The following is a 72089-nucleotide window of genomic DNA, read 5'->3' on the forward strand; positions in this document are numbered from 1 at the left end:
AAAAGATATTTAGGCCTAACAAAATGAAAATTTTAGAGTTCATATATGCAAAAAAAATTTGAAAATTATTTCATGCACTACAAATGAACTCCAAGGTTTTGTTTTCCATGTTTGGGATATTCCACTAGAACAACCCCTAATAGTAAGCTTGGTGGAATTTTATAGGAAAGGGACTTGTAACTGATCCAAACATGCTTTAAATGTGGTGGATATGCATGCCAGAAACATGTTGAGGATGCATGTGTACCTAATGATCCAAAAACATCAAGGAATGGAAAAAATCAATCTCTGAAGTGGTTGGATATTTACTTGAGCCAAATAACACAATTTTTCCCATCCTTAAAAATCACACATACTTTTATTAACTATCTCTCTCAGCATTTGTGAATTTCCATCTTGGATGCTCAAATTTGTTTTCAGATCCAAACTTGAGTTTTCACTCTCCTATTTTTTCTCCTAAACAAGAAAATATATTCAGGCATAACAAAATGAAAATTTTATAGTTCATGTATGCAAAAAAAAATTTGAATTTACTTCACGCACTAAAAATGAACTCCAAGGTTTTGTTATCCATGTTTGGGAAATTCCACTTGTACAACCCCTAATAATAAGCTTGGTGGAATTTTATAGGAATGGGACTTGTAACAAATCCTAACATGCTTTAAATGTGGTGGATACGCATGCTAGAAATATGTTGAGGATGCAAGTGGACCTAATGATCCAAAAATTTCAAGGAGTAGAAAAAAATCAAATTCTCAAGTGGTTGGATATTTACCGGAGCCAAACAACCCACTTTTTGCCTATCCTTAAAAATCACAGATACTTTTTGGAACTATCTCTCTCAGCACTTGTGCATTTCCTTCTTGGATGCTCAAATTTGTTTTCTGATCCAAACTTGAGCTTTCACTCTCCCATTTTTTCACGTAAACAAAAAAGATATTATGCATAACAAAATGAAAATTTTAGAGTTCATGTATGCAAAAAAAAATTTGAAAATGATTTCACGCACTAAAAATGAACTCCAAGGTTTTGTTATCCATGTTTGGGAGATTCCACTAGTACAACCCCTAATAATAAGCTTGGTGGAATTTTATAGGAAAGGGACTTGTAACTGATCCTAACATGCTTTAAATGTGGTGGATATGCATGCCAGAAATATGTTGAGGATGCAAGTGGTCCTAATGATCCAAATATTTCAAGGAGTGGAAAAAATCAAATTCTCAAGTGATTGGATATTTACTAGAGCCAAACAACCCACTTTTTGCCTTTCCTTAAAAATCACAAATACTTTTTGGAATTATCTCTCTCAGCATTTGTGCATTACCATCTTGGATGCTCAAATTTGGCTTCAGATCCAAACTTGAGTTTTCACTCTCCCATTTTTTCTCGTAAAAAAAAAAGATATTACGGCATTACAAAATGAAAATTTTAGAGTTCATGTATGGAAAAAAAAATTGAATATTATTTCACGCACTAAAAATGAACTCCAAGTCTTTGTTATCCATGTTTGGGAGATTCCACTAGTACAACCCCTATTATTAAGCTAGGTAGAATTTTATAGGAAACGGACTTGTAACTGATCCTAACATGCTTTAAATGTGGTGGATATGCATGCCAGAAACATGCTGAGGATGCATGCGGACATAATGATCCAAAAATTTCAAGGAGTGGAAAAAATCAATCTCTCAAATGGTTGGATATTTACTAGAGCCAAACAACCCACTTTTTGCCTATCCTTAAAAATCACAAATACTTTTTGGAACTATCTCACTCAGCATTTGTGCGTTTCCATCTTGGATGCTCAAATTTGTTTTCAGATCCAAACTTGAGTTTTCACTCTCCCATTTTTTCTCGTAAACAAAAAAGATATTAAGGCATAACAAAATGAAAATTTAATAGTTCATGTAAGCAAAAAAAAAATTTGAAAATTATTTCACGCACTAAGAATGAAATCCAAGGTTTTGTTATCCATGTTTGGGACATTCCACTAGTACAACCCCTAATAATTTGTTTGGTGGAATTTTATAGGAAAGGGACTTGTAACTGATCCTAACATGCTTTAAATGTGGTGGATATGCATGCCAGAAACATGTTGAGCATGCAAGTGGACCTAATGTTCCAAAAAATTCAAGGAGTGGAAAAAATCAAATTCTCAAGTGGTTCGATATTTACCAGAGCCAAACAACCCACTTTTTGCCTATCCTCAAAAATCACAGATACTTTTTGGAACTATCTCATTCAGCATTTGTGCATTTCCAACTTAGATGGTCAAATTTGTTTTCAGAACCAAACTTGAGTTTTCACTCTCCCATTTTTTCTCGTAAACAAAAAAGATATTAAGGCATAACAAAATGAAAATTTTAGAGTTCATGTGAGCAAAAAAAATTTGAAAATTATTTCACGCACTAAAAATGAACTCCAAGGTTTTGTTATCCATGTTTGGGTGATTCCACTAGTACAACCCCTAATAATTTGTTTGGAGGAATTTTATAGGAAAGGTACTTGTAACTGATCCTAACATTCTTTAAATGTGGTGGATATGCATGCTAGAAACATGTTGAGGATGCAAGTGGACCTAATGATCCAAAAATTTCAAGGAGTGGAAAAAATAAAATTCTGAAGTGGTTGGATATTTACCATAGCCGAACAACCCACTTTTTGGCTCTCCTTGAAAATCATAGATACTTTTTGGAATTATCTCTCTCAGCATTTGTGTATTTCCATCTTGGATGCTCAAATTTGTTTTTAGATCCAAACTTGAGTTTTCACTCTCCCATTTTGTCTCGTAAACAAAAAAGATATTAAGGCATAACAAAATGAAAATTTTAGAGTTCATGTATGCAAAAAAAAATTGAAAATTATTTCACGCTCTAAAAATGAACTCCAAGGTTTTGTTATCCATGTTTGGGAGATTCCACTAGTACAACCCGTAATATTAAGCTTGGTGGAATTTTATAGGAAAGGGACTTGCAATTGATCCTAACATGTTTTAAATGTGGTGGATATGCATGCCAGAAACATGTTGAGGATGCATGAGGACCTAATGATCCCAAAATTTCAAGGAGTGGAAAAAATCAATCTCTCAAGTGGTTGGATATTTACTAGAGCCAAACAACACATTTTTGCCTATCCTTAAAAATCACAGATACTTTAATGAACTATCTGTCTCAGCATTTGTGAATTTCCATCTTGGATGCTCAAATTTGTTTTCAGAACCAAACTTGAGTTTTCACTCTCCTATTTTTTCTCGTAAACAAAAAAAGATATAAAGGCATAACAAAATGAAAATTTTATAGTTCATGTATGCAAAAAAAATTGGAATTTACTTAACGCACTAAAAATGAACTCCAAGGTTTTGTTATCCACGTTTAGGAAATTCCACAAGTTCAACCCCTAATAATAAGCTTGGTGGAATTTTATAGGAATGGGACTTGTAATTTATCCTAACATGCTTTAAATGTGGTGGATATGCATGCTAGAAACATGTTGAGGATGCAAGTGGACCTAATGATCCAAAAATTTCAAGGAGTAGAAAAAAATCAAATTCTCAAGTGGTTGGATATTTACCGGACCCAAACAACCCACGTTTTGCATATCCTTAAAAATCAGAGATACTTTTTGGAACTATCCCTCTCAGCATTTCTGCATTTGCATCTTGGATGCTTAAATTTGTTTTCTGATCCAAACTTGAGCTTTCACTCTCCCCTTTTTTCACGTAAACAAAAAAGATATTAAGGCATAACAAAATGATTATTTTAGAGTTCATGTATGCAAAAAAAAATTTGAAAATAATTTCACGCACTAAAAATGAACTCCATGGTTTTGTTATCCATGTTTGGGAGATTCCACTAGTACAACCTCTAATAATAATCTTGGTGGAATTTTATAGGAAAGGGACTTGAAACTGATCCTAACATACTTTAAATGTAGTGGATATGCATGCCAGAAACATGTTGAGGATGCAAGTGGACCTAATGATCCAAAAATTTCAAGGAGTGGAAAAAATCAAATTCACAAGTGGTGGGATATTTACCAGAGCCAAACAACCCACTTTTTGCCTATCCTTAAAAATCACAGATACTTTTTGGAACTATCTCTCTCAGCATTTGTGCATTTCCATCTTGGATGCTCAAATTTGTTTTTCAGATCCAAACTTGAGTTTTCACTCTCCCATTTTTTCTCGAAAACAAAAAACATATTAAGGCATAACAAAATGAAAATTTTAGAGTTCATGTAAGCAAAAAAAAAATTGAAAATTATTTCACGCACTAAAAATGAACTCCAAGGTTTTGTTATCCATGTTTGGGACATTCCACTACTACAACCCCAAATAATAAGCTTGGTTGAATTTTATAGGAATGGGACTTGTAACGGATCCTAAGATGCTTTAAATGTGGTGGATATGCATGCCAGAAACATGTTGAGGATGCAAGTGGACCTAATGATCCAAAAATTTCAAAGAGTGGAAAACATCAAATTCTCAAGTGGTTAGATATTTACTAGAGCCAAACAACCCACTTTTTGCCTATCCTTAAAAATCACAGATACTTTTTGGAACTATCTCATTCAGCATTTGTGCATTTCCAACTTGGATGGTCAAATTTGTTTTCAGATCCAAACTTGAGTTTTCACTCTCCCATTTTTTCACGTAAATAAAAAAGATATTAAGGCATAACAAAATGAAAATTTTAGAGTTCATGTATGCAAAAAAAATTTAAAAATTATTTCACCTAGCCAAAATGAACTCCAAGGTTTTGTTATCCATGTTTGGGAGATTCCACTAGTACAACCCCTAATAATAAGCTTGGTGGAATTTTATAGGAAGGGGACTTGTAATTGATCCTAACATGCTTTAAATATGGTGGATATGCATGCCAGAAACATGTTCAGGATGCAAGTGCACCTAATGATCCAAAAATTTGAAGGTGTGGAAAATATCAAATTCTCTAGTGGTTGGATATTTACTAGAGCCAAACAACCCACTTTTGGCCTATCCTTAAAAATCACAGATACTTTTTGGAACTATCTCCCTCAGAACTTGTGCATTTCCATCTTGGATGCTCAAATTTGTTTACAGATCCCAACTTGAGTTTTCACTCTCCCTTCTTTTGACGTAAACAAAAAATATATTAAGGCATAAGAAAATGACAATTTTAGAGTTCATGTAAGCAAAAAATAATTTGAAAATTATTTCACGCACTAAAAATGAACTCCAAGGTTTTGTTATCCATGTTTAGAAGATTCCACTAGTACAACCCCTAATAATAAGCTTGGTGGAATTTTGTAGGAAAGGGACTTGTAACTGATTCTAACATGCTTTAAATGTGGTGGATATGTATGCCAGAAACATGTTGAGAATGCAAGTGGACCTAATGATCCAAAAATTTCAAGGAGTGGGAAAAATCAAATTCTCAAGTGGTTGGATATTTACCAGAGTGAAACAACCCACTTTTTGCCTATCCTTAAAAATCACAGATACTTTTTGGAACTATCACTCTCAGCATTTGTGCATTTCCATATTGGTGGATGCTCAAATTTTTTTTCAGATCCAAACTTGAGTTTTCACTCTCCAATTGTTTCTCGTAAACAAAAAAGATATTAAGGCATAACAAAATGAAAATTTTAGAGTTCATGTATGCAAAAAAAAAAATTGAAAATTATTTCACGCACTAAATATGAACTGCAAGATTTTGTTATCCATGTTTTGGAGATTCCACTAGTACAACCCCTAATATTAAGCTTGGTGAAATTTTATAGGAAAGGGACTTGTAACTGATCCTAACATGCTTTAAATGTTGTGTATATGCATGCCAGAAACATGATGAGGATGCATGAGGACCTAATGATCCAAAAATTTCAAGGAGTGGAAAAAATCAATCTCTCAAGTGGTTGGGTATTTACTAGAGCCAAACAACACACTTTTTGCCTATCGTTAAAAATCACAGATACTTTTATGAACTATCTCTCTCAGCATTTGTGAATTTCCCATCTTGGATGCTCAAATTTGTTTTCAGATCCAAACTTGTGTTTTTACTCTTCTATTTTTTCTCGTAAACAAAAAAAGATATTAAGGCATAACAAAATGAAAATTTTATAGTTCATGTATGCAAAAATATTTTTTTTAATTATTTCACACACTAAAAATGAACTCAAAGGTTTTTTTATCCATGTTTGGGAAATTCCACTAGTATAACCCCTAATAATAAGCTTGGTGGAATTTTATAGGAAAGGGACTTGTAACAGATCCTTACATGCTTTAAATGTGGTGGATATGCATGCCAGAAACATGTTGAGTATGCAAGTGAAAAAAATCAAATTCTCAAGTGGTTGGATATTTACTAATGCCTAACAACCCACTTTTTGCCTATCCTTAAAAATCACAAGTACTTTTTGGAACCATATCTCTCATAATTTGTGCATTTCCATCTTCGATGCTAAAATTTTATTTTCGGATCCATACTTGAGTTTTCACTCTCCCATTTTTTCACGTAAACAAAAAAGATATTAAGGCATAACCAATTGAAAATTTTAGAGTTCATGTATGCAAAAAAAAATTTGAAAATTATTTCACGCACTAAAAAAGAACTTCAAGGTTTTGTTATCCATGTTTGGGAGATTCCACTTGTACAACCCCTAATAATAAGCTTGGTGGAATTTTATAGGAAAGGGACTTGTGACTGATCCTAACATGCTTTAAATGTGGTGGATATGCATGCTTGAAACATGTTGAGGATGCAAGTGGACCTAATGATCCAAAAATTTCAAGGAGTAGAAAAAATCAAATTCTCAAGTGGTTGGATATTTACCGGAGCCAAACAACCCACTTTTTGCCAATCCTTAAAAATCACAGATAATTTTTGGAACTGTCTCTCTCAGCATTTGTGCATTTCCATCTTGGATGCTCAAATTTGTTTTCAGATCCAAATTTGAGCTTTCACTCTCCCATTTTTTCACGTAAAAAAAAAAAGATATTAAGGGAAAACAAAATGAAAATTTTAGAGTTCTTGTATGCAAAAAAAATTTTGAAAAATATTTCACGCACTAAAAATGAACTCCATGGTATTGTTATCCATATTTGGGAGAATCCATTAGTACAACCACTAATAATAAGCCCTATGGAATTTTATAGGAAAGGAACTTGTAACTGATCCGAACATACTTTAAATGTGGTGGATATGCATGCCAGAAACATGTTGAGGATGCAAGTGGACCTAATGATCCAAAAAATTTCTAGGTGTGGAAAACATCAAATTCTCAAGTGGTTGAATATTTACTAGAGCCAAACAACCCACTTTTGGATTATCCTTTAAAAATAACATATACTTTTTGGAACTATCTCTCTTAGCACTTGTGCATTTCCATCTTGGATGCTCAAATTTGTTTACAAATCCCAATTTGTTTTTCACTCTCCCATTTTTTCACGTAAACAAAAAAGATATTAAGGCATAACAAAGTGAAAATTTTAGAGTTCATGTATGCAAAAAAAATTTGAAAATTATATCACGCACTATAAATGAACTCCAAGGTTTTGTTATCCATGTTTGGGAGATTCCACTAGTACAACCCCTAATAATAAGTTTGGTGGAATTTTTTAGGAAAGGGACTTGTAACTGATTCTAACATGCTTTAAATGTGGTGGATATGTATGCCAGAAACATGTTGAGGATGCAAGTGGACCTAATGATCCAAAAATTTCAAGGAGTGGAAAAAATCAAATTCTCAAGTGGTTGGATATTTACCTGAACCAAACAACCCACTTTTTGCCTATGCTTAAAAATCACAGATACTTTTTGGAACTATCTCTCTCAGCATTTGTGCATTTCCATATTGCTGGATGTTCAAATTTTTTTTCAGATCCAAACTTGAGTTTTCACTGTCCCAATTTTTTCTTGTAAACAAAAATGATATTATGGCATAACAAAAAAAAAAAATTTATAGTTCATGTATGCAAAAAAAAATTGAAAATTATTTCACGCACTAAAAATGAACTCCAAGGTTTTTTTATCCATGTTTGGGAGATTCCACTAGTATAACCCCTTATATTAAGCTTGGTGGAATTTTATAGGAAAGGGACTTGTAACTGTTCCTAACATGCTTTATATGTGGTGGATATGCATCCCAAAAATATGTTGAGGATGCAAGTGGACCTAATGATCCAAAAATTTCAAGGAGTGGAAAAAATCAACTTCTCAAGTGGTTGGATTTTTACCAGAGCCAAACAACCCACTTTTTGCCTATCCTTAAAAATCACAGATACTTTTTGGAACTATCTCTCTAAGCATTTGTGCATTTCCATCTTGGATGCTCAAATTTATTTTCAGATCTAAACTTCAGTTTTCACTCTCCCATTTTCTCTCATAAACAAAAAAGATATTAAAGCATAACAAAATAAAAATTTTAGAATTTATGTATGCAAAAAAAAAATTTGAAAATTATTTCACGCACTAAAAATGAACTCGAAGGTTTTGTTATCCATGTTTGGGAGATTCCACTAGTACAACCCCTAATAATAAGCTTGATGGAATTTTATAGGAAAGGGACTTGTAACTGATCCAAACATGCTTTAAATGTGGTGGATATGCATGCGGGAAACATTTTGAGGATGCAAGTGGACCTAATGATCCAAAAATGTCAAGGAGTAGAAAAAATCAAATTCTCAATTGGTTGGATATTTACCGGAGCCATACAACCCACTTTTTGCCTATAAAAATCACAGATACTTTTTGGAACTATCTCTCTCAGCATTTGTGCATTTCCAACTTGGATGGTCAAATTTGTTTCCAGATCGAAACTTGAGCTTTCACTCTCTCATTTTTTCACGTAAACAAAAAAGATATTAACGCGTAACAAAATGAAAATTTTGAAGTTCATGTATGCAAAAAAAAATTTGAAAATTATTTCAGGCACTATAAAGAACTCCAAGGTTTTGTTATCCATGTTTGGGAGATTCCACTAGTACAACCCCTAATAATAAGGTTGGCGGAATTTTATAGGAAAGGAACATGTAATTGATCCTAACATGCTTTAAATGTGGTGGATATGCATGCCAAAAATATGTTGAGGATGCAAGTGGACCTAATGATCCAAAAATATCAAGGAGTGGATGGATATTTACGTGAGCCAAACAACCCACTTTTTGCCTATCTTTAAAAATCACAGATACTTTTTGGATCAATCTCTCTCAGCATTTGTGCATTTCCATCTTGGATGCTGAAATTTGTTTTCAGATCCAAACTTCTGTTTTCACTGTCCCATTTTCTCTCGTAAAAAAAACGATATTAAGGCATAACAAAATAAAAATTTTAGAGTTCATGTATGCAAAAAAAAATTTGAGAATTATTTCACGCACTAAAAATGAACTCCAAGGTTTTGTTATCCATGTTTGGGACATTCCACTAATACAACCCCTAATAATAAGCTTGGTGGAATTTTATAGGGAAGGGACTTGTAACTGATCCTAACATGCTTTAAATGTGGTGGATATGCATGCCAGAAACATGTTGAGGATGCAAGTGGACCTAATGATCCAAAAATGTCAAGGAGTGGAAAAAATCAAATTCTCAAGTGGTTGGATATTTACCAGAGCCAAACAACCCACTTTTTGCATATCCTTAAAAATCACAGATACTTTTTGGAACTATCTCTCTCAGCATTTGTGCATTTCCAACTTCGATGGTCAAATTTGGTTCAAATCCAAACCTGAGCTTCCACTCTGCCTTTTTTTCACGTAAACCAAAAAGATTTTAAGGCATAACAAAATGAAAATTTTAGAGTTCATGGACGCAAAAAAAAAATTTGAAAATTATTTCACGCTCTAAAAATGAACTCCAAGGTTTTGTTATCCATGTTGGGGAGATTTCACTAGTACAACCCCTGATAATAAATTTGGTGGAATTTTAAAGGAGAGGGACTTGTAACTGATCCTAACATGCTTTAAATGTGGTGGATATGCATGCCAGAAACATGTTGAGGATGCAAGTGGACCTAATGATCTAAAAATTTCAAGTAGTGGAAAAAATTAAAATTCTCAAGTGGTTGGACATTTACCAGAGCCAAACAACCCACTTTTTGCCTATCCTTAAAAATCTCAGATACTCTTTGGAACTATCTCTCTCAGCATTTGTATATTTCCATCTTGGATGCTCAATTTTTTTTTCAGATCCAAACTTGTGTTTTCACTCTCCCATTTTTTCTCGTAAACAAAAAAGATATTAAGGCATAACAAAATAAAACTTTTAGAGTTCATGTATGCAAAAAAAAATTTTAAATTATTTCACGCACTAAAAATGAACTCCAAGGTTTTGTTATCCATGTTTGGGAGATTCCACTAGTACAACCCCTAATAATAAGCTTGGTGGAATATTATAGAAAGGGAACTTGTAACTGATCCTATCATGCTTTAAATGTGGTGGATATGAATTGCAGAAACATGTTGAGGATGCAAGTGGACCTAATGATCCAAAAATGTCAAGTAGTGGAAAAAATGAAATTCTCAAGTGGTTGGAAATTTACCAGAGCCAAACAACCCACTTTTTGCCTATCCTCAAAAATCATAGACACTTTTTCGAACTACCTTTCTCAGCATTTATGTATTTCCATGTTGGATGCTCAAATTTGTTTTCTGATCCAAACTCGACTTTTCACTCTCCCATTTTTTCTCGAAAACAAAAATGATATTATGGGATAAAAAAAAAAAATTTAGAGTTCATTTATGCAAAAAAAAATTAAAAAATATTTGATGCACTAAAAATGAACTCCAAGGTTTTGTTATCAGTTTTTGTGAGATTCCACTAGTACAACCCCTAATAATAAGCTTAGTGGAATTTTATAGGAAGGGGACCTGTAACAAATCCTAACATGCTTTAAATGTGGTGGATATGCATGCCAGAAACATGTTGAGGATGCAAGTGGACCTAATGATCCAAAATTTTCAAGGTGTGGAAAAAATCATATTCTCAAGTGGTTGGATATTTACTAGAGCCAAACAACCCACTTTTGGCCTATCCTTAAAAATCACAGATACTTTTTGGAACTATCTCTCTCAGCACTTGTGCATTTCCATCTTGGATGCTCAAATTTGTTTACAGATCCCAACTTGAGTTTTCATTCTCACATTTTTTCACATAAACAAAAAAGTTATTAAGGCATAAGAAAATGAAAATTTTAGAGTTCAAGTATGCAAAAAAAAATTGAAAATTATTTCACGCACTAAAAATGAACTCCAAGGTTTTGTTATCCATGTATGGGAGATTCCACTAGTACAACCCCTAATAATAAGCTTTGTGGAATTTTATAGGAAAAGGACTTGTAACTGATCCTAACATGCTTTAAATGTGGTGGATATGCATGCCAGAAACATATTGAGGATGCAAGTGGACCTAATGATCCAAAAATTTCGAGTGGAAAAAATCAAATTCTCAAGTGGATGGATATTTACCAGAGCCTAACAACCCACTTTTTGCCTATCGTTAAAAATCACAGATACTTTTTGGAACTATGTCTCTCAGCATTTGTGCATTTCCATATTGGATGCTCAAATTTTTTTTCATATCCAAACTTGAGGTTTCACTCTCCCATTTTTTTCTCGTAAACAAAAAAGATATTAAGGCATAACAAAATAAAAATTTAATAGTTCATGTGTGCAAAAAAAATTTTTAAAATTATTTCACGTACTAAAAATGAACTCCAAGGTTTTGTTATCCATGTTTGGGAGATTCCACTAGTACAACCCCTAATAATAAGCTTGGCGGAATTTTATAGGAAAGGGGCTTGTAACTGATCCTAACCTCCTTTAAATGTGGTGGATATGCATGCCAAAAACATATTGAGGATGCAAGTGGACCTAATGATCCAAAAATTTCAAGGAGTGGAAAAAATCAAATTCTCAAGTAGTTGGATATTAACCAGAGCCAAACAACTCACTTTTTGCTTATCCTTAAAAATCACAGATACTTTTTGGAACTATCTCTCACAGCATTTGTGCATTTCCATCTTGGATGCTCAAATTTGTTTTCAGATCCAAACTTGAGCTTTCACTCTCCCATTTTTTCACGTAAACAAAAAAGATATTAAGGCATAACAAAATGAAAATTTTAGAGTTCTTGTTTGCTAAAAAAAATTCTAAAATTATTTCACGCACTACAAATGAACTCCAAGGTTTTGTTATCCATGTTTGGGAGATTCCACTAGTACAACCCCTAATAAAAAGCTTGGTGGAATTTTATAGGAGAGGGACGTGTGATTGAGCCTAACATACTTTAAATGTGGTGGATATGTATGCCAGAAACATGTTGAGGATGCAAGTGGACCTAATGATCCAAAAATTTCAAGGAGTGGAAAAAATCATATTCTAAAGGGATTGGATATTTACTAGAGCCAAACAACCCACTTTTTGCCTATCCTTTAAAATCACAGATACTTTTTGGAACTATCTCTCTCAGCATTTGTGCATTTCCATCTTGGATTATTAAATTTGTTTTCAGATCCAAACCTGAGTTTTCACTCTCCCATTTTTTCTCGGAAAAAAATAAGATATTAAGGCATAACAAAATGCAAATTTAAGAGTTCATGTATGCAAAAAAAAATTTTAATATTATTTCACGCAATAAAAATGAACTCCAAGGTTTTGTTTTCCATGATTGGGAGATTCCACTAGTACAACCCCTAATAATAAGCTTGGTGGGATTTTAAAGAAAAGGGACTTGTGACTGATCCTAACATGGTTTAAATGTGGTGGATATGCATGCTAGAAACATGTTGAGGATGCAAGTGGACCTAATGATCCAAAAATTTCAAGGAGTAGAAAAAAATCAAATTCTCAAGTGGTTGGATATTTACCGGAGCCAAACAACCCACTTTTTGCCTATCCTTAAAAATCACAGATACATTTTGGAACTATCTCTCTCAGCATTTGTCCATTTCCATCCTTGATGCGCAAATTTTTTTTCAGATCCAAACTTGAGTTTTCACTCTCCCATTTTTTCTCGTAAACAAAAAAGATATTAAGGTATAACAAAATGAAAATCTTAGAGTTCATGTATGCAAAAAAAAAAATTTAAATTATTTCACGTACTAAAAATAAACTCCAAGGTTTTGTTATCCATGTCTGGGAGATTCCACTAGTACAACCCCTAATAATAAGCTTGGTGGAATTTTATAGGAAAGGGACTTGTAACTGATCCTAAAATGCTTTAAATGTGGTGGATATGTATGCCAGAAACATGTTTAGGAAGCAATTGGACCTAATGATCCTAAAATTCCAAGGAGTGGGAAAAATCAAATTCTCAAGTAGTTGGATATTTACTAGAGCCAAACAACCCACTTTTTGCCTATCTTTAAAAATCACAGATACTTTTTGGATCAATCTCTCTCAGCATTTGTGCATTTCCATCTCGGATGCTCAAATTTGTTTTCAGATCCAAACTTCTGTTTTCACTGTCCCATTTTCTCTCGTAAAAAAAACGATATTAAGGCATAACAAAATAAAAATTTTAGAGTTCATGTATGCAAAAAAAAATTTGAAAATTATTTCACGCACTAAAAATGAACTCCAAGGTTTTGTTATCCATGTTTGGGACATTCCACTAATACAACCCCTAATAATAAGCTTGGTGGAATTTTATAGGGAAGGGACTTGAAACTGATCCTAACATGCTTTAAATCTGGTGGATATGCATGCCAGAAACATGTTGAGGATGCAAGTGGACCTAATGATCCAAAAATTTCAAGGAGTGGAAAAAATCATATTCTAAAGGGATTGGATATTTACTAGAGCCAAACAACCCACTTTTTGCCTATCCTTTAAAATCACAGATACTTTTTGGAACTATCTCTCTCAGCATTTGTGCATTTCCATCTTGGATTATTAAATTTGTTTTCAGATCCAAACCTGAGTTTTCACTCTCCCATTTTTTCTCGGAAAAAAAAAGATATTAAGGCATAACAAAATGCAAATTTTAGAGTTCATGTATGCAAAAAAAAATTTTAATATTATTTCACGCAATAAAAATGAACTCCAAGGTTTTGTTTTCCATGATTGGGAGATTCCACTAGTACAACCCCTAATAATAAGCTTGGTGGGATTTTATAGAAAAGGGACTTGTGACTGATCCTAACATGGTTTAAATGTGGTGGATATGCATGCTAGAAACATGTTGAGGATGCAAGTGGACCTAATGATCCAAAAATTTCAAGGAGTAGAAAAAAATCAAATTCTCAAGTGGTTGGATATTTACCGGAGCCAAACAACCCACTTTTTGCCTATCCTTAAAAGTCACAGATACATTTTGGAACTATCTCTCTCAGCATTTGTGCATTTCCATCCTTGATGCGCAAATTTTTTTTCATATCCAAACTTGAGTTTTCACTCTCCCATTTTTTCTCGTAAACAAAAAAGATATTAAGGTATAACAAAATGAAAATCTTAGAGTTCATGTATGCAAAAAAAAAATTTTAAATAATTTCACGTACTAAAAATAAACTCTAAGGTTTTGTTATCCATGTCTGGGAGATTCCACTAGTACAACCCCTAATAATAAGCTTGGTGGAATTTTATAGGAAAGGGACTTGTAACTGATCCTAAAATGCTTTAAATGTGGTGGATATGTATGCCAGAAAAATGTTTAGGAAGCAATTGGACCTAATGATCCTAAAATTCCAAGGAGTGGGAAAAATCAAATTCTCAAGTAGTTGGATATTTACTAGAGCCAAACAACCCACTTTTTGCCTATCCTTAAAAATCACAGATACTTTTTTAAACTATCTCTCGCAGCATTTGTGCATTTCCATCTTGGATTATCAAATTTGTTTTCAGATCCAAACTTGAGTTTTCACTCTCCCATTTTTTCTCTTAAAAAAAAGATATTAAGGCATAACAATATGAAAATTTTAGAGATCATGTATGCGAAAAAACATTTTAAAATTATTTCACGCAATAAAAATGAACTCCAAGGTTTTGTTATCCATGTTTGGGAGATTCCACTTGTACAACCCCTAATAATAAGCTTGGTGTAATTTTATAGGAAAGGGACTTGTGACTGATCCTAACATGCTTTAAATGTGGTGGATATGTATGCCAGAAACATGTTGAGGATGCAAGTGGACCTAGTGATCCAAAAATTTCAAGGAGTGGAAAAAATCAAATTCTCAAGTGGATGGATATTTACCAGAGCCAAACAACCCACTTTTTGCCTGTCCTTATAAATCACAGATACTTTTTGGAACTATCTCTCTCAGCATTTGTGTATTTTCATCTTGGATGCTCAAATTTTTTTCAGATCCAAACTTGAGTTTTGACTCTCCCATTTTTTCTCGTAAACAAAAAAGATATTCTGGCATAAAAAAAATTAAAATTTTAGAGTTCTTGTATGCAAAAAAAAATTTTAAATTATTTCACGCACTAAAAATGAACTCCAAGGTTTTATTATCCATGTTTGGGAGATTCCACTAGTACAACCCCTAATAAAAAGCTTGGTGGAATTTTATAGGAAGGGGACTTGTAACTGATCCTAACATGCTTTAAATATGGTGGATATGCATGCCAGAAATATGTTGAGGACGCAAGTTGACCTAATCATCCAAAAATTTCAAGGAGTGGAAAAAATCAAATTCTCAAGTGGTTGGATATTTACTAAAGCCTAACAACCCACTTTTTGCCTATCCTTAAAAATCAAAAATACTTTTTGGAACCATATCTTTCAGAATCTGTGCATTTCCATCTTCGATGCTAAAATTTTATTTTTGGATCCAAACTTGAGTTTTCACTCTCCCATTTTTTCTCATAAAAAAAAAAGATATTATGGCATAACAAAATGAAAATTTTAGAGTTCATGTATGCAAAAAAAAATTTTAAAATTATTTCACGCACTAAAAAAGAACTCCAAGGTTTTGTTATCCATGTTTGGGAGATTCCACTTGTACAACCCCTAATAATAAGCTTGATGGAATTTTATAGGAAAGGGACTTGTGACTGATCCTAACATGCTTTAAATGTGGTGGATATGCATGCCAGAAACATGTTAAGGATGGAAATGGACCTAATGATCCAAAAATTTCAAGTAGTGGAAAAAATCAAATTCTCCAGTGGATGGTTATTTACCAGAGCCAAATAACCCACTTTTTGCCTATCCTTAAAAATCACAGATACTTTTTGGAACTATCTTTCTCAGCATTTGTGTATTTCCATCTTGGATGCTCAAATTTTTTTCAGATCCAAACTTGAGTTTTCACTCTCCCATTTTTTCTCGTAAACAAAAAAGATATTAAGGCATAAAAAAATTAAAATTTTAGAGTTCTTGTATGCAAAAAAAAATTTTAAATTATTTCACGCACAAAAAATGAACTCCAAGGTTTTATTATCCATGTTTGGGTGATTCCACTAGTACAACCCCTAATAATAAGCTTGGTGGAATTTTATAGGAAGGGGACTTGTAACTGATCCTAACATGCTTTAAATGTGGTGAATATGCATGCCAGAAACATGTTGAGGATGCAAGTGGACCTAATGATCAAAAAATTTCAAGGAGTGGAAAAAATCAAACTCTCAAGTGGTTGGATATTTACTAAAGCCTAACAACCCACTTTTTGGCTATCCTTAAAAATCACATATACTTTTTGGAACCAAATCTCTCAGAATTTGTGCATTTCCATCTTGGACGCTAAAATTTTTTTTCGGATCCAAACTTGAGTTTTCACTCTCCCATTTTTTCACATAAACAAAAAAGATATTAAGGCATAACAAATTGAAAATTTTAGAGTTCATGTATGCAAAAAAATATTTTTAAATTATTTCACGCACTAAAAAAGAACTCCAAGGTTTTGTTATCCATGTTTGGGAGATTCCACTTGTACAACCCCTAATAATAAGCTTGGTGGAATTTTATAGGAAAGGGACTTGTGACTGATCCTAACATGATTTAAATGTGGTGGATAGGCATGCTTGAAACATGTTGAGGATGCAAGTGGACCTAATGATTCAAAAATTTCAACGAGTGGAAAAAATCAAATTCTCAAGTGATTGGATATTTACCAGGGCCAAACAATCTACTTTTTGTCTATCCATAAAAATCACAGATACTTTTTGGAACTATCTCTCTTAGGAATTGTGCATTTCCATCCTTGATGGGCAAATTTTTTTCAGATCCAAACTTGAGTTTTCACTCTCCCATTTTTTCACGTAAACAAAAAAGATATTAACGCATAACAAAATAAAAATTTTAGAGTTCATGTATGCAAAAAAAAATTGAAAATTATTTCATGCCCTAAAAATGAACTCCAAGGTTTTTCTATCCATGTTTGGGAGATTCCACTACTACAACCCCTAATAATAAACTTGGTGGAATTTTAAAGGAAAGGGACATGTAACTGATCCTAACATGCTTTAAATGTGGTGGATATGCATGCCAGAAACATGTTGAGGATGCAAGTGGACCTAATGATCCAAAAATTTCAAAGAGTGGAAAAAAATCGAATTCTCAAGTGATTGGATATTTACTAGTGCCAAACAACCCACTTTTTGCCTATCCTTTAGAATCGCAGATACTTTTTGGAACTATCTCTCTCAGCATTTTTGCATTTCCATCTTGGATGCTGAAATTTGCTTACAGATCGCAACTTGAGTTTTCACTCTCCCATTTTTTCACTTTAACAAAAAAAAAAATTAAGGTATAACAAAATGAAAATTTTAGAGTTCATGTATATAAAAAAATTTGAAAATTATTTCACGCACTAAAAAAGAACTCCAAGGTTTTGTTATCCATGTTTGGGAGATTCCACTTGTACAACCCCTAATAATAAGCTTGGTGGAATTATATAGGAAAGGGACTTGTGACTGATCCTAACATGCTTTAAATGTGGTGGATATGCATGCCAGAAACATGTTGAGGATGCAAGTGGACCTAATGATCCAAAAATTTCAAGGAGTGGAAAAAATCAAATTCTCAAGTGGATGGATATTTACTAGAGCCAAACAACCCACTTATTGCCTATCCTTAAAAATCACAGATACTTTTTGGAACTATCTCTCTCAGCATTTGTGTATTTCTGTCTTGGATGCTCAAATTTTTTTTAGATCCAAACTTGAGTTTTCACTCTCCCATTTTTTCTCGTAAACAAAAAAGATATTAGGGCAGAAGAAAATGAAAATTTTATTGTTCATGTATGCAAAAAAAAATTTGAAAATTATTTCACGCACTAAAAATGAACTCGAAGGTTTTGTTATCCATGTTTGGGAGATTCCACTAGTACAACCCCTAATAATAAGCTTGGTGGAATTTTATCGGAAAGGGATTTGTAACTGATCCTAACATGCTTTAAATGTGGTGGATATGCATGCCAGAAACATGTTGAGGATGCAAGTGGACCTAATGATGCAAAAATTACAAGTAGTGGAAAAAATCAAATTCTCAAGTGGTTGGATATTTACTAAAGCCTAACAACCCACTTTTTGCCTATCCTTAAAAATCACAAATATTTTTTGGAACCATATCTCTCAGAATTTGTGCATTTCTATCTTGGATGCTAAAATTTGTTTTCGGATCCAAACTTGAGTTTCCACTCTCCCATTTTTTTCACGTAAACAAAAAAGATATTAAGGCATAACAAAATAAAAATTTTATAGTTCATGTATGCAATACAAAATTTGAAAATTATTTCACGCACTAAAAATGAACTCCAAGGTTTTGTTATCCATGTTTGGGAGATTCCACTAGTACAACCCCTAATAATAAGTTTGGTGGAATTTTGTAGGAAAGGGACTTGTAACTGATCCTAACAAGCTTTAAATGTGGTGGATATGCATGCTAGAAACATGTTGAGGTTGCAAGTGGTTGGATATTTACTAGAGCCAAACAACCCACTTTTGGCCTATCCTTAAAAATCACAGATACTTTTTGGAACTATGTCTCTTAGCACTTGTGCATTTCCATCTTGGATGCTGAAATTTGTTTACAGATCCCAACTTGAGTTTTCAATCTCCCATTTTTTCACGTAAACAAAAAAAATATTAAGGCATAACAAAATGAAAATTTAAGAGTTCATGTATGCAAAAAAAAATTGAAAATTATTTCACGCACTAAAAGTGACCTCCAAGGTTTTGTTATGCATGTTTTGGAGATTCCACTAGTACAACCCCTAATAATAAGCTTAGTGGAATTTTATAGGAAAGGGACTTGTAACTGATCCTAACATGCTTTAAATGTGGCGGATATGTATGACAGAAACATGTTGAGGATGCAAGTGGACCTAATGATCCAAAAATTTCAAGGAGTGGAAAAAATCAAATTCTCAAGTGGTTGGATATTTACCAGAGCCAAACAACCGGCTTTTTGACTATCCTTAAAAATCACAGATACTTTTTGGAACTATCTCTCTCAGCATTTGTGCATTTCTATATTGGATGCTAAATTTGTTTTTCAGATCCAAACTTGAGTTTTCACTCTCCCATTTTTTCACGTAAACAAAAAAGATATTAAGGCATGAGAAAATGAAAATTTTATAGTTCATGTACGCAAAACCAAATTTGAAAATTATTTCACGCACTAAAAATGAACTCCAAGGTATTGTTATCCATGTTTGGGAAATTCCAATAGAACAACCCCTAATGATCAGCTTGGTGGAATTTTATAGGAAAGGGACTTGTAACTGAGCCCAACATGATTTAAATGTGGTTGATATGCATGCCAGAAACATGTTGAGGATGTAACTGGACCTAATGATCCAAAAATTTCAAGGAGTGGAAAACATCAAATTCCCAAGTAGTTGGATATTAACCAAAGCCAAACAACTCACTTTTTGCTATCCTTAAAAATCACAGATACGTTTTGGAACTATCTCTCTCATCATTTGGGTATTTCCATCTTGGATGCTCAAATTTGTTTTCAGATCCAAACTTAAATTTTCACTCTCCCATTATTTCTCGTAAACAAAAAAGATATTAAGACATAAGAAAATATTAATTTTAGAGTTCATGTATGCTAAAAAAAATTTAAAATTATTTCACACACTAAAAATGAACTCCATGGTTTTGTTATGCAAGTTTTGGAGATTCTACTAGTACAACCCCTAATAATAAGCTTGGTGGTATTTTATAGGAAAGGGACTTGTAACTTATCCTAACATGCTTTAAATGTGGTGGATATGCATGCCAGAAATATGTTGAGGATGCAAGTGGACCTAATGATCCAAAAATTTTAAGGAGTGGAAATAATCAAATTTACAAGTGGTTGGAGATTTAATAGAGCCAAACAACCCACTTTTTGCCTATCCTTAAAAATCACAGATACTTTTTGGAACCATCTCTCTCAACATTTGTGCATTTCCATCTTGGAAGCTCAAATTTGTTTTCGGATCCAAACTTGAGTTTTCACTCTCCCATTTTATCACATAACCAAAAAAGTTATTAAGGAATAACAAAATGAAAATTTTAGAGTTCAAGTTTGCAAAAAAAATTTTAAAATTAATTCACGCACTAAAAATGAACTCCAAGGTTTTTTTATCCATGTTTGGGAGAATTCACTAGAACAACTCCTAATAATAAGCTTGGTGGAATTTTGTAGGAAAGGGACTTGTAACTGATCCTAACATGCTTTAGATGTGGTGGATATGCATGCCAGAAACATGTTGAGGATTCATATGGACCTAATGATCCAAAAATTTCGAATGGAAAAAATCAAATTCTCAAGTGGTTGGATATTTACTAGAGCCAAACAACCCACTTTTTGCCTATCCATAAAAGTCACAGATACTTTTTGGAACTGTCTCTCTCAGCATTTGCGCATTTCCATCTTGGATGCTGGAATTTGTTTTCAGATCCAAACTTGAGTTTTCACTCTTCTGTTTTTTATCGTAAACAAAAAAGATATTAAGGCATAACAAAATGAAAATTTTATAGTTCATGTATGCAAAAAAAACTTGAAAATTATTACACGCACTAAAAATGAAATCCATGGTTTCGTTAACCATGTTTGGGAGATTCCACTTGTACAACCCCAAATAATAAGCTTGGTGGAATTTTGTAGGAAAGGGTTTGGTAACTGATCTTAACATGCTTTAAATGTGGTGGATATGCATGCCAGAAACATGTTGAAGGTGCAACTGGACCTAATGATCTAAAAATATCGAGGGGAAAAAATCAAATTCGCAAGTGGTTGGATATTTACCAGAGCCAAACAACCCACTTCTTGCCAATCCTTAAAAATCACAGATTCTTTTTGGAACTATCTCTATCAGCATTTGTGCATTTCCATCTTGGATGCTCCAATTTTGTTTCAGATCCAAACTTGAGTTTTCAGTCTCCCATTTTTTATCGTAAAGAAAAAAGATATTAAGGCATAACAAAATGAAAATTTTAGAAAATATGTATGCAAAAAAAAATTTGAAAATTATTTGACGCACTAAAAATGAACAGCAAGGTTTTGTTATCCATGTTTGGGAGATTCCACTAGTACAACCCTAATAATAAGCTTGGTGGAATTTTATAGGAAAGGAACTTGTAACTGATCCTAACATGCTTTAAATGTGGTGGATATGCATGCCAGAAACATGTTGAGGATGCAAATGGACCTAATGATCCAAATATTTCTTGAAGTGGAAAGAATCAAATTCTCAAGTGGTTGGATATTTACCAGAGCCAAACAACCCACTTTTTGCATATCCTTAAAAATCACTGATACTTTTTGGAACTATCTCTCTCTGTATTTGTGTATTTCCATCTTGGATGCTCAAATTCGTTTTCAGATCCAAACTTTAAATTCACTCTCCCATTTTTTCTCATAAACAAAAAAGATATTAAGGCATAACAAAATGAAAATTTTAGAGTTTATGTATGCAAAAAAAAATTTGAAAATTATTTCAAGCACTAAAAATGAACTCCAAGGTTTTGCTATCCATGTTTGGGATATTCCACTAGTACAACCCCTAATAATAAGCTTGGTGGAATTTTAAAGGAAAGGGACCTGTAACTGATCCTAACATGCTTTAAATGTGGTGGATATGCATGCCAGAAACATGTTGAGGATGCAAGTGGACCTAATGATCCATTAATTTCAAGGAGTGGAGAAAATCAAATTCTCAAGTGATTGGATATTTACAAGAGCCAAACAACCCACTTTTTGCCTATCCTTAAAAATCACAAATACTTTTTGGAACTATCTCTCTCAGCATTTGTGCATTTCTATCTTGGATGCTAAATTTGTTTTCAGATCCAAACTTGAGTTTTCACTTTCCCATTTTTTTCTCGTAAACAAAAAAGATATTAAGGCATAACAAAATGAAAATTTTAGAGTTCATATCTGCAAAAAAAAAATTTGAAAATTATTTCACGCACTATAAATGAACTCCAAGGTTTTGTTATCCAGTTTTGGGAGAATTCACTAGTACAACCCCTAATAATAAGCTTGGGGGAATTTTATAGGAAAGGGAGTTGTAACTGATCCTAACATACTTTAAATGTGGTGGAAATGCGTTCCAGAAGCATGTTGAGGATGCATGTGGACCTAATTATCCAAAAATTTCAAGGAGAAGAAAAAATCAAATTCTCAAATGGTTGGATATTTACTGGAGCAAAACAACCCACTTTTTGCCTATCCTTAAAAATCACAGATACTTTTTGGAACTATCTCTCTCAGTATTTGTGCATTTCCATCTTGAATGCTCAAATTTGTTTTCAGATCCAAACTTGAGCTTCCACTCTCCCATTTTTTCATGTAAACAAAAAAGATAGGCTTACAAAATGAAAATTTTAGAGTTCATGTATGCAAAAAAAAATCTGAAAATTATTTCATGCACTAAAAGTGAACTCCAAGGTTTTGGTATCCATGTTTCGGAGATTCCACTAGTACAACCCCTAATAATAAGCTTGGTGGAATTTTATAGGAAAGGGACTTGTAACTGATCCTAACATGCTTTAAATGTGGTGGATATGCATGCCAGAAACATGTTGAGGATGCAAGTGGACCTAATGATCCAAAAATTTCAAGGAGTGGAAAAAATCAAATTCTCAAGTGGTTGGATATTTACTAGAGCCAAACAACTTACTTTTTGCCTATCCTTAAAAATCCTAGCTACTTTTTGGAACCATCTCTCTCAGCATTTGTGCATTTTCATCTTGGATGCTCAAATTTGTTTTCGGATCCAAACTTGAGTTTTCACTCTCACATTTTTTCACGTAAACAAAAAAGATATTAAGGCATGAGAAAATGAAAATTTTATAGTTCATGTAAGCAAAACCAAATTTGAAAATTATTTCACGCACTAAAAATGAACTCCAAGGTATTGTTATCCATGTTTGGGAAATTCCAGTAGAACAATCCCTAATGATAAACTTGGTGGAATTTTATAGGAAAGGGACTTGTAATTGAGCCTAACATGATTTAAATGTGGTTGATATGCATGCCAGAAACATGTCGAGGATGTAAGTGGACCTAATGATCTAAAAATTTCAAGGAGTGGAAAACATCAAAATCTCAAGTGGTTGGATATTTACCAAAGCCAAACAACCCACTTTTTGCTATCCTTAAAAATCACAGATACGTTTTGGAACTATCTCTCTCATCATTTGTGTATTTCCATCTTCGATGCTCAAATTTGTTTTCAGATCCAAACTTAAATTTTCACACTCCCATTTTTTCTCGTAAACAAAAAAGATATTAAGGCATAAAAAAATAAAAATTTTAGATTTCATGTATGCAAAAATGAATTTAAAATTATTTCACACACTAAAAATGAACTCCATGGTTTTGTTATGCAAGTTTGGGAGATTCTACTAGTACAACCCCTAATCATAAATAAGCTTGGTGGAATTTTATAGGAAAGGGACTTGTAACTTATCCTAACATGCTTTAAATGTGGTGGATATGCATGCCAGAAACATGTTGAGGATGCAAGTGGACCTAATGATTCAAAAATTTTAAGGATTGGAAAAAATCAAATTGACAAGTGGTTGGAGATTTAATAGAGCCAAACAACCCACTTTTTGCCTACCCTTAAAAATCACAGATAATTTTTCGAACCATCTCTCTCATCATTTGTGCATTTCCATCTTGGATGCTCAAATTTGTTTTCAGATCCAAACTTGAGTTTTCACTCTGCCACTTTTTCTGGTAAACAAAAAAGATATTAAGGATTAACAAAATGAAAATTTTAAAGTTCATGTATGCAAAAAAAAATTTGAAAATTATTTCACGCACTAAAAATGAACTCCAAGGTTTTCTTATCCATGTTTGGGAAATTCCACTAGTACAACCCCTAATAATAAACTTGGTGGAATTTTATAGGAAAGCGACTTGTAACGGATCCTTACATGCTTTAAATGTGGTGGATATCCATGCGAGAAACATGTTGAGGATGCATGTGGACCTAATGATCCAAAAATTTGAAGGAGTGGAAAAAATCAAATTCTCAAGTGGTTGGATATATACCAGAGCCAAACAACCCACTTTTCGCCTATCCTTAAAAATCACAGATACTTTTTGGAACTATCTCTCTCAGCATTTGTGCATTTCCATCTTGGATGCTCAAATTAGTTTTCAGATCCAAACTTGAGTTTTCACAATCCCATTTTTTCTCATAAACAAAAAAGATATTAAGGCATAAAAAAATGAAAATTTTGGAGTTCATGTAAGCGAAAAAAAATCTGAAAATTATTTCACGTACTAAAAATGAACTTCAAGGTTTTGTTATCCATGTTTGGGAAATTCCAAGAGTACAACCCCTAATAATATGCTAGATGGAATTTTAAAGGAAAGGGACTTGTAACTGATCCTAACATGCTTTGAAAGTGGTCGATATGCATGCCAGAAACATGTTGAGGATGCAAGTGGATTTAATGATTAAAAAATTTCAAGGAGTAGAAAAAATAAAATTCTAAAGTGGTTGGATATTTACCAGAGCCAAACAACCCACTTTTTGCCTTTCTTGAAAAATCACAGATACTTTTTGGAACTTTCTCTCTCGGCATTTGTGCATTTCCATCTTCGATGCTCAAATTTGTTTTCAGATCCAAACTTGAGTGTTCACTCTCCCATTTTTTGTCGTAAACAAAAAAATATTAATGCATAACAAAATAAAAATTTTAAACTTAATGTTTGCAAAAAAAAATATTGAAAATTATTACACGCACTAAAAATGTACTCCAATGTTTTCTTATCCATGTTTGGGAGATTTCACTAGTACAACCCCTAATAATAAGCTGGGTGGAATTTTATAGGAAAGGGACTTGTAACTGATCCAAACATGCTTTAAATGTGGTGGATATGCATGCCAGAAACATGTTGAGGATGCAAGTGTACCTAATGATCCAAAAATATCAAGGAGTGGAAAAAATCAAATTCCCAAGTGGGGTGATATTTACCAGAGCCAAACAACCCACTTCTTGCCAATCCTTAAAACTCATAGATTCTTTTTGGAACTATCTATCTCATCATTTCTGCATTTCCTTCTTGGATGCTCCAATTTGTTTTCAGATCCAAACTTGAGTTTTTAGTCTCCCATTTTTTATCGTAAACAAAAAAGATATTAAGGCATAACAAAATGAAAATTTTATAGTTCTTGTATGCAAAATAAAATTTGAAAATTATTTCACACACTAAAAATGAACACCAAGTTTTTGTTATCCATGTTTGGGAAATTCCACTATTACAACCCCTAATAATAAGCTTGGTGGAATTTTGTAGGAAAGGGACTTGTAACTGATCCTAACATGCTTTAAATGTGGTTGATATGCATGCCAGAAACATGTTGAGGATGCAAGTGGACCTAATGATCCAAAAATTTCAAGGAGTAGAAAAAAATCAAATTCTCAAGTGGTTGGATATTTACCGCAGCCAAACAACCCACTTTTTGCCTATCCTTAAATATCACAGATACTTTTTGGAACTATCTCTCTCAGCATTTGTGTATTTCCATCTGGAATGCTCAAATTTGTTTTCAGATCCAAACTTGATCTTTCACTCTCCCATTTTTTCACATAAACAAAAAAGATAGGCTTACAAAATGAAAATTTAAGAGTTCATGTATGCAAAAAAAAAAATTGAAAATTATTTGACGCGCTAAAAATGAACTGCAAGGTTTTGTTATCCATGTTTGGGAGATTCCACTAGTACAACCCCAAATAATAAGCTTGGTGGAATTTTATTGGAAAGGAATTTGTAACTGATCCTAACATGCTCTAAATGTGGTGGATATGGATGCTAGAAACATGTTGAGGATGCAAGTGGACCTAATGATCCAAAAATTTCTTGGAGTGGAAAAAATCAAATTCTCAAGTGGTTGGATATTTACCAGGGCCAAAAGACCCACTTTTTGCCTATCCTTAAAAATCACTGATACTTTTTGGAACTATCTCTCTCAGCATTTCTGCATTTCCATCTTGGATGCTCAAATTTGTTTTCAGATCCAAACTTGAGTTTTCACTCTCCCATATTTTCTCGTAAACAAAAAAGATATTAAGGCATAACAAAATAAAAATTTTAGAGTTCATGTACTAAAAAAAAATTGAAAATTATTTCACACACTAAAAATGAACTCCTAGGTTTTGTTATCCATATTTGGGAAATTCCACAAGTACAACCCCTACTAATAAGCTTGGTCGAATTTTTAGGAAAGGGACTTGTAACTGATCCTAACATGCTTTAAATGTGGTGGACATCCATGCCAGAAACATGTTGAGGATGCAAGTGGACCTAAAGATCGAAAAATTACAAGGAATGGAAAAAATCAAATTCTCAAGTGATTGGATATTTACTAGAGCCAAACAACCCACTTTTTGCCTACCCTTAAAAATCACTGATACTTTGTGGAACTATGTCTATGAGCATTTGTACATTTCCATCATGGATGCTAAATTTGTTTTCAGATTCAAACTTGAGTTTTCACTCTCCCATTTTTTCTTGTAAACAAAAAAGTTATTAAGGCATAACAAAATGAAAAATTAAGAGCTCATGTATGCAAAAAAAAATTTGAAAATTATTTCACGCACTAAAAATGAACTCCAAGGTTTTGTTATCCATGTTTGGGTGAATTCACTAGAACAACCCCTAATAATAAGCTTGGTGGAATTTTATAGGAAAGGGACTTGTAACTGATCCTAACATGCTTTGAATGAGGTGGATATACATGCCAGAAACATGTTGAGGATGCATATGGACCTAATGATCCAAAAATTTCAAGGAGTGGAAAAAATCAAATTCTCCAGTGGTTGGATATTTACTAGAGCCAAACAACCCACTTTTAGCCTATCCTTAAAAATCACAAATACTTTTTGGAACCATCTCTCTCAGCATTTGTGCATTTCCATCTTGGATGCTCAAATTTGTTTTCAGATCCAAACTTGAGTTTTCACTCTCCCTTTTTTTACGTAAGCAAAAAAGATATTAAGGCATAACAAAATGAAAATTTTATAGTTCTTGTAAGCAAAAAAAAATTTGGAAATTATTTCACGCACTAAAAATGAACTCTAAGGTTTTGTTATCCATGTTTGGGAAATTCCACTAGAACAACCCCTAATGATAAGCTTGGTGGAATTTTATAGGAAAGGGTCTTGTAACTGAGCCTCACATGATTTAAAAGTGGTTGATTTGCATGCCGAAACATGTTGAGGATGCAAGTGTACGTAATGATCCAAAAATTTCAAGGAGTGGAAAAAATCAAATTCTCAACTGGTTGGATATTTATTAGAGCCAAACAACCCACTTTTTGCCTATCCTTAAAAATCACAGATACTTTTTGGAACTATCTCTCTCAGCTTTTGTGCATTTCCATCTTGGATGGTCATATTTGTTTTCAGATTCAAACTTGCGCTTTCACTCTCCCATTTTTTCACGTAAACAAAAAAGATATTAAGGCATAAGAAAATGAAAATTTTAGAGTTCATGTATCCAAAAAAAAATTCTAAAACTATTTCACGCGCTAAAAATGAACTCCAAGGTTTTGTTATCCTTGTTTGGGAGATTGCACTAGTACAACCCCTAATAATAAGCTTGGTGGAATTTTATAAGAAAGGGACTTGTAACTGATCCTAACATGCTTTAAATGAGGTGGATATGCATGCCAGAAACATGTTGAGGATACAAGTGGACCTAATGATCCAAAAATTTCAAAGAGTGGAAAAAATCAAATTCTCAAGTGGTTGGAAATTTACCAGAGTCAAACAACCCACTTTTTGCCAATCCTTAAAAATCATAGATACTTTTTCGAACTATCTCTCTTAGCATTTGTGCATTACCATATGGGATGCTCAAATTTGTTTTCAGATCCAAACGTGAGTTTTCACTCTCCCTTTTTTGCTCGTAAACATAAATGATATAAAGGCATAACAAAATGAAAATTTCTGAGTTCATGTTTTAAAAAAAAAATTTGAAAATTATTTCACGCACTAAAAATGAACTCCAAGATTTTGTTATCCATATTTGGGAAATTCCACTAGTACAACCCCTAATAATAAGCTTGGTGGAATTTTATAGGAAAGGGACTTGTAACTGATCCTAACATGCTTTAAATGTGGTGGATATGCATGCCAGAAACAAGTTGAGGATGCAAGTGGACCTAATGATCCAAAATTTTTAAGGAGTGGAAAAAATCAAATTCTCAAGTGGTTGGATATTTACCAGAGCCAAACAACCCACTTTTTGCCTATCCTTAAAAATCACAGATACTTTTTGGAACTATCTCTCTCAGCATTTTTGCATTTCCATCTTGGATGCTCAAATTTGTTTTCAGATCCAAACTTGAGCTTTCACTCTCCAATTTTTTCACGTAAACAAAAAAGATATTAAGGCATAACAAAATGAAAATTTAAGAGTTCATGTATGCAAAAAAAAATTTGAAAATTATTTCACGCACTAAAAATGAACTCCACGGTTTTGTTATCCATGTTTGGGAGATTCCACTAGTACAACCCCTAATAATAAGCTTGGTGGAATTTTATAGGAAAGGAACTTGTAATAGATCCTAACATGTTTTAAATATGGTGGATATGCATGCCAGAAACATGTTGAGGGTGCAAGTGGACCTAATGATCAAAAAATTTCAAGGAGTGGAAAAAATAAAATTCTCAAGTGGTTGTATATTTACCAGAGCACAACAACCCATTTTTAGCCTTTCGTTAAAAATCACAGATAATTTTTGGAACTATATCTCTCAGCATTTGTGCATTTTCATCTTGGATACTCAAATTTTTTTTCAGATCCAAACTTGAGTTTTCAATCTACCATTTTTTCTCGTAAAAAAAAAGATATTATGGCATAACAAAATGAAAATTTTAGAGTTCATGTATGCAAAAAAAACTTTTAAAATTATTTCACGCACTAAAAAAGAACTCCAAGGTTTTGTTATCCATGTTTGGGAGATTCCACTTGTACAACCCCTAATAATAAGCTTGGTGGAATTTTATAGGAAAGGGACTTGTGACTGATCCTAACATGCTTTAAATGTGGTGGATATGCATGCCAGAAACATGTAAAGGATGGAAATGGACCTAATGATCCAAAAATTTCAAGCAGTGGAAAAAATCAAATTCTCTAGTGGTTGGATATTTACCAGAGCCGAACAACCCACTTTTTGCCTATCCTTAAAAATCACAGATACTTTTTGGAACTATCTCTCTCAGCATTTGTGCATTTCCATCTTGGATGCTCATATTTGTTTTCAGATCCAAACTTGAGCTTTCACTCTCCAATTTTTTCACGTAAACAAAAAAGATATTAAGGCATAACAAAATGAAAATTTAAGAGTTCATGTATGCAAAAAAAAATTTGAAAATTATTTCACGCACTAAAAATGAACTCCACGGTTTTGTTATCCATGTTTGGGAGATTCCACTAGTACAACCCCTAATAATAAGCTTGGTGGAATTTTATAGGAAAGGAACTTGTAATAGATCCTAACATGTTTTAAATATGGTGGATATGCATGCCAGAAACATGTTGAGGATGCAAGTGGACCTAATGATCAAAAAATTTCAAGGAGTGGAAAAAATAAGATTCTCAAGTGGTTGTATATTTACCAGAGCACAACAACCCATTTTTTGCCTTTCTTTAAAAATCACAGATATTTTTTGGAACTATATCTCTCAGCATTTGTGCATTTCCATCTTGGATACTCAAATTTTTTTTCAGATCCAAACTTGAGTTTTCAATCTACCATTTTTTCTCGTAAACAAAAAAGATAATAAGGCATAACAAAATGAAAATTTTAGAGTTCATGTATGCAAAAAAAAAAAATTGAAAATTATTACACGCACTAAAAATGAACTCCAAAGTTTTGTTATCCATGTTTGGGAGATTCCACTTGTACAGCCCCTAATAATAAGCTTGGTGGAATTTTATTTGAAAGGGACTTGTAACTGATCCTAACATGCTTTAAATGTGGTGGATATGCATGCCAGAAACATTTTGAGGATGCAACTGGACCTAATGATCCAAAAATATCAAGGAGTGGAAAAAATAAATTCACAAGTGGTTGGATATTTTCCAGAGCCAAACAACCCAATTCTTGCCAATCCTTAAAAATCACAAATTCTTTTTGGAACTATCTCTCTCAGAGCTTGTGCATTACCATATTGGATGCTCATATTTGTTTTCAGATCCAAACTTGTGTTTTCACCCTCCCTTTTTTTCTTGTAAACAAAAAAGATATTAAGGCATAACAAAATGAAAATTTTAGAGTTCATGTATGCGATAAAAAATATGAAAATTATTTCACGCACTAAAAATGAACTCATAGGTTTTGTTATCCATGTTTGGGAAATGCCACTAATACGACCCCTAATAATAAGCTTGGTGGAATTTTGAGAGCAAAGGGACTTCTAACTGAACCTAACATGCTTTAAATGTGGTGGATATGCATGCAAGAAACATGTTGAGGATGCAAGTGGACCTAATGATCCAAAATTTCAAGGAGTGGAATAAATCAAATTCTCAAGTAGTTGGATAATTACCAGAGCAAAAAAACCCACTTTTTTCCTATCCTTAAAAATCACAGATATTTTTTGGAAATATCTGTCTCAGCAATTGTGCATTACCATCTTGGATGCTCAAATTTGTTTTCAAATCCAAACATGAGTTTTCACTCTCCCATTTTTTCTCGTAAACAAAAAAGATATTAAGGCATAACAAAATGAAAATTTTAGAGTTCATGTATGCAAAAAAAAATTTGAAAATTATTTCACGCACTAAAATTGAACTCCAAGGTTTTTTTATCCATGTTTGGGAAATTCCATTAGAACAACCCCTAATAATGAGCTTGGTGGAATTTTAATGGAAAGGGACTTGTAACTGATCCTAACATGCTTTAAATGTGGTGGATATGCATGCCAGAAACATTTTGAGGATGCAAGTGGACCTAATGATCCAAAAATATCATGGAGTGGAAAAAATTAAATTCTCAAGTGGTTGGATATTTGACAGAGCCAAACAACCCACTTTTTGCCTATCCTTTAAAATCACATATACTTTTTGGAACTATCTCTCTCTGCATTTGTGCATTCCATCTTGGATGCTCAAATTTGTTTTCAGATCCAAACTTGAGTTTTCAATCTACCTTTTTTCTTGTAAACAAAAAAGATATTAAGGCATAACAAAATGAAAATTTTAGATCTCAAGTATGCGATAAAAAATCTGAAAATTATTTCAAGCACTATAAATGAACTTCAAGGTTTTGTTATCCATGTTTGGGAAATTCCACTAGTACAACCCCTAATAATAAGCTTGGTGGAATTTTATTGGAAAGGGACTTGTAACTGATCCTAACATGCTTTAAATGTGGTGGATATGCGTGCCAGAAAAATGTTGAGGATGTAAGTGGACCTAATGATCCAAAAATATCAAGGAGTCGAAAAAATCAAATTCCCAAGTGGTTGGATATTTACAGGAGCCAAACAAGCCACTTTTTGCCTATCTTTAAAAATCACAGATACTTTTTGGAGCTATCTCTCTCAGCATTTGTGCATTTCCATCTTTGATGCTCAAATTTGTTTTCAGATCCAAACTTGAGCTTTCACACTCCCATTTTTTCTCATAAAAAAAAAATATTAAGGCATAAGAAAATGAAAATTTTACAGTTCATGTATGCGATAAAAAATCTAAAAATTATTTCACGCACTAAAAATGAACTCCAAGGTTTTGTTATCCATGTTTGGGAAATTCCACTAGTAGAACCCTTAATAATAAGCTTGGTGGAATTTAATAGGAAAGGGACTTGTAACTGATCCTAACATGCTTTAAATTTGGTGGATATGCATGCCAGAAACATGTTGAGAATGCAACTGGCCTTGATCCAAAAATTTCAAAGAGTGGAAAAAATCAAATTCTCAAGTGGTTGGATATTTACTAGAGTCAAACAACCCACTTTTTGCCAATCCTTAAAAATCATCGATACTATTTCGAGCTATCTCTCTCAGCTTTTGTGTATTACCATCTTTGATGCTCAAATTTGTTTTTAGATCCAAACGTGAGTTTTCACTCTCCCATTTTTGATCGTAAACAAAAAAGATATAAAGGCATAACAAAATCAAAATTTTAGACTTCATGTAATAAAAATATATTTGAAAATTATTTCACCCACTAAAAATGAACTCCAAGGTTTTGTTAACCATATTTGGGAAATTCAACTAGTACAACCTCTAATAATAAGCTTGGTGGAATTTTATAGAAAAAGGACTTGTAATTGATCGAAAAATGCTTTCAATGTGGTGGATATGCATGCCAGAAACATGTTGAGGACGCAAGTGGAGCTAATGATCCAAAAATTTTATGGAGTGGAAAAAATCAAATTCTCAAGTGGTTGGATATTTGACAGAGCCAACCAACCCACTTTTTGCCTATCCTTTAAAATCACAGATACTTTTTGGAACTATCTCTCTCAGCATTTGTGCATTTCCATCTTGGATGCTCAAATTTTTTTTTAGATCCAGACTTGAGTTTTCTATCTACCTTTTTTTCTCGTAAACAAAAAAGATATTAAGGCATAATAAAATGAAAATTTCACAATTCATGTATGCAAAAAAAAATTTGAAAATTATTACACGCACTAATAATGAACTCCAAGGTTTTGTTATCCATGTTTGGAAGATTCCACTAGTACTACCCCTAATAATAAGCTTGATGGAATTTTATTGGAAAGGGACTTGTAATTGATCCTAACATGCTTTAAATGTGGTGGATATGCATGCCAAAAACATGTTGAGGATGCAAGTGGAGCTAATGATCCAAAAATATCAAGGAGTGGAAAAAAACAAATTCACAAGTGGTTGGATATTTTCCAGAGCCAAACAACCCACTTCTTGCCAATCCTTAAAAATCACAGATTCTTTTTGGAACTATCTCTCTCAGAATTTGTGCATTACCATATTGGATGCTCATATTTGTTTTCAGATCCAAACTTTTGTTTTCACTCTCCCTTTTTTTCTCATAAACAAAAAAGATATTAAGGCATAACAAAATGAAAATTATAGAGTTCATGTATGCGATAAAAAATCTGAAAATTGTTTCACGCACTAAAAATGAACTCAAAGGTTTTGTTATCCATGTTTGGGAAATGTCACTAATACAACCCCTAATAATAAGTTTGGTGGAATTTTGATAGCAAAGGGACTTGTAACTAATCCTAACATGCTTTAAATGTGGTGGATATGCGTGCAAGAAACATGTTGAGGATGCAAGTCGACCTAATGATAAAAAATTTCAAGGAGTGGAAAAAATCAAATTCTCAAGTGGTTGGATATTTACCAGAGCAAAACAACCCACTTTTTTCCTACCCATTAAAATCACAGATACTTTTTGGAAATATCACTCTCAGCATTTGTGCATTACCATCTTGGATGCTCAAATTTGTTTTCAGATCCAAACTTGAGTTTTCACTCTCCCATTTTTTCTCGTAAAAAAAAAGATATTAAGGCATAACAAAATGAAAACTTTAGAGTTCATGTATGCAAAAAAAAATTTGAAAATTATTTCACACAATAAAATTGAACTCCAAGGTTTTGTTATCCACGTTTGGGAAATTCCACTAGAACAACCCCTAATAATAAGCTTGGTGGAATTTTAAAAGAAAGGGACTTGTAACTGATCCTAACATGCTTTAAATGTGGTGGATATGCATGCCAGAACATTTTGAGGATGCAAGTGGACCTAATGATCCAAAAATTTCAAGGAGTGGAAAAAATAAAATTCTCAAGAGGTTAGATACTTACCAGAGCCAAACAACCCACTTTTTGCCTGTCCTTAAAAATCACAGATACTTTTTGGAACTATCTCTCTCAGCATTTGTGTATTTCCATCTTGGATGCTCAAATTTGTTTAAGATCCAAACTTGAGCTTTCACTCTCCCATTTTTTCTCGTAAACAAAAAAGATATTAAGGCCTAACAAAATGAAAATTTTAGAGTTCAAGTATGCGATAAAAAATCTGACAATTATTTCACGCACTAAAAATGAACTTCAAGGTTTTGTTATCCTTGTTTCGGAAAGTCCACAAGTACAACCCCTAATAATAAGCTTGGTGGAATTTTATAGGAAAGGGACTTGTAACTGATCCTAACATGCTTTAAATGTGGTGGATATGCATGCCAGAAACATGTTGAGGATGCAAGTGGACGTAATGATCCAAAAATTTCAAAGGAGTGGAAAAAATCAAATTCTTAAGTGGTTGGATATTTACACGAGCCAAACAACCCACTTTATCCCTATCTTTAAAAATCACAGATACTTTTTGGAACTATCTCTCTCAGCATTTGTGCATTTCCATCTTCGATGCTCAAATTTGTTTTCAGATCCAAACTTGAGTTTTCACACTCCTATTTTTTCTCGTAAAAAAATGATATTAAGGCAAAACAAAATGAAAATTTTACAGTTCATGTATGCGATAAAAAATATGAAAATTATTTCACGCACTAAAAATAAACTCCAAGGTTTTGTTATCCATGATTGGGAAATTCCACTAGTAGAACCCTTAAAAATAAGATTGGTGGAATTTTATAGGAAAGGGACTTGTAACTGATCCTAACATGCTTTAAATGTGGTGGATATGCATGCCAGAAACATGTTGAGGATGCAAGTGGACCTGATCCAAAAATTTCAAAGAGTGGAAAAAATCATATTCTCAAGTGGTTGGATATTTACTAGAGTCAAACAACCCACTTTTTGCCAATCCTTAAAAATCATCGATACTTTTTCGAACTATCTCTCTCAGCATTTGTGCATTACCGTCTTGGATGCTCAAATTGGTTTTCAGATCCAAACGTGAGTTTTCACTCTCCCATTTTTGCTCGAAAACAAAAAAGATATCAAGGCATAACAAAATGAAAATTTAAGAGTTCATGTATTAAAAAAAATGTGAAAATTATTTCTCGCACTAAAAATGAACTCCAAGGTTTTGTTATCCATATTTGGGAAATTCCACTAGTACAACCCCTAATAATAAGCTTGGTGTCATGTTATAGGAAAGGGACTTGTAACTGATCTAAAAATTCTTTAAATGTGGTGGATATGCATGCCAGAAACATGTTGAGGATGCAAGTGGACCTAATGATCCAAATATTTTAAGGAATGAAAAAAATCAAATTCTCATGTGGTTGGATATTTACCATAGCCAAACAACCCACTTTTTGCCTATCCTTAAAAATTACAGATACTTTTTGGAACTATCTCCCTCAGCATTTGTGCATTTCCATCTTGGATGCTCAAATTTGTTTTCAGATCCAAACTTGAGCGTTCACTCTTCAATTTTTTCACGTTAACAAAAAAGATATTATGGTAAACAAAATGAAAATTTTAGAGATCATGTATGCAAAAAAAAAATTGAAAATTATTTCACGCACTAAAAATGAACTCCAAGGTTTTGTTATCCATGTTTGGGAGATTCCACTAGTACAACCCCTAATAATAAGCTTGGTGGAATTTTATAGGAAAGGAACTTGTAACTGATCCTAAAATGTTTTAAATGTGGTGGATATGAATGCCAGAAACATGTTGAGGATGCAAGTGGACCTAATGATCCAAAAATTTCAAGGAGTGGAAAAAATCAAATTCTCAAGTGGTTGTCTATTTACCAGAGCCAAACAACCCACTTTTTGCCTTTCTTTAAAAATCACTGATACTTTTTGGAACTATCTCTCTCTGCATTTTCGCATTTCCATCTTGGATGCTCAAATTTTTTTTCAGATCCAAACTTGAGATTTCACCCTCCCATTTTTTCTTGTAAACAAAAAAGATATTAAGACATTAAAAAATGGAAATTTTAGAGTTCATGAATGCAAAAAAAAATTTGAAAATTATTACATGCGCTAAAAATTAACTCCAAGGTTTTGTTATCCATGTTTGGGAGATTCCACTAGTACACCCCCTAATAATAAGCTTGGTGGAATTTTATAGGAAAGGGACTTGTAACTGATCCTAATATGATTTAAATATGGTGGATATGCATGCCAGAAACATGTTGAAGATGCAAGTGGACCTAATGATCCAAAAATATCAAGGAGTGGAAAAAATCAAATTCGCAAGTGGTTGGACATTTACCAGAGCCAAACAACCCACTTCTTGCCAATCCTTAAAAATCACAGATTCTTTTTGGAACTATCTCTCTCAGCATTTGTGCATTTCCATCTTGGATGCTCCAATTATTTTCAGATCCAAACTTGAGTTTTCAGTCTCTTATTTTTTATTGTAAACAAAAAAGATATAAAGGCATAACAAAATGAAAATTTTATAGTTCATGTATGCAAAAAAAAAAATATAGAAAATTATTTCACGCACTAAAAATGAATCCAAGATTTTGTTATCCATGTTTGGGAGATTCCACTAGTACAACCCCTAATTATAAGCTTGGTGGAATTTTATAGGAATGGGACTTGTAACTGATCCTAACATGCTTTAAATGTGGTGGATATGCATACCTGAAACATGTTGAGGATGCAAGAGGACCTAATGATCCAAAAATTTCAAGGAGAGGAAAAAATCAAATTCTCAAGTGGTTGGATATTTACCAGAGCCAAACAAGGCACTTTTTGCCTATCCTTAAAAATCACAGATGCTTTTTGGAACTATCTCTCTTAGCATTTGTGCATTTTCATCTTGGATGCTCAAATTTATTTTCAGATCCAAACTTGAGTTTTCACTCTACCATTTTTTCTCGTAAACAAAAAAAAATTAAGGCATAAGAAAATGAAAATTTTAGAGTTCATGTATGCAAAAAAAAATTTGAAAATTATTTCTCGCACTAAAAATGAACTCCAAGGTTTTGTTATCCATGTTTGGGAAATTCCACCAGAACAACCCCTAATAATAAGCTTGGAGGAATTTTATAGGAAAGGGACTTGTAACTGATCCTAACATGCTTTAAATATGGTGGATATGCATGCTAGAAACAAGTTGAGGATGCAAGTGGACCTAATGATCCAAAAATTTTAAGGAGTGGATATTTACTTGAGCCAAACAACCCTCTTTTTGCCTATCCATAAAAATCGGAGATACTTTTTGGAACCATCTCTCTCAGCATTTGTGCATTTCCATCATTGATGCTCAAATTTGTTTTCGGATCCAAACTTGAGTTTTCACTCTCCCATTTTGTCACATAAACAAAAAAGAAATTTAGGCATAACAAAATAAAAATTTTAGAGCACATGTATGCGATAAAAAATCTGAAAATTATTTCACGCATTAAAAATGAACTGCAAGGTTTTGTTATCCATGTTTGGGAAATTCCACTAGTACAACCCCTAATAATATTCTTGGTGGAATTTTGTAGGAAAGGGACCTATAACTGATCCTAACATTCTTTAAATGTGGTGGATATGCACGCCAGAAACATTTTGAGGATGCAAGTAGACCTAATGAGAAAAAAATTTCAAGGAGTCGAAAAAATTAAATTCTCAAGTTGTTGGATATTTACCAGAGCCAGACAACCCACTTTTTGCCTATCCTTAAAATTCACAGATACTTTTTGGAACTATCTCTCTCAACATTTGTGCATTACCATCGTGGATGCTCATATTTGTTTTCAGATCCAAACTTGAGTTTTCACTCTCCCATTTTTTCTCCTAGACAAAAAAAATATTAAGGCATAACAAAGTGAAAATTTAAGAGTGCATGTATGCAAAAAAATTTTGAAAGTTATTTCACGCACTAAAAATGAACTGAAAGGTTTTGTTATCCATATTTGGGAAATTCCACTAGTACAACCCCTAATAATATGCTTGGTGGAATTTTATAGGAAAGGGACTTGTAACTGATCCTAACATGCTTTAAATGTGGTGGATATGCATGCCAGAAACATGTTGAGGATGCAAGTGGTCCTAATGATCCAAAAATATCAAGGAGTGGAAAAAATCAAATTCAGAAGTGGTTGGATATTTTCCAGAGCCAAATAACCCACTTCTTGCCAATCCATAAAAATCACAGATTCTTTTTGGAACTAACTCTCTCAGCATTTGTGGATTTCAATCTTGGATGCTCCAATTTGTTTTCAGATCCAAACTTGAGTTTTCAATCTCCCATTTTTTATCGTAAACAAAAAAGATATTAAGGCTAAACAAAATGAAAATTTTATAGTTCATGTAAGCAAAAAAAAATTTGAAAATTATTTCCCGCACTAAAAATGAACTCCAAGGTTTTGTTATCCATGTTTGGGAAATTCCACTAGTACAACCCCTTATAAAAAGCTTGGTGGAATTTTATAGGAAAGGGACTTGTAACTGATCCTAACATGCTTTAAATGTGGTGGATATGCATGCCAGAAACATGTCGAGGATGCAAGTGGACCTAATGATCCAAAAATTTCAGGGAATAGAAAAAAATCAAATTCTCAAGTGGTTAGATATTTACCAGAGCCAAACAACCCACTTTTTGCCTATCCTTAAAAATCACAGATACTTTTTGGAACTATCTCTCTCAGCATTTGTGCATTTCCATCGTGGATACTCAAATTTGTTTTCAGATCCAAACTTGAGTTTTCACTCTCCCATTTTTTCATGTAAACAAAAAAGATATTAAGGCATAACAAAATGAAAATTTTAAAGTTCATATATGCAAAAAAAAATATGAAATTTCACTAGTACAAGGTTTTGTTATCCATGTTTGGGAAATTTCACTAGTACAACCCCTAATAATAAGCTTGGTGGAATTTTATAGGAATGGGACTTATAACTGATCCTAACAAGCTTTAAATGTGGTGGATAGGCATGCCAGAAACATTTTGAGGATGCATGTGGACCTAATGATCCAAAAATTTCAAGGAGTGGAAAAAATCAAATTCTCAAGTGGTTGGATATTTACCAAAGCCAAACAACCCAGTTTTTGCCTATCTTTAAAAATCATATATACTTTTTGGATCTATCTCTCTCAGCATTTGTGCATTTCCATCTTGGATACTCAATTTTTTTTTCAGATCCAAACTTGAGCTCTCACTCTCCCATTTTTTCTCGTAAACAAAAAAGATATAAAGGCATAACAAAATGAAAATTTTAGAGTTCATGTGTGCGATAAAAAATCTGAAAATTATTTCACGCTCTCAAAATGAACTTCAAGGTTTTGTTATCCATGTTTGGGAAGTTCCACTAGTTCAACCCCTAATAATATGCTTGGTGGAATTTTATAAGAAAGGGACTTCTAACTGATCCTAACATGCTTTAAATGTGATGGATATGCATGCTCGAGACAAGTTGAGGATGCAAGTGGACCTAATGATCCAAAAATTTTAAGGAGTGGAAAAAATCAAATTCTAAAGTGGTTGGATATTTACTTGAGCCAAACAACCCACTTTTTGCCTATCCTTAAAAATAACAGATACTTTTTGGAACCATCTCTCTCAGTATTTGTGCATTTCCATCTTTCATGCTCAAATTTGTTTTTGGATCCAAACTTGAGTTTTCACTCTCCCATTTTTTCACGTAAACAAAAAAGATATTAAGGCATAACAAAATGAAAATGTTACAGTTCGTGTTTCCAAAAAAAAATTTCAAAATTATTTCACGCAGTAAAAATGATCTCCAAGATTTTGTTATCCATGTTTGGGAAATTCCACTAGTACAACCCCTAATAATAAGCTTGGTGGAATTTTATAGGAAAGGGACTTGTAACTGATCAAATTTTAAGGAGTGGAAAAAATCAAATTCTAAAGTGGTTGGATATTTACTTGAGCCAAACAACCCACTTTTTGCCTATCCTTAAAAATAACAGATACTTTTTGGAACCATCTCTCTCAGTATTTGTGCATTTCCATCTTTCATGCTCAAATTTGTTTTTGGATCCAAACTTGAGTTTTCACTCTCCCATTTTTTCACGTAAACAAAAAAGATATTAAGGCATAACAAAATGAAAATGTTACAGTTCGTGTTTCCAAAAAAAAATTTCAAAATTATTTCACGCAGTAAAAATGATCTCCAAGATTTTGTTATCCATGTTTGGGAAATTCCACTAGTACAACCCCTAATAATAAGCTTGGTGGAATTTTATAGGAAAGGGACTTGTAACTGATCCTTACATTCTTTAAATGTGGTGGATATCCATCCTAGAAACATGTTGAGGACGCAAGTGGACCTAATGATCCAAAAATTTCAAGGAGTGGAAAAAATCAAATTCTTAAGTGGTTGGATATTTACACGAGCCAAACAACCCACTTTATCCCTATCTTTAAAAATCACAGATACTTTTTGGAACTATCTCTCTCAGCATTTGTGCATTACCATCTTGGATACTCATATTTGTTTTCTGATCCAAACTTGAGGTTTCCCTCTCCTATTTTTTCTCGTAAACAAAAAAGATATGAAGGCATAAAAAAATTAAAATTTTAGAGTTCATGTATGCAAAAAAATTTTGAAGGTTATTTCACGCACTAAAAGTGAACTCTAAGGTTTTGTTATCCATGTTTGGGAAATTCCACTTGTACAACCCCTAATAGTAAGCTTGGATGAATTTTATAGGAAAGGGACTTGTAACTGATCCTAACATGCTTTAAATGTGGTGGATATGGATGCCAAAAACATGTTGAGGATGGAAGTGGACCTAATGATCCAAAAATTTCAAGGGGTGGAAAAAATCCAATTCTCAATTGGTTGGATATTTACCAGAGTGAAACAACCCACTTTTTGCCTATCCTTAAAAATCACAGATACCTTTTGGAAATATCTCTCTCAGCATTTGTGCACTACCATCTTGGATGCTCAAATTTGTTTTTAGATCCAAACTTGAGTTTTCACTCTCCCAATTTTTCTCGTAAACAAAAAAGATATTAAGGCATAAGAAAATGAAAATTTTAGAGTACATGTATGCAAAAAAAATTTGAAAATTATTTCACGCACTAAAAATGAACTCCACGGTTTTGTTATCCATGATTGCGAAATTCCACGAGAACAACCACTAATTATAAGCTTGGTGGAATTTTATAGGAATGAGACTTGTAACTGATCCTAACATATTATAAATGTGGTGGATATGCATGCCAGAAACATTTTGAGGATGCAAGTGGACCTAATGATCCTAAAATTTCAAGGGGTGGAAAAAATCAAATTCTCAATTGGTTAGATATTTACCAGAGCCAAACAACCCACTTTTTGCCTATCCTTAAAAATCACAGATACTTTTTGGAACTGTCTCTCTAAGCATTTGTGCATTTCCATCGTGTATACTCAAATTTGTTTTCATATCCAAACTTGAGCTCTCACTCTCCCATTTTTTCTCGTAAAAAAAAAAGATATTAAGGCATAACAAAATGAAAATTTTAGAGTTCATGTATGCGATAAAAAATCTGAAAATTATTTCACGCTCTAAAAAAAAACTTCAAGGTTTTGTTATCCATGTTTGGGAAATTTCACTAGTACAACCCCTAATAATAAGCTTGGTGGAATTTTATAGGAATGGGACTTATAACTGATCCTAACATGCTTTAAATGTGGTAGATATACATGCCAGAAACATGTTGAGGATGCAAGTGGACCTGATGATCCAAAAATTTCAAGGAGGGGAAAAAATCAAATTCTCAAGTGGTTGGATATTTACCAAAGCCAAACAACCCACTTTTTGCCTATCATTAAAAATCACAGATACTTTTTGGAACTATCTCTCTCCGCATTTGTCCACTTCCATCTTGGATGCTCAAATTTGTTTCAGATCCAAACTTGAGTTTTCACTCTCCCATTTTTTATCGTAAACAAAAAAGATATAAAGGCAAAAAAAATTGAAAATTTTATAGATCATGTATGCTAAAAAAAAAATTTGAAAATTATTTCACGCACTAAAAATGAACACCAAGGTTTTGTTATCCATGTTTGGGAGATTCCACTAGTGCAACCCCTAATAATATGGTTCGTGGAATTTTATAGGAAAGGGACTTGTAACTGATCCTAACATGCTTTAAATGTGGTGGATATGCATGCCAGAAACATTTTGAGGATGCAAGTGGGCCTAGTGATCCAAAAATTTCAAGGAGTGGAAAAAATCAAATTATCATGTGGTTGGATATGTACCACAGCCAAACAACCCACTTTTTACCTATCCTTAAAAATCACAGATACTTTTTGGAACCATCTCTCTCAGCATTTGTGCATTTCCATCTTTGATGCTCAAATTTGTTTTCGGATCCAAACTTGAGTTTTCACTCTCCCATTTTTTCACGTAAACAAAAAAGAAATTAAGGCATAACAAAATTAAAATTTTAAAGTTCATGTATGCAAAAAAAAATTTGAAAATTATTTCACGCACTAAAAATGAACTTCAAGGTTTTGTTATCCATGTTTGGGAAATTCCTCTCGTACAACCCCTAATAATAAGCTTGGTCAAATTTTATAGGAAAGGGACTTGTAACGGATCCTTACATGCTTTAAATGTGGTGGATATCCATCCCAGAAACATGTTGAGGATGCAAGTGGACCTAATGATCCAAAAATTTCAAAGAGTGGAAAAAGTCAAATTCTCAAGTGGTTGGATATTTTCCCGAGCCAAACAACCCAATTTTTGCCTATCCTTAAAAATCACAGATACTTTTTTGAAATATCTCTCTCAGCATTTGTGCATTACCATCTTGGATGCTCAAATTTGTTCTAAGATCCAAACATCAGTTTTCACTCTCTCATTTTTTCTCGTAAACAAAAAAGATATTAAGGTATAACAAAATGAAAATTTTAGAGTTCATGTATGCAAAAAAAAAAATTGAAAATTATTTCACGCACTTTAAATGAAATCCAGGGTTTTGTTATCCATGTTTGGGAAATTCCACTAGAACAACACCTAATAATAAGCTTGGTGGAATTTTGTAGGAAAGGAGTTGTAACGGATCCTAACTTGCTTTAAATGTGGTGGACATGCATGCCAGAAACATTTGGAGGATGCAAGTGGACCAAATGAGCCAAAAATTTCAAGGAGTGGAAAAAATCAAATTCTCATGTGGTTAGATATTTACCAGAGCCAAACAACCCACTTTTTGCCTATCCTTAAAAATCACAGATACTTTTTGGAACTATCTCTCTCAGCATTTGTGCATTTCCATCTGTGATGCTCAAATTTGTTTTCTGTTCAAAACTTGAGCTTTCACTCTCCCATCTTTTCTCGTAAACAAACAAGATATTAAGGCATAACAAAATGAAAATTTTAGAGTTCATGTACGCAAAAAAAAATTTGAAAATTATTTCACGCACTAAAAATGAACTCCAAGGTTTTGTTATAAATGTTTAGGAAATTCCACTAGTACAACCCCTAATAATAAGCTTGGTGTAATTTTATTGGAAAGGGACTTGTAACTGATCCTTACATTCTTTAAATGTGGTGGATATCGATCCCAGAAACATGTTGAGGATACAAGTGGACCTAATGATCCAAATATTTCAAGGAGTGGAAAAAATAAAATTCTCAAGTGGTTGTATATTTACCAGAGCCAAACAACCCACTTTTTGCCTTTCTTTAAAAATCACAGATACTTTTTGGAACTATCTCTCTCAGCATTTGTGCATTTCCATTTTGGATGCTCAAATTTATTTTCCGATCCAAACTTGAGTGTTCACTCTCCCATTTTTTCTCGTAAATAAAAAAGATATTAAGGCAAAAAAAAATGAAAATTTTAGAGCTCATGTATGCAAAAAATAATATGAAAATTATTACACGCACTAAAAATGAACTCCAAGGTTTTGTTATCCATGTTTTGGAGATTCCACTAGTACAACCCCTAATAATGAGGTTGATGGAATTTTATAGGAAAGGGACATGTAACTGATCCTAACATGCTTTAAATGTGGTTGAGGATGCAAGTGGACCTAGTGATCCAAAAATATCAAGGAGTGGAAAAAATCAAATTCGCAAGCGGTTGGATATTTACCAGAGCCAAATAACCCACTTCTTATGAATCCATAAAAATCATAGATTCTTTCTGGAACTATCTCTCTCAGCATTTGTGCATTTCCATCTTGGATGCTCCAATTTTTTTTTCAGATCCAAACTTGAGTTTTCACTCTCCCATTTTTTATCGTAAACAAAAAAGATATTAAGGCATAACAAAATGAAAATTTAATAGTTCAAGTTTGAAAAAAAAAAATTTGAAAATTATTTCACGCACTTAAAATGAACTCCAAGGTTTTGTTATCCATGTTTGGGAAATTCCACTAGTACAACCCCTAATAATAAGCTTGGTGGAATTTTATAGGAAAGGGACTTGTAACTGATCCTAACATGCTTTAAATGTGGTGGATATGCATGCCAGAAAGATGTCGAGGATGCAACTGGACCTAATGATCCAAAAATTTCAGGGAGAAGAAAAAAATCAAATTTTCAAGTGGTTAGATATTTACCAGAGCCAAACAACCCACTTTTTGCCTATCCTTAAAAATCACAAATACTTTTTGGAACTATCTCTCTCAGCATTTGTGCATTTCCATCGTGGATACTCAAATTTGTTTTCAGATCCAAACTTGAGTTTTCACTCTCCCATTTTTTCATGTAAACAAAAAAGATATTAAGGCATAAAAAAATGAAAATTTTATAGTTCATGTATGCAAAAAAAATATGAAAATTATTTCACGAACAAAAAATGAACTTCAAGGTTTTGTTATCCATGTTTGGGAAATTCCACTAGTACAACCCCAAATAATAAGCTTGGTGGAATTTTATAGGAAAGGGACTTGTAACTGATCCTAACATGCTTTAAATGTAGTGGATATGCATGCCAGAAACATGTTGAGGTTGCAAGTGGACCTAATGATCCAAAAATTTCAAGGAGTGAAAAAAATCAAATTCTCAAGTGATTGGATATTTACTAGAGCCAAACAACCCACTTTTTGCCTATCCTTTCAAATCACAGATACTTTTTGGAACTTTTTCAGCATTTGTGCATTTCCATCTTGGATGCTCAAATTTGTTTCAGATCCAAACTTGAGTTTTCACTCTCCCATTTTTTCACGTAAATAAAAAAGATATTAACGCATAACAAATTGAAAATTTTAGAGTTCATGTAGGCAAAAAAAAATTGAAAATTATTTCACACACTAAAAAAGAACTCCAAGGTTTTGATATCCGTGTTTGGGAGATTCCACTATTACAACCTCTAATAATAAGCTCGGTGGAATTTTATACGAAAGGAACATTTAACTGATCCTAACATGCTTTAAAAGTGGTGGATATGAATGCCTGAAACATGTTGATAATGAGAATGGACCTAATAATCCAAAAATTTGCAGGAGTAGAAAAAGTAAAATTCTCAAGTGGTTGGATATTTATCAGAACCAAACAATCCACTTTTTGCCCATTCTTAAAAATCACATATACTTTTGGGAACTATCTCTCTCAGAATTTATGCATTTCCAACTTTGATGCTCAAATTTGCTTTCAGATCCAAACTTGAGTTTTCACTCTCCCATTTTTTCTCGTAAACAAAAAAGATCTTAAGGCATAACAAAATGAAAATTTTAGAGTTTATGTTTGCGATAAAAAATCTGAAAAACATTTCACGCACTAAAAATGAACTTCAAGGTTTTGTTATCAATGTTTGGGAAATTCCACTAGTGCAACCCCTAATAATAAGCTTGGTGGAATTTTATTTTAAACGGACTTGTAACTGATCCTAACATGTTTTAAATGTGGTGGATATGCATGCGAGAAACATGTTGAGGATGCAAGTGGACCTAATGATCCAAAAATTTCAAGGAGTGCAAAAAATCAAATTCTCAAGTTGTTGGATATTTACCAGAGCCAAACAACCCACTTTTTGCCTCTCCTTAAAAATCTCAGATACTTTTTGGAACTATCTCTCTCAGAATTTATGCATTTCCAACTTTGATGCTCAAATTTGTTTTCAAATCCAAACTTGAGTTTTCACTCTCCCACTTTTTCTCGTAAACGAAAAAGATATTAAGGCATAACAAAATAAAATTTTAGAGTTCATGTATGCAAAAAAAATTTGAAAGTTATTTCTCGCACTAAAAATGAACTCCAAGGTTTTGTTATCCATGTTTGGGAAATTCCAGTAGTTCAACCCCTAATAATAAGCTTGGTGGAATTTTATAGGAAAGGGACTTGTAACTGATCCTAACATGCTTTAAATGTGGTGGATATCCATGCCAGAAACATGTTGAGGATGCAAGTGGACCTAGTGATCCAAAAAATTCAAGGAGTGGAAAAAATCAAATTCTCAAGTAGTTAGATATTTACCAGACCCAAACAACCCAGTTTTTGCCTATCCTTAAAAATCACAGATACCTTTTGGAACTATCTCTCACAGCATTTGTGCATTTCCATCTTGGATGCTAAAATTTGTTTTCAGATCCAAACTTGAGCTTTCACTCTCCCATTTTTTCTCGTAAACAAAAAAGTTTTTTAAGGCATAACAAAATGAAAATTTTTGAGTTCATGTAGGCGATAAAAAATCCGAAAATTATTTCACGCACTAAAAATGAACTTCAAGGTTTTGTTATCTATGTTTAGGAAATTCCACTAGTACAACCCCTAATAATAAGCTTGGTGGAATTTTATAGGAAAGGGACTTGTAACTGATCCTAACATGCCAGGAACATGTTAAGGATGCAAGTGGACCGAATGATCCCAAATTTTCAAGGAGTGGAAAAAATCAAATTATCAAGTGGTTGGACATTTACAAGAGCCAAACAACCCACTTTTTGCCTATCCTTAAAAATCATAGATTCTTTTTGGAACTATCTCTCTCAGCATTTGTGCATTTCCATCTTCGATGCTCCAATTTGTTTTCAGATCCACACTTGAGTTTTCAGTTTCCCATTTTTTATAGTAAACAAAAAAGATATTAAGGCATGACAAAATGAAATTTTATACTTTATGTTTGCAAACAAAAAAATTGAAAACTATTTCGCGCACTAAAAATGAACTCCAAGGTTTTGTTATCCTTGTTTGGGAAATTCCACTAGTACAACCCCTAATAATAAGCTTGGTGGAATTTTATAGGAAAGGGACTTGTAACTGATCCTAACATGCTTTAAATGTGGTGGACATGCATGCCAGAAACATTTTGAGGATGCAAGTGGACCTAATGATCCAAAAATTTCAAGGAGTGCAAAAAATCAAATTCTCAAGTGGTTAGATATTTACCACAGCTAAACAACCCACTTTTTGCCTATCCTTAAAAATCACAGATACTTTTTGGAACTACTTCTCTCAGCATTTGTGCATTTCCATCTTGGATACTCAAATTTGTTTTAAGATCCAAACTTGAGCTCTCACTCTCCCATTTTTTCTCGTAAACAAAAAAGATATTAAGGCATAACAAAATAAAAATTTTAGAGTTCATGTATGCGAAAAAAAAATCTGAAAATTATTTCACGCATTAAAAATGAACTTCAAGGTTTTGTTATCCATGTTTGGGAAATTCCACTAGTACAACCCCTAATAATAAGCTTGGTGGAATTTTATAGGAAAGGGACTTATAAGTGATCCTAACATGCTTTAAATGTGGTGGATATGCATGCCAGAAACATTTTGAGGATGCAAGTGGACCTAATGATCAAAAAATTTCAAGGCGTGGAAAAAATAAAATTCTCAAGTGGTTGGATATTTACCAGAGCCAAACAACCCACTTTTTGCCTATCCTTAAAAATCACAGATACTTTTTGGAACTATCTCTCTCCGAATTTGTGCATTACCATCGTGGATGCTCATATTTGTTTTCAGATCCAAACTTGAGTTTTCACTCTCCCATTTTTTCTTCTAGACAAAAAAGATTTTAAGGCATAACAAAATAAAAATTATAGAGTGCTTGTATGCAAAAAAAATTTGAAAGTTATTTCACGCACTAAAAATGAACTCAAAGGTTTTGTTATCCATGTTTGGGAAATTCCACTAGTACAACCCCTAATAATATGCTTGGTGGAATTTTATAGGAAATGGACTTGTAACTGATCCAAACATGCTTTAAATATGGTAGATATGCATTCCAGAAACATGTTGAGGATGCAAGTGGTCGTAATGATCCAAAAATATCAAGGAGTGGAAAAAATCAAATTCATAAGTGGTTGGATATTTACCAGAGCCAAATAACCCACTTCTTACCAATCCATAAAAATCACAGATTCTTTTTGGAACTATCTCTCTTAGCATTTGTGCATTTCCATCTTGGATGCTCCAATTTGTTTTCAGATCCAAACTTGAGTTTTCAGTCTCCCATTTTTTATCGTAAACAAAAAAGATATCAAGGCATAACAAAATAAAAATTTTAAAGTTCATGTATGCAAAAAAAAATTTGAAAATTATTTCCCGCACAAAATGAACTCCAAGGGTTTGTTATCCATGTTTGGGAAATTCCACTAATACAACCCCTAATAATAAGCTTGGTGGAATTTTATAAGAAAGGGACTTCTAACTGATCCTAACATGCTTTAAATGTGGTGGATATGCATGCTCGAAACATGTTGAGGATGCAAGTGGACCTAATGATCCAAAAATTTCAAGGATTAGAAAAAAGTCAAATTCTCTTGTGGTTGGATAATTACCGCAGCCAAACAACCCACTTTTTACCTATCCTTAAAAATCAAAGATAATTTTTTGAACTATCTATCTCAGCATTTGTGCATTTCCATCTTGGATGCTCAAATTTGTTTTCAGATCCAAACTTGATTTTTCACTCCCCCATTTTTTCTCCAAAACAAAAAAGATATTAAGGCATAGCAAAACGAAAATTTTAGAGTTCATGTGTGCAAAAAAAATTTTGAAAATTATTTCACCTACTAAAAATGAACTCCAAGGTTTTTGTTTTTCTTGTTTGGGAGATTCCACTAGTACAACCCCTATTAATAAGCTTGGTGGAACTTTAAAGGAAAGGGACTTGTAACTGATCCTAACATGCTTTAAATGTGGTGGATATGCATGCCAGAAACATGTTGAGGATGCAAGTGGACCTAATGATCCAAAAATTTCGAGGAGTGAATAAAATCAAATTCACAAGTGATTGGATAGTTACTAGCCAAACAACCCACTTTTTGCCTATCCTTTAAAATCACAGATACTTTTTGGAACTATCTCTCTCAGCATTTGTACATTTCCATCTAGGATGCTCAAATTTGTTTTCATATCCAAACTTGAGCTTTCACTCTCCCATTTTTTCACGTAAACAAAAAAGATATTAAGGCATAACAAATTCAAAATTTTAGAGTTCATGTATGAAAAAAATAATTTTAAATTATTTCACGCACTAAAAATGAACTCCAAGGTTTTGCTATCCATGTTTGGGAAATTCCACTTGTACAACTCCTAGTAATAAGCTTTGTGGAATTTTATAGGAAAAGGACTTGTAACTGATCCTAACATGTTTTAAATGTCGTGGATATGCATGCCAGGAACATGTTGAGGATTCAAGTGGACCTAATGATCCAAAAAACTCAAGGAGTGGAAAAAATCAAACTCTCAAGTGGTTGTATATTTACAAGAGCCAAGCAACCCACTTTTTGCCTTTCTTTAAAAATCACAGATACTTTTTGGAACTATCTCTCTCAGCATTTGCGCATTTTCATCTTGGATGCTCAAATTTGTTTTCAGATCCAAACTTGAGTGTTCACTCTCCCATTTTTTCTCCTAAACAAAAAAGATATTAAGACCTAACAAAATGAAATTTTTAGAGCTCATATATGCAAAAAATAATATGAAAATCATTACACGCACTAAAAATGAACTCCAAGGTTTTGTTATCCTTGTTTGGGAGATTCAACTAGTACAACCCCTAATAATGAGGTTGGTGGAATTTTATAGGAAAGGGACTTGTAACTGATCCTAACATGTTTTAAATGTGGTTGAGGATGCAAGTGGACCTAATGATCCAAAAATATCGAGTGGACAAAATCAAATTCGCAAGTGGTTGGATATTTACCAAAGCCAAATAACCCACTTCTTACCAATCCATAAAAATCACAGATTCTTTTTGGAACTATCTCTCTCAGCATTTTTGCATTTCCATCTTGGATTCTCCAATTTGTTTTCAGATCCAAACTTGAGTTTTCAGTCCCCCATTTTTTGTCGTAAACAAAAAAGATATTAAGGCATAACAAAATGAAAATTTTATAGTTCATGTATGCTAAACAAAATTTGAAAATTATTTCACGCACTAAAAATGAACTCCAAGGTTTTGTTATCCATGTTCGGGAAATTCCACTAGTACAACCCCTAATAATAAGCTTGGTGGAATTTTATAGGAAAGGGACATGTAGCTGATCCTAACGTGCTTTAAATGTGGTGGACGTGCCAGAAACATGTTGAGGATGCAAGTGGACCTAATGATCCAAAAATTTCAAGGAGTAGAAAAAAATCAAATTCTCTAGTGGTTGGATATTTACCACAGCCAAACAACCAACTTTTTGCCTATCCTTAAAAATCACAGATACTTTTTGGAACTATCTCTCCCAGCATTTGTGTATTTCCATCTTGGATGCTCAAATTATTTTTCAGATCCAAACTTGAGTTTTCACTCCCCCGTTTTTTCTCCTAAACAAAAAAGATATTAAGGCATAGCAAAATTAAAATTTTAGAGTTCAAGTATGCAAAAAAAAAATTGAAAATTATTTCACTCACTAAAAAGGAACTCCAAGGTTTGGTTGTGCTTGTTTGGGAGATTCCACTAGTACTACCCCTAATAATAAGCTTGGTGGAATTTTAAAGGAAAGGGACTTGTAACTGATCCTAAAATGCTTTAAATGTGGTGGATATGCATGCCAGAAACATGTTGAGGATGCAAGTGGACCTAATGAACCAAAAATTTCAAGGAGTGAAAAAAATCAAATTCTCAAGTGATTGGATATTTACTAGAGCCAAACAACCCACTTTTTGCCTATCCTTTAAAATCATAGATAATTTTTGGAACTATCTCTGTCAGCATTTGTGCATTTTCATCTTGGATGCTCAAATTTGTTTTCAGATCCAACTTGAGCTCTCACTCTCCCATTTTTTCACATAAACAAAAAAATTTTTAAGGCCCAACAAATTGAAAATTTTAGAGTTCATGTATGCAAAAACAAAAATTGAAAATTATTTCACGCACTAAAAAAGAACTCCAAGGTTTTGTTATCCATGTTTGGGAGATTCCACTATTAATACCTCTAATAATAAGCTCGGAGGAATTTTATACGAAAGGAACTTGTAAATGATCCTAACATGCTTTAAATGTGGTGGATATGCATGCCAGAAACATGTTGACAATGAGAATGGACCTAATAATCCAAAAATTTGCAGGAGTAGAAAAAGTCAAATTCTCAAGTGGTTGGATATTTATCAGAACCAAATAATCCACTTTTTGCCTATTCTTAAATATCATAGATACTTTTGGGAACTATCTCTTTCAGCATTTGTGAATTTCCATCTTGGATGCTCAAATTTGCTTTCATATCTAAACTTGAGTTTTCACTCTCCCTTTTTTTCCCGTAAACAAAAAAGATATTAAGGCATAACAAAATGAAAATTTTAGAGTTCATGTATGCGAAAAAAAATCTGAAACTTATTTCACGCACAAAAAATGCACACCAAGGTTTTGTTATCCATGTTGGGGAAACTCCACTAGTACAACCCCTAATAATAAGCTTGGTGGAATTTTATAGGAAAGGGACTTGTAACTGATCCTAACATGCTTTAAATGTGGTGGATATGCAAGCCAGAAGCATTTTGAGGATGCAAGTGGACCTAATGATCCAAAAATTTCAAGGAGTGGAAAAAATCAAATTCTCAAGTGGTTGGATATTTACCATAGCCAAACAACCCACATTTTGCCTATCCTTAAAAATCACAGATACTTTTTGGATCTCTCTTAGCATTTTTGCATTTCCATCTTGGATGCTCAAATTTGTTTTCAGATCCAAACTTGAGTTTTAACACTCCCATTTTTTCTCGTAAACAAAAAAGATACTAAGGCACAAGAAAATGAAAATTTTAGAGTTCAAGTATGCGATAAAAAATCTGAAAATTATTTCACGCACTAAAAAGGAACTTTAAGGTTTTGTTATCCATGTTTGGGAAATTCCACTAGTGCAACCCCTAATAATAAGCTTGGTGGAATTTTATTGGAAAGGGACTTGTAACTGATCCTAACATGCTTTAAATGTGGTGGATATGCATGCAAGAAACATGTTAAGGATGCAAGTGGACCTAATGATCCAAAAATTTCAAGGAGTGGAAAAAATCAAATTCTCAAGTTGTTGGATATTTACCAGAGCCAAACAACCCACTTTTTGCCTATCCTTAAAAATCACAGATACTTTTTGGAACTTTCTCTCACAGAATTTATGCATTTCCATCTTGGATGCTCAAATTTGTTTTCCTATCCAAACTTGAGTTTTCACTCTCCCATTTTTTCTTGTAAACAAAAAAGATATTAATGCATAAAAAAATCAAAATTTTAGAGTTCATGTATGCAAAAAAAAAAATTTGAAAATTATTTCACGCACTAAAATTGAACACCAAGGTTTTGTTATCCATATTTGGGAAATTCCACTAGAACAATCCCTAATAATAAGCTTGGTGGAATTTTATAGGAAAAAGACTTGTAACTGATCCTAACATGCTCCAAATGTGGTGGATATGCATCCCAGAAACATTTTGAGGATGCAAGTGGACCTAATGATCTAAAAATTTCAAGGAGTGGAAAAAATCAAATTCTCAAGTGGTTAGATATTTACCAGAGCCAAACAACCCACTTTTTGCCTATCCTTAAAAATCACAGATACCTTTTGGAAATATCTCTCTCAGCATTTGTGCATTACCATCTTGGATGCTCAAATTTGTTTTCAGATCCGAACATGAATTTTCACTCTCCCATTTTTTCTCGTAAATAAAAAAGATATTAAGGCATAACAAAATGAAAATTTTAGAGTTCATGTTTGCGATAAAAAATCTGAAAAATATTTCACGCACTAAAAATGAACTTCAAGGTTTTGGTATCCATGTTTGGGAAATTCCACTAGTGCAACCCCTAATAATAAGCTTGGTGGAATTGTATTGGAAAGGGACTTGTAACTGATCCTAACATGCTTTAAATGTGGTGGATATGCATGCAAGAAACTTGTTAAGGATGCAAGCGGACCTAATGATCCAAAAATTTCAAGGAGTGGAAAAAATCAAATTCTCAAGTTGTTGGATATTTACCAGAGCCAAACAACCCACTTTTTGCCTACCCTTAAAAATCACAGATACTTTTTGGAACTATCTCTCACAGAATTTATGCATTTCCATCTTGGATGCTCAAATTTGTTTTCCTATCCAAACTTGAGTTTTCACTCTCCCATTTTTTCTCGTAAACAAAAAAGATATTAATGCATAAAAAAATCAAAAGTTTAGAGTTCATGTATGCGAAAAAAAATTTGAAAATTATTTCACGCACTAAAATTGAACACCAAGGTTTTGTTATCCATATTTGGGAAATTCCACAAGTACAACCCCTAATAATGAGCTTGGTGGAATTTTATAGGAAATGGACATGTAACTGATCCTAACATGCTTTAAATGTGGTGGATATGCATGCCAGAAACATGTTGAGAATGCAAGTGGACCTAATGATCCAAAAATTTCAAGGAGTAGAAAAAAATCAAATGCTCAAGTGGTTGGATATTTACCGCATTCAAACCGCCCACTTTTTGCCTATCCTTAAAAATGACAGATACTTTTTGGAACTATCTCTCTCAACATTTGTGCATTTCCATCTTGGATGCTCAAATTTGTTTTCAGATCCAAACTTGAGCTTTCACTCTCCCACTTTTTCACGTAAACAAAAAAGATATTCAGGCATAACAAAATGATAATTTTAGAGTTCATGTATGCAAAAAAAAATTTCAAAATTATTTCACGCACTAAAAATGCACTCCAAGGTTTTGTTATCCATGTTTGGGAGATTCCACTAGTGCAACCCCTAATAATAAAGTTGGTGGAATTTTATAAGAAAGGAACTTGTAACTGATCCTAACATGTTTTAAATGTGGTGGATATGCATGCCAGGAAGATGTTGAGGATGCAAGTGGACTTAATGATCCAAAAATTTCAAGGAGTGGAAAAAATCAAATTCTAAAGTGGTTGTATATTTAAAAGAGCCAAACAACCCACTTTTTCCCTTTCTTTAAAAATCACAGATACTTTTTGGAACTATCTCTCTCAGCATTTGTGCATTTCCATCTTGGATGCTCAAATTTGTTTTCAGATCCAAACTTGAGTGTTCACTGTCCCATTTTTTCTCGTAAACAAAAAAGATATTAAGGCAAAACAAAATGAAAATTTTAGAGCTCATGTACGCAAAAAATTATATGAAAATTATTACACATACTAAATATGAACTCCAAGGTTTTGTTATCCATGTTTGGGAGATTCCACTAGTACAATCCCTAATAATAAGGTTGGTGGAATTTTATAGGAAAGGGACTTGTAACTGATCGTAACATGCTTTAAATGTGGTTGAGGATGCAAGTGGATGATCCAAAAATATCAAGGAGTGGAAAAAAAACAATTCGGAAGTGGTTGGATAATTAACAGAGCCAAATAACCCACTTCTTGCCAATCCTTAAAAATCACATATTCTTTTTGGAACTATCTCTCTCAGCATTTGTGCATTTCCATCTTAGATGCTCCAATTTATTTTCAGATCCAAACTTGAGTTTTCAGTCTCCCATTTTTTATCGTAAACAAAAAAGATATTAAGGCATAAAAAATTGAAAATTTTAAAGTTCATGTATGCAAAAAAAAATTTGAAATTTATTTCTCGCACTAAAAGTGAACTCCAAGGTTTTGTTATCCATGTTTGGGAAATTCCACTAGTACAACCCCTAATAATAAGCTTAGTGGAATTTTAAAGGAAAGGGACTTGTAACTAATCCTAACATGCTTTAAATGTGGTGGATATGAATGCCAGAAACATGTTGAGGATGCAAGTGGACCTAATGATCCAAAAATTTCAAGGAGTGGAAAAAATCAAATCCTCAAGTGATTGGATATTTACTTGAGCCAAACAACCCACTTTTTGCCTATCCTTTAAAATCAAAGATACTTTTTTGAACAATCTCTCTCAGCATTTGTGCATTTCCATCTTGGATGATCAAATTTTTTTTCAGATCGAGACTTGAGAGCATTCACTCTCTCATTTTTTCACGTAAACAAAAAAGATATTAAGGCATAAGAAATTGCAAATTTTAGAGATCATCTATGGAAAAAAAATTTGAAAATTATTTCACGCACTAAAAATGAACTCCAAGGTTTTGTTATCCATGTTTGAGAGATTCCACTAGTACAACCCCTAATAAAAAGCTTGGTGGAATTTTATAGGAAAGGGACTTGTAACTGATCCTAACATGCTTTAAATGTGGTGGATATGCATGCAAGAAACATGTTGAGGATGCAAGTGGACCTAATGATCAAAAAATTTCAAGGAGTGGAAAAAATCAAATTCTCAAGTGGTTGTATATTTACTAGAGCGAAACACCCCACTTTTTGCCTTTCTTTAAAAATCACAAATACTTTTTGGAACTATCTCTCTCAGCATTTGTGCATTCCCATCTTGGATGCTCAAATTTGTTTTTAGATCCAAACTTGAGTGTTCACTCTCCCATTTTTTCTCATAAACAAAAAAGCTATTAAGGCATAACAAAATGAAAATTTTAGAGTTCATGTATGCAAAAAAAAATTTGAAAATTATTTCACGCACTAAAAATGAACTCCAAGGTTTTGTTATCCATGTTTGGGTGATTCCACTAGTACAAACCCTAATAATAAGGTTGGAGGAATTTCATAGGAAAGCGACTTGTAACTGATCCTAACATGCTTTAAATGTGGTGGATGTGCATGCAAGAAACATGTTGAGGATGCAAGTGGACCTAATGATCCAAAAATATCAAGGAGTAGAAAAAATCAAATTCGCAAGTGGTTGGATATTTACCAGAGCCAAACAAACCATTTCTTGCCAATCCTTAAAAATCACAGATTCATTTTGGAACTATCTCTCTCAGCATTTGTGCATTTCCATCTTGGATGCTCCAATTTGTTTTCAGATCCAAACTTGAGTTTTCAGTCTCCCATTTTTTATCGTAAACAAAAAAGATATTAAGGCATACCAAAATGAAAATTTTATAGCTCATGAATGCAAAAAAAAAATTGAAAATTATTTCATGCACTAAAAATGAACTCCAAGGTTTTGTTATCCATGTTTGGGAAATTCCACTAGAACAACTCCTAATAATAAGCTTGGTGGAATTTTATAGGAAAGGGACTTGTAACTGATCCTAACATGCTTTAAATGTGGTGGATATGCATGCCAGAAACATGTTGAGGATGCAAGTGGACCTAATGATCCAAAAATTTCAAGGAGTAGAAAAAAATCAAATTCTTAAGTGGTTGGATATTTACCGCAACCAAACAACCCACTTTTTGCCTATCCTTAAAAATCACAGATACTTTTTGGAACTATCTCCCTCAGCATTTTTGCATTTCGAACTTGGATGCTCAAATTTGTTTTCAGATCCAAAATTGAGCTTTCACTCTCCCATTTTTTCACGCAAACAAAAAAAATAGGCAAAACAAAATAAATTTTTTAGAGTTTATGTATGCAAAAAAAAATTTGAAAATTATTTGACGCACTAAAAATGAACTGCTAGGTTTTGTTATCCATGTTTGGGAGATTCCACTAGTACAACCCCCAAGAATAAGCTTGGTGGAATTTTATAAGAAAGGAACTTGTAACTGATCCTAACATGCTTTAATTGTGCAGGATTTGCATGCCAGAAACATGTTGAGGATGCAAGTGGACCTAATGATCCGAAAATTTCTTGGAGTGGAAAAAATCAAATTCTCAAGTGGTTGGACATTTACCAGAGCCAAACAACCCACTTTTTTCCTATCCTTAAAAATCATTGATACTTTTTGGAACTATCTCTCTCAACATTTGTGCATTTCCATCTTGGATGCCAAAAATTTTTTCAGATCCAAACTTGAGTTTTCACTCTACCATTTTTTCTCGTAAACAAAAAAGATATTAAGGCATAACAAAATGAAAATATTAGAGTTCATGTATGGAAAAAAAAATTGAAAATTATTTCACGCATTAAAAATGAACTCCAAGGTGTTGCTATCCATGTTTGGGAGATTCCACTAGTACAACCCCTAATAATAAGCTTGGTGGAATTTTAAAGGAAAGGGACTTGTAACTGATCCTAACATGCTTTAATTGTGGTAGATATGCATGCCAGAAACATTTTGAGGATTCAAGTGGACCTATTGATCCAAAAATTTCTAGGAGTGGAAAAAATCAAATTTTCATGTGGTTGGATATTTACCGGAGCCAAACAACCCACTTTTTGCCATTCCTTAAAAATCACAGTTACTTTTTGGAACTATCTCTCGCCAGCTTTTGTGCATTTCCATCTTTGATGCTCAAATTTGTTTTCAGATCCAAACCTGAGCTTTCACTCTCCCATTTTTTCACGTAAACAAAAAAGATATTAAGGCATAACAAATTGAAAATTTAAGAGTTCATGTATGCAAAAAAAAATTTTTAAATTATTTCACGAACTAAAAATGAACTCCAAGGTGTTGCTATCCATGTTTGGGAGATTCCACTAGTACAACCCCTAATAATAAGCTTGGTGGAATTTTAAAGGAAAGGGACTTATAACTGATCCTAACATGCATTAAATGTGGTGGATATGCATGCAAGAAACATGTTGAGGATGCAAGTGGACCTAACGATCCAAAAATTTCAAGGAGTGGAAAAAATGAAATTCTCAAGTGGTTGGATATTTACCAGAGCCAAAGAACCCACTTTTTGCCTATCCTTAAAAATCACAGAAACTTTTTGGAACTATCTCTCTCAGCATTTGTGTATTTCCATCTTGGACGCTCAAATTTTTTTTCAGATCCAAACTTGATCTTTCACTCTCCCATTTTTTCGCGTAAACAAAAAACATGTTAAGGCATAACATAATGAAAATTTTAGAGTTCATGTAAGAAAAAAAAAATTTGAAAATTATTTCACGCACTAAAATTGAACTCCAAGGTTTTTTTATCCATGTTTGGGAGATTCCACTAGTACAACCCCTAATATTAAGCTTGGTGGAATTTTAAAGGAAAGGAACTTGTAACTGATCCTAACATGTTTTAAATGTGGTGGATATGCATGCCAGAAACATGTTGAGGATGCAAGTGGACCTAATGATCCAAAAATTTCAAGGAGTGGAAAAAATCAAATTCTCAAGTGGTTGTATATTTACTAGAGCGAAACACCCCACTTTTTGCCTTTCTTTAAAAATCACAGATACTTTTTGGAACTATCTCTCTCAGCATTTGTGCATTCCCATCTTGGATGCTCAAATTTGTTTTTAGATCCAAACTTGAGAGTTCACTCTCCCATTTTTTCTCATAAACAAAAATGCTATTAAGGCATAACAAAATGAAAATTTTAGAGTTCATGTATGCAAAAAAAAATTTGAAAATTATTTCACGCACTAAAAATGAACTCCAAGGTTTTGTTATCCATGTTTGGGAGATTCCACTAGTACAAACCCTAATAATAAGGTTGGTGGAATTTCATAGGAAAGGGACTTGTAACTGATCCTAACATGCTTTAAATGTGGTAGATGTGCATGCAAGAAACATTTTGAGGATGCAAGTGGACCTAATGATCCAAAAATATCAAGGAGTAGAAAAAATCAAATTCGCAAGTGGTTGGATATTTACCAGAGCCAAACAAACCACTTCTTGCCAATCCTTAAAAATCACAGATTCATTTTGGAACTATCTCTCTCAACATTTGTGCATTTCCATCTTGGATGCTCCAATTTGTTTTCAGTTCCAAACTTGAGTTTTCACTCTCCCATTTTTTATCGTAAACAAAAAAGATATTAAGGCATACCAAAATGAAATTTTTTTACTTCATGAATGCAAAAAAAAAATTTGAAAATTATTTCATGCACTAAAAATGAACTCCAAGGTTTTGTTATCCATGTTTGGGAAATTCCACTAGAACAACTCCTAATAATAAGCTTGGTGGAATTTTATAGGAAAGGGACTTGTAACTGATCCTAACATGCTTTAATTGTGCAGGATATGCATGCCAGAAACATGTTGAGGATGCAAGTGGACCTAATGATCCAAAAATTTCTTGGAGTGGAAAAAATCAAATTCTCAAGTGCTTGGACATTTACCAGAGCCAAACAACCCACTTTTTTCCTATCCTTAAAAATCATTGATGCTTTTTGGAACTATCTCTCTCAACATTTGTGCATTTCCATCTTGGATGCCAAAATTTTTTTCAGATCCAAACTTGAGTTTTCACTCTACCATTTTTTCTCATAAACAAAAAAGATATTAAGGCATAACAAAATGAAAATATTAGAGTTCATGTATGGAAAAAAAAATTGAAAATTATTTCACGCATTAAAAATGAACTCCAAGGTGTTGCTATCCATGTTTGGGAGATTCCACTAGTACAACCCCTAATAATAAGCTTGGTGGAATTTTAAAGGAAAGGGACTTGTAACTGATCCTAACATGCTTTAATTGTGGTAGATATGCATGCCAGAAACATTTTGAGGATTCAAGTGGATCTATTGGTCCAAAAATTTCTAGGAGTGGAAAACATCAAATTTTCAAGTGGTTGGATATTTACCGGAGCCAAACAACCCACTTTTTGCCAATCCTTAAAAATCACAGTTACTTTTTGGAACTATCTCTCGCCAGCTTTTGTGCATTTCCATCTTTGATGCTCAAATTTGTTTTCAGATCCAAACCTGAGCTTTCACTCTCCCATTTTTTCACGTAAACAAAAAAGATATTAAGGCATAACAAATTGAAAATTTAAGAGTTCATGTATGCAAAAAAAAATTTTAAAATTATTTCACGCACTAAGAATGTACTCCAAGGTTTTGTTATCCATGTTTGGGAGATTCCACAATTACAACCTTGAATAATAAGCTTCGTGGAATTTTATAGGAAAGGAACTTGTAACTGAACCTAACATGCTTTAAAAGTGGTGGATATGCATGCCAGAAACATGTTGAGGATGCAAGTGGACCTAATGATCCAAAAATTTCAAGGAGTGGAAAAAATCAAATTCTCAAATGGTTGGATATTTACCAGAGCCAAACAACTCACTTTTTGCCTATCCTTAAAAACAACAGATACTTTTTGGAACTATCTCTCTCAACATTTGTGCATTTCCATCTTGTATGCTCAAATTTGTTTCAGATCCAAACTTGAGTTTTCACTCATCCATTTTTTCTCGTAAACAAAAAATATATTAAGGCATAAAAAAATGAGAATTTTAGAGTTCATGTATGCAAAAAAAATTTTGAAAATTATTTCACGCACTAAAAATGAACTCCAAGGTTTTGTTATCCATGTTTGGGAGAATTCACTAGTACAACCCTAATAATTAGCTTGGTGGAATTTTATGGGAAAGGGACTTGTAACTAATCCTAACATGCTTTAAATGTGGTGGATATGCATGCCAGAAACATGTTGAGGATGCAAGTAGACTTAATGATCCAAAAATTTCAAGGAGTGGAAAAACTCAAATTTTTAAGTGGTTGGATATTTACCAGAGCCAAACAACCTACTTTTTGCCAAACCTTAAAAATCACAGATACTTTTTGGAACTATCTCTCTCTGCATTTGTGCATTTCCATCTTGGATGCTCAAATTTGTTTTCAGATCCCAACTTGAGTTTTCACTCTCCCTTTTTGTCTAGTAAACAAAAAACATATTAAGGCATAACAAAATGAAAATTTTAGAGATCAAGTGTGCAAAAAAACAATTTGAAAATTATTTCACGCACTAAAAATGAACTCCAAGGTTTTCTTATCCATGTTTGGGAGATTCCACTAGTACAACCCCAAATAATAAGCTTGGTGGAATTTTATAGGAAAGGGACTTGTAACTGATCCTAACATGCTTTAAAAGTAGTGGATATGCATGCTAGAAACATGTTGAGGATGCAAGTGGACCGAATGGTCCAAAAATTTCAAGGAGTGGAAAAAATCAAATTTTCAAGTGGTTGGATATTTACCAGACCCAAACAACCCAGTTATTGCCTATCCTTAAAAATCATAGGTACTTTTTTGAACTATTTCTCTCAGCATTTGTGCATTTCCATCTTGGATGCTGAAATTTGTTTTCAGATCCAAACTTGGGTTTTCACTCTCCCATTTTTTCACGTAAACAAAAAAGATATTAAAACATAACAAAATGAAAATTTTATATTTCGTGTATGCAAAAAAAAAAATTTAAAAATTATTTCACGCTCTAAAAATGAACCCCAAGGTTTTGATATCCATGTTTGGGAAATTCCACTAGTACAACCCCTTATAATAAGCTTGGTGGAATTTTATAGGAAAGGGACTTGTAACTGATCCTAACATGCTTTAAATGTGGTGTATAAGCATCCCAGAAACATGTGGAGGATGCAAGTGGACCTAATGATCCAAAAATTTCAAGGAGTGGAAAAAATCAAATTCTATAGTGGTTGGATATTTACCAGAGCCAAACAACCCACTTTTTGCCAATCCTTAAAAATCACAGATACTTTATGGAACTATCTCTCTCAGCATTTGTGCATTACTATCTTGGATGCTCAAATTTGTTTTCAGATCCAAACGTGAGTTTTCACTCTCCCATTTTTCCTCGTAAACAAAAAAGATATTAAGGCATAACAAAATGAAAATTTTATAGTACATGTACGCAAAAAAAAAATTGAAAATTATTTCAGGCACTAAAAATGAAGTCCATGGTTTTGTTATCCTTGTTTGGGAAATTCCACTAGTACAACCCCTAATAATAAGCTTGTTGAAATTTTATAGGAATGGGACTTGTAACTGATCCTAACATGCTTTAGATGTCGTGGATATGCATGCATGAAACATGCTTAGGATGCAAGTAGACCTAATGATCCAAAAATTTCACGGAGTTGAAAAAAATGAAATTCTCAAGTGGTTGGATATTTACCGCAGCCAAACAACCCACTTTTTGCCTATCCTTAAAAATCACAGATACTTCTTGGAAATATCTCTGTCAGCATTTGTGCATTTCCATCTTGGATGCTCCAATTTTTTTCAGATCCAAACTTGAGTTTTCAGTCTCCCATTTTTATCGTAAACAAAAAAGATAATAAGGCATAACTAAATGAAAATTTTATAGCTCATGTATGCTAAAAAAAATTTGAAAATTATTTCACGCACTAAAAATGAACTCCAAGGTTTTGTTATCCATGTTTGGGAAATTCCACTAGTACAACCTCAAATAATAAGCTTGGTGGAATTTTATAGCAAAGGGACTTGTAACTGATCCTAACATACTTTAAATGTGCTGGATATGCATGCAAGAAACATGTTGAGGATGCATGTGGACCTAATGATCCAAAAATTTCTAGGAGTAGAAAAAAATCAAATTCTCAAGTGGTTGGATATTTACCGCAGCCAAACAACCCACCTTTTGCCTATCCTTAAAAATCACAGATACTTTTTGGAACTATCTCCCTCAGCATTTGTGCATTTCCATCTTGGATGCTCAAATTTGTTTTCAAATCAAAACTTGAGCTTTCACTCTCTCATTTTTTCACGTAAACCAAAAAGATAGGCATAACAAAATGAAAATTTTAGAGTTCATGTATGCAAAAAAAAATTTGAAAATTATTTCACGCACTAAAAATGAACTCCAAGGTTTTGCTATCCATGTTTGGGAGATTCCACTAGTACAACCCCTAATAATAAACTTGGTGGATTTTTAAAAGAAAGGGACTTGTAACTGATCCTAACATGCTTTAAATGTGGTGGATATGCATGCCAGAAACATGTTGAAGATGTAAGTGTACCTAATGATAAAAAAATTCAAGGTGTGGAAAAAATCAAATTCTCAAGTGATTAGATATTTACTAGAGCCAAACAACCCACTTTTTGCCTATCCTTAAAAATTACAGATACTTTATGGAACTATCACTCTCAGCATTTGTGTATTTCCATCTTGGATGCTAAATTTTTTTTCAGATCCAAACTTGAGTTTTCACTCTCCCATTTTTTCTCGTAAACAAAAAAGTTATTAAGGCATAACAAAATGAAAATTTATGTGTACATGTATGCAAAAAAAAATTTGAATATTATTTCACGCACTAAAAATTATCTCCAAGGTTTTGTTATCCATGTTTGGGAGAATTCACTAGTACAACCCCTAATAATAAGCTTGGTAGAATTTTATAGGAAAGGGACTTGTAACTGATCCTAACATGCTTTAAATGCGGGGGATATGCATGCCAGAAACATGTTGAGGATGCATGTGGACCTAATGATCCAAAAAATTCAAAGAGTGGAAAAAATCAAATTCTCAAGTGGTTGGATATTTACAATAAGCAAACAACCCACTTTTTGCCTATCCTTTAAAATCACAGATACTTTTTGGAACTATCTCTCTTAGCATTTGTGCATTTCCATTTTGGATGATCAAATTTGTTTTCAGATCCAAACTTGAGTGTTCACTCCCATTTTTTCACGTAAACAAGAAACGATATTAAGGCATAACAAAATGAAATTTTGTACTTCATGTAAGCAAAACAAAATTTTAAAATTATTTGACGCACTAAAAATGAACTCCAAGGTTTTGTTATCCATGTTTGGGAAATTCCACTAGAACAACCACCCCTAATGATAAGCTTGGTGGAATTTTATAGGAAAGGGACCTGTAACTGATCCTAACATGATTTAAATGTGGTTGATATGCATGCCAGAAACATGTTGAGGAAGCAAGTGGACCTAATGATCCAAAAATTTCAAGGAATGGAAAAAATCAAAATCTCAAGTGGTTGGATATTTCCTAGAGCCAAACAACCCACTTTTTGCCAATCCTTAAAAATCACAGATACTTTTTGGAACTATCTCTCTCAGCATTTGTGCATTATCATCTTGGATGCTCAAATTTGTTTTCAGATCCAAACGTGTGTTTTCATTCTCCCATTTTTGCTCGTAAACAAAAAAGATAAAGGCTTAAGAAAATGAAAATTTTATAGTTCATGCATGCAAAACAAAATTTGAAAATTATTTGATGCACTAAAAATGAACTCCAAGGTTTTGTTATCCATGTTCGGGAAATTCCACTAGAACAACCTCTAATGATAAGCTTGGTGGAATTTTATAGGAAAGGGACTTGTAACTGATCCTAACATGACTTAAATGTAGTTGATATGCATGCCAGAATCATGTTGAGGATGCAAGTGGAGCTAATGATCCAAAAATTTCAAGGAGTGGAAAAAATCAAATTCTCAAGTGGTTGGATATTTACTAGAGCCAAACAACCCATTTTTTGCCTATCCTTAAAAATCACAGATACTTTCTGGAACTATCTCTCTCAGCATTTGTGCATTTCCATCTTGGATGCTCGAATTTGTTTCAGATCCAATCTAGAGTTTTCACTCATCCATTTTTTTTCGTAAACAAAAAAGATATTAAGGCATAACAAAATGAAAATTTTAGGGTTCATGTATGCAAAAAAAAATTTGAAAGTTTTTTCACGCACTAAAATGAACTCCAAGGTTTTGTTATCCTTGTTTGGGAGATTCCACTAGTACAACCCCTAATAATAAGCTTGGTGGAATTTTAAAGGAAAGGGACTTGTAACTGATCCTAACATGCTTTAAATGTGGTGGATATGCATGCCAGAAACATGTTGAGGATGCAAGTGGACCTACTGATCCAAAAATTTCTAGGAGTGGAAAAAATCAAATTTTCAAGCGGTTGGATATTTACTAGAGCAAAATAACACACTTTTTGCCTATCCTTAAAAATCACAGATACTTTTTGGAACTATCTCTCTCAGCATTTGTGCATTTCCATCTTGGATGCTAAATTTGTTTTCAAATCCAAACTTGAGTTTTCACTCTCACATTTTTTCTCGTAAACAAAAAAGTTATTAAGGCATAACAAAATGAAAATTTTAGAGTTCATGTATGCAAAAAAACAATTTGAAAATTATTTCACGCACTAAAAAGGAACTCCAAGGTTTTGTTATCCATGCTTGGGAGATTCCACTAGTACAACCCCTAATAATAAGCTTGGTGGAATTTTATAGGAAAGGGACTTGTAACTGATCCTAACATGCTTTAAATGTGGTGGATATGCATGCCAAAAACATGTTGAGGATGCAAGTGGACCTAATGATCCAAAAATTTCATGGAGTGCAAAAAATCAAATTCTCAACTGGTTGGATATTTACCAGAGCCAAACAACCCACTTTTTGCCTATCCTTAAAAATCACAGATACTTTTTGAAACTATCTCCCTCACAATTTGTGCATTTCCATCTGGGATGCTCAAATTTGTTTTCGGATCCAAACTTGAGTTTTCACACTCCCTTTTTTTCTCGAAAACAAAAAACATATTAAGGCATAACAAAATGAAAATTTTAGAGTTCATGTATGCAAAAAAAAAATTTGAAAATTATTTCACGCAGTAGAAATGAACTCCAAAGTTTTTTTATCCATGTTTGGGAGATTCCACTAGTACAACACCTAATAATAAGCTTGGTAGAATTTTATAGGAAAGGGACTTGTAACTGATCCTAACATGCTTTAAATGTGGTGGATATGCATGCCAGAAACAAGTTGAGGATGCAAGTGGACCTAATGATCCAAAAATTTCAAGGAGTGGAAAAAATCAAATTCTCAAGTGGTTGGATATTTACCAGAGCCAAACAACCCACTTTTTGCCTATCCTTAAAAATCACAGATACTTTTTGGAACTATCTCTCTCAGCATCTGTGCATTTACATCTTGGAAGCTCAAATTTGTTTTCAGATCCAAACTTGAGTTTTCACTCTCCAATTTTTTCTCGTAAACAAAATAGATATTAAGGCAAAACAAAATGAAAATTTTAGAGTTCATGTTTGCAAAAAAACTATATGAAAAACTATTTCACGCTGTAAAAATGAACTCCAAGGTTTTTGTTATCCATGTTTTTGAGATTCCACTAGTACAACCCCTAATAATAAGCCTGGTGGAATTTTATAGGAAAGGGACTTGTAACTGATCCTAACATGCTTTAAATGTGGTGGATATGCATGCAGGAAACATGTTGAGGACGCAAGTGGACCTAATGATCCAAAAATTTCAAGGAGTGGAAAAAATCCAATTTTCGAGTGGTTGGATATTTACAAGAGCCAAACAACCCAGTTTTTGCATATCCTTAAAAATCACAGATACTTTTTAGAACTATCTCTCTCAGCATTTGTGCATTTTCATCTTGGATGCTCAAATTTGTTTTCAGATCCAAACTTGAGTTTTCACTCTCCCATTTTTTCACGTAAACAAAACAGAAATTAAAACATAACAAAATGAAAATTTTATAATTCATGTATGCAAAACAAAATTTAAAAATTATTTCACGCAGTAAAAATGAACTGCAAGGTTTTGATATCCATGTTTTGGGAAATTTCACTAGTACAACCCCTAATAACAAGCTTGGTGGAATTTTATAGGAAAGGGACTTCTAACTGATCCTAACATGCTTTAAATGTGGTGTATATGCATCCCAGAAACATGTTGAGGTTGCAAGTGGACCTAATGATCCAAAAATTTCAAGGAGTGGAAAAAATTAAATTCTCAAATGGTTGGATATTTACCAGAGCCAAACAACCCACTTTTTCCCAAGCCTTAAAAGTCACAGATACTTTTTGGAACTATCTCTCTAAGCATTTGTGCATTACCATCTTGGATGCTCAAATTTGTTTTCAGATCCAAACGTGAGTTTTCACTCTCCCATTTTTGCTCGTAAACAAAAAATATATTAAGGCATAACAAAATGAAAATTTATAGTTCATATACGCAAAAAAAAATTTTGAAAATTTTTTCACGCACTAAAAATGAACTCCACGGTTTTGTTATCGTTGTTTGGGAAATTCCACTAATACAACCCATAATAATAAGCTTGGTGGAATTTTATAGGAAAGGGACTTGTTACTCATCCTGACAAGCTTTAAATGTGGTGGATATCCATGCCAGAAACATGCTGAGGATGCAAGTGGACCTAATGATCCAAAAATTTCAAGGAGTAGAAAAAAATCAAATTCTCAAGTGATTGGATATATACTAGAGCCAAACAACCCACTTTTTGTCTATCCTTGAAAATCACAGATACTTTTTGGAACTATATCTCTCAGCATTTGTGCATTTCCATCTTCGATGCTAAATTTGCTTTCAGATCCAAACTTGAGTTTTCACTCTCACATTTTTTCTCGTAAACAAAAAAGTTATTAAGGCATAACAAGATGAAAATTTAAGAGTTCAAGTATGCAAAAAAAAATTTGAAAATTATTTCACGCACTAAAAATGAACTCCAAGGTTTTGTTATCCATGTTTGGGAGAATTCACTAGTACAACCCCTAATAATAAGCTTGGTGTAATTTTATAGGAAAGGGACTTGTAACTGATCCTAACATGTTTTAAATGTCGTTGATATGCATGCCAGAAAAATGTTGAGGATGCAAGTGGACCTAATGATCCAAAACTATCAAGGATTGGAAAAAATCAAAATCTCAAGTGGTTGGATATTTAGCAGAGCCAAACAACCCACTTCTTGCCAATCCTTAAAAATCACAAATACTTTTTGGAACTATATCTCTCAGCATTTGTGCATTTTCATCTTGGATGCTCAAATTTGTTTTCAGATCCAAACTTGAGTTTTCTCTCTCCTATTTTTTCTCGTAAACAAAAACGATATAAAGGCATTACAAAATGAAAATTTTAGACTTCATGTATGCAAAAAAAAATTTGAAAATTATTTCACGCACTAAAAATGAAATCCAAGGTTTTATTATCCTTGTTTGGGAAATTCCACTAGTACAACCCCTAATAATAAGCTTGGTGGAATTTTATAGGAAAGGGACTTGTAACTGATCCTAACATGCTTTAAATGTGGTGGATATGCATGCCAGAAACATGTTGAGTATGCAAGTGGACCTAATGATCCAAAAAATTCAAAGTGAGGAAAAAATTAAATTCTCAAGTGGTTGGATATTTGCCAGAGCCAAACAACCCACTTTTTGCCTATCCTTAAAAATCACAGATACTATTTGGAACTATCTCTCTCAGCTTTTGAGCATTTCCATCTTGGATACTCAAATTTGTTTTCAGATCCAAACTTGAGCTTTCACTCTCCCATTTTTTCACGTAAACAAAAAGGATATTAAGGCATAAAAAAATGAAATTTTTAGAGTTCAAGTATGCAAAAAAAAAATTTTAAAATTATTTCACGCACTAAAAATGAACTCCAAGGTTTTGTTATCCATGTTTGGGAGATTCCTCTAGTACAACCCCTAATAATAAGCTTGGTGGAATTTTATAGGAAATAAACTTGTAACTGATCCTAACATGCTTTAAATGTGGTGGATATGCATGCCAGAAACATGTTGAGGATGCAAGTGGACCTAATGATCCAAAAATTTCAAGGAGTGGAAAAAATTAAATTCTCAAGTGATTGGATATTTACTAGTGCAAAACAACCCACATTTTGCCAATCCTTAAAAATCACAGATTCTTTTTGGAACTATCTCTCTCAGCATTTGTGCACTTCCATCTTGGATGCTCCAATTTGTTTTCAGAACCAAACTTGAGTTTTCAGTCTCCCATTTTTTCTCGTAAACAAAAAAGATATTAAGGCATAACAAAATGAAAATTTTATAGCACATGTGTGCAAAAAAAATTTGAAAATTATTTGACGCACTAAAAATAAACTCCAAGTATTTGACATCCATGTTTGGAAAATTCCACTAGTACAACCCTTAATAATAAGCTTGGTGGAATTTTATAGGAAAGGGACTTGTAACTGATCCTACCATGCTTTAAATGTGGTGGATATGCATGCCAGAAACATGTTGAGGATGCAAGAGGACCTAATGATCCAAAAATTTCAAGGAGTAGAAAAAAATCAAATTCTCAAGTGGTTGGATATTTACCGCAGCCAATCAACCTACTTTTTGCCTATGCTTAAAAATCACAGATACTTTTTGGAACTATCTCTCTCAGCATTTGTCCATTTCCATCTTGGATGCTCAAATTTGTTTTCAGATCCAAACTTGAGCTTTCACTCTCCCATTTTTTCACGTAAACAAAAAAGATAGGCATAACAAAATGAAAATCTTAGAGTTCATGTATGCAAAAAAAAATTTGAAAATTATTTGACGTCTAAAAATGAACTGCAAGGATTTGTAATCCATGTTTGGGAGATAGCACTAGTTAAACCCCTAATAATAAGCTTGGTGGAATTTTATAGGAAAGGAACTTGTAACTGATCCTAACATGCTTTAAATGTGGTGGATATGCATGCCAGAAACATTTTGAGGATGCAAGTCGACCTAATGATCCAAAAATTTCAAGGAGTGGAAAAAATCAAATTCTCAAGTGGTTAGATATTTACCAGAGCCAAACAACCCACTTTTTGCCTATCCTTAAAAATCACAGATACCTTTCGGAACTATGAATCTCAGCATTTGTGCATCTCCATCTTGCATGCTCAAATTTGATTTCAGATCCAAACTTGAGTTTTCACTCTCCCATTTTTTCTCGTAAACAAAAAAGATATTAAGGCATAACAAAAAGAAAATTTTGGAGTTCATGTATGCGATAAAAAATTTGAAAATTATTTCCCGCACTAAAAATGAAATCCTAGGTTATGTTATCCATGTTTGGGAGATTCCACTAGTACAACCCCTAAGAATGAGATTGGTGGAATTTTAAAAGAATGGGACTTGTAACTGATCCTAACATGCTTTAAATGTGGTGGATATGCATGCCAGAAACATGTTGAGGATGCAAGTAGACTTAATGATCCAAAAATTTCAAGGAGTGGAAAAAATCAAATTCTCAAGTGGTTCGATATTTACCAGAGCTAAACAACCCACTTTTTGCCTATCCTTAAAAATCACAGATACTTTTTGTAACTATCTCTCTTAGCATTGGCGCATTTCAATCTTGGATGCTCAAATTTGTTTTCAGATCCAAACTTGAGCTTTCACTCTCCCATTTTTTCATGTGAACAAAAAAGATATTAGGGCATAACAAAATGAAAATTTTATAGTGAATGTATGCAAAAAGAAATTCAAAAATTATTTCACGAACTAAAAATGAACTGCAAGGTTTTTTTATCCATGTTTGGGAAATTTCACTAGAACAACCCCTAATAATAAGCTGTGTGGAATTTTATAGGAAAGTGACTTGTAACTGATCCTAACATGCTTTAAATGTGGTGGATATGCACGCTAGAAACATTTTGAGGATGCAAGTGGACCTAATGACCCAAAAATTTCAAGGAGTGGAAAAAATGAAATTCTCAACTGGTTGGATATTTACCAGAGCCAAACAACACACTTTTTGCCTATCCTTAAAAATCACAGATACTTTTTGGAATTATCTCTCTCAGCATTTGTGCATTTCCATCTTGGATGCTCAAATTTGTTTTCAGATCCAAACTTGAGCTTTCACCTCCCATCTTTTCTCGTAAACAAAAAAGATATTAAGGCATAACAAAATGAAAATTTTAGAGTTCATGTATGAGATAAAAAATCCGAAAATTATTACACGCACTAAAAATTAACTTCATGGTTTTGTTATCCAAGTTTGGGAAATTCCACTAGTACAACCCCTAATAATAAGCTTGTGTAGAATTTTATAGGAAAGGGACTTGAAACTGATCCTAACATTCTTCAAAAGTGGTGGATATACATCCCAGAAATATTTTGAGGATGCAAGTGGACCTAATGATCCAAAAATTTCAAGGAGTAGAAAAAATCAAATTCTCATGTGGTTGGATATTTACCAGAGCCAAACAACCCACTTTTTGCCTTTCCTTAAAAATCACAGATACTTTTTGGAACTATCTCTCTCAGCATTTGTGCGTTTCCATCCTAGATGCTCCAATTTGTTTTCAGATCCAAACTTGAGCTTTCACTCTCACATTTTTTCTCGTAAACAAAAAAGTTATTAAGGCATAACAAAATGAAAATTTTTGTTCAAGTATGCAAAAAAAAAAGTTTGAAAATTATTTCGCGCACTAAAAATGAACTCCATGGTTTTGTTATCCCTGTATGGGAGAATCCACTAGTACAACCCCTAATAATAAGCTTGGTGGAATTTTATAGGAAACGGACTTGTAACTGATCCTAACATGCTTTAAGTGTGGTGAATATGCATGCCAGAAACATGTTGAGGATGTATGTGGACCTAATGATCCAAAAAATTCGAGGAGTGGAAAAAATCAAATTCTCAAGTGGTTGGATATTTACTAGAGCCAAACAACCCAATTTTTGCCTATCCATAAAAATCACAGATACTATTTGGAACTATCTCTCTCAGTATTTATGCATTACCATCTTGGATGCTCAAATTTGTTTTCAGATCCAAACGTGAGTTTTCACTCTCCCATTTTTTATCGTAAACAAAAAAAATATTAAGGCATAACAAAAATAAAATTTAAGAGTTCATGTATTAAAAAAAATTGAAAATTATTTCACGCCCTAAAAATGAACTCAAAGGCTTTGTGATCCATATTTGGGAAATTGCACTAGTAGAACCCCTAATAATAAGCTTGGTGGAATTTTATAGGAAAGGGACTTGTAACTAATCCTAACATGCTTTAAATCTGGTGGATATGCACGCCAGAAACATGTTGAGGATACAAGTGGACCTAATGCAC

The sequence above is a fragment of the Aristolochia californica genome, unplaced genomic scaffold (genome assembly GCF_029961685.1).
Source record: "Aristolochia californica isolate CCGP_79_NKW_82.1479 unplaced genomic scaffold, dmAriCali1.0.hap1 SCAF_16, whole genome shotgun sequence".
In the NCBI taxonomy this organism is placed as follows: Eukaryota; Viridiplantae; Streptophyta; class Magnoliopsida; order Piperales; family Aristolochiaceae; genus Aristolochia; species Aristolochia californica.